Raw genomic sequence first — 72,089 nt, 5'->3', positions numbered from 1 at the left:
CCCGTTCCCCATCCCCACATTTCCCAAGTTAAGGTCTCCCATGGAGAGTCAGCAGAGCCTGGCACAACTAGCTGAGACTGGTCCAAGCCCCTCCCCCCTGCACCAAGGCAGCACAAGGTGTCACACCCTAGGCACTGGGCTCCAAAAAGCCTGCCCATGCACCATGGACATATCCCAATTCCCCTGCCATGGGGCCCCCAAGCAGTTCAAGCTAAACAACTGTCTCCCTTATCCAGAGGGCCTAGTCCAGTCCTATGTAGGTTCCACAGCTATTATTCCACAGTTCATGGGTTTCCACTAGTGTGCCTGGTCATCTCTACACTTTTCCCATCATGATCTCAATGTCCCCTGCTCACAGAATCCCTCCTCTCTCTCACTGATTGGATTCCTGGAGCTTGGCCTGGCACCTGGCCATGTATCTCTGCATCAGCTTCCATCAGTAACTGGATGAAGGCTCTGTGATGACAGTTAGGTTATTTTCTAGTCCAGTCACTGGAGTAGACCAGTCCAGCACCCTCTCAATCATTGCCAGTAGTCCAAGGTGGGGTCATCCTTGTGGATTCCTGGGAACTTCCCCAGCACCCTGCCTCTTCCTATTCCCATGATGTCTTCATTTATCATGGTATCTCTTTGCGAGGGGACTTTTTGGGTCCAGTCTATTTAGTGTTCTGTAAGATTCTTGTATCTTCATAGGCATTTCCTTCTATAGGTTGGGAAAGTTTTCTTCTATGATTTTGTTGAATATATTCTCTATGCCTTTGGTTGGTATTCTTGTCCTTCTTCTATCCCTATTATTCTTAGGTTTGGTCTTTTCATGGTGTCCCAGATTTCCTGGACATTTTGTGTTATGACTTTTTTGGCTTTAGTGTTTTCTTTGACGGATGAAACTATTCCCTCTGTTGTATTCTCCATGCCAGGGGAAGGGGAAGCTGAAAGAGTTAAATTAGGTGTCATGGGTATCTGCATGTGATTAAGCAGCTACAGGAACAGGTAAACAAGTGAGGGGGAGGTGAGGGGGGAAATGCAGACTAAGGTCAGAGATAGCAGGCATCATCTTGCTTTTTGTTACTTGCTGGGACCCCAAGTAAGGAGTCAGTTTTTAAAATAACAGTAGTGTGTGTGCGCGCGTGCACGCACATGCATGTGTTTGTGTGTGTGTGTGTGTGTGTGTGTGTGTGTGTGTGTGTGTGTGTATTATCCACATGGGCATTGTGGAGGAATGTGAGGGCACAGGTGTTCCTCCCATCCTGGTACCTCATGGCTTTTGTGAATTAAAAAAAATGTAGCAAACAAATTGTTAAAGGAAAATGAAATGGTTTATAGTTTGGCAAAACTGGAGGGTGTGGTGGGAGAAAGACTCATAACGAGTCTCTCTTTTACATAGTGGTGTTACAATTTTACAGGGAAGACGAAAGAAAATCCATGAAATGTGCATGAATACGTTTCCATTCTTTGCAGTCCACTGTTTAAATAGGCTGAAAACTGAAGGGACGGACAAGGTGCCTCTCTTTAAGATAGGTCCTTTCTTACCATGACTGTGTTTATTAGGATTAGAGGCTGTGACACTTTCAGATCAAACAGCTTAGGTTTGGCCACCCATCCTCAATAGGCTAATTATATAAATAAACAAACTACGGAAAAACAGATGAAAAGAATTATTGTGTGCTGCCACACTGGGAAGGCAAAAGGGGTCTAGCGACCATCTTCTCTCCCAATACCAAGGCCATTTTCTAGGTCTTGAGAAAAGGTTCAGGTTTAAGTAGAGGGCTGCAGTCATATATAACTAAACAGCCCTGGTCAAGGTTTTGTCCCATTCATCATGATCTGTCATTGTTTCCTGCAAGGTGGCCTAGCAAATTGTGATGTGAAATCTCTTTCCAGGAGATAAACTCCCTCTGTGACTGACACCGTGGGTCAGTGCTTTGTCCTTCTCTCAGCATGAGACTCCTGAGGAGATTTCAATTTCTCAGGGTCCATTATTTCAATAGCCGCCTAGACAAAGAGTGGTACAAGGGTCTCTTGGGGACATCTTCATTCCTGCCAGGATGATTGACTACCAAGGCTGTGGTCACAACTCCTCTCTATAGTACCACCTTTTGGTGAACATTACTAGTTTCATTTTGATAACTTTATAATGTATAAAATACACACACACACACACACACACACACACACACACACACACACACACATATATATTTAAAACAGCCAATCTATAACATTATGAGTTATATTATGTAGTAGAAATGATAGCAAAAATGACAGAACAACCCATCTCAACATTATAAAATATATGTATAATTCATACAGAAAAGAGTCCAGGAGCCATATAAAAGTGTCTTCACACACAGGTCAGCTCTTTAAATTATTTTGGTCTTTTAAATTTACATTTTAAGTACACCTAGCATAAAGCAGTATTTACTTAGATCATATTTAGCAATTGAATCACCTTTTAAGTGTAATATACTATCGATCTCTTCTTAAGATCTAATAGCACAGTCCTTTATCTATTACATAAAGAATAATATAAAATCCTACCCACATCCAGAAGGTCATTCTATGTATGGGATGGGGCCTCTCCTCATCTCATCACAAAAGGGAGATTTTCATAAAGATCATTAAGCGATCCTTCTAGGTGTACAAACTATTCAGGGACTTCATCCAGCACGCATAGGAAAACCAGAAACTTATGGTGTCCTTTGAGGTCTTACATCAACCTGACCCCTTAAAATTTCTGTCTTCATATCTACACTGTTGCCCCCACTTAGCTTTTGCTCGAACACAGCAGGCACACTTTCGAGGTGCTCTCTCTCCACAGGCTGTTCCTTCTACCTGGGATACTGTACCTTCAAATAGATGCCTAGCTAAAGCCAGGACACAACATGTAGGTTGTGGTAATGACAAGAAAGGATTCTGTGGTGTTATTCCCCCCACTCCACATGCACATTAATGGAGTTTCAGCACAACTATATGGAGCTACTGAATGTCTCAAAAATGTGGCACACTCCAGGAACCTTGATGAAGAAGAGTGATCACTCACTGGGTGGTTAGTCCTTAGACTGGGCATCATGATGGAATTATTATTTTTACAGAATGAGGACTGTCTTTTTGTTTTGTTGTTTTGTTCTTGGTTTTTTTTTTTTTCACATTCCCCAAGTCAAATCTTTGGACTTCTTAAGGAAACACAAAAGAAACCCAGTATCCCCTCCCCACCCCCACCATGCTGAGCACCCTTAGGGCATCAGCTCCCAAGTGTTTTACTGAGTGAGTCTTTCCTACTGGGTAGCACACAATGGGTAGGAAAAGCCATGTTTCCCTATTTAGTATATTTTATTAGCCATAGGAGTGTGGCTTCATAACCTCAACAGGAAACCTTTCAGCTCCTAGAGCTTAAAGGGTACTAGCCCTGGATGCTAGTCACAAGTTGGCTATCAGGCTCCATTTCACAAAGAAATTAACCTGCCTCTTGAGGACCTGCAGACCTAAACTGACCTGGGGTGTCAGCACCATGCTCAGGATTATGAGTCAGATTTTTGTCTTCTTCAAGAGGAAGAGGAAGATGGACTCCCAGGAAAAAGAGTAGGCTCGCCTTCAAGGTACTCCTTTTTATTTCCTTATCCACCACTCAGAAAGCATTGGAGCTTAGGGAGACAGGAATGGCTGGGAGATTGGCCCTCATAGAGGGCATGGAAGGTGATGAGAACAGCCTCCTCTTTGGTCAGTAGCAGTTGTTCCTTAGGGACTCTTCATACACAGACAAAATAATATCATTTAACCTGTGCAAGGCATGCACATTTCCAAGGAGTGGATGTGTATGCATCAGTTAATGTGCGCAGTGGAAAGAAGCAGATACTGTGAGCATCCTTGTTTTAGCAGCTATAAGATGCTCAGGAAGGTTTAGAAATTTGCTACACAAATGTTGGTTGATCTGTGTAGGAAGCTGCGCTTATAACTTAAGCAATCTGGATCCCAGCTTCATGCTCTTGACCATGGCCTTCCACTGTGTGCGGTTTCGAGGGGACTGTGCTTTATAGAAAAGAAGGGCACAAGCAGGATTTGAACTTGTTTACTCTGCCTCCAGAATCCCACACAGATCACAATTATGCCCAACTGTCTATCTTGTGGTTCAAAAATCAGAGCCATTCTCTTTCTAGGAGATAATTGTCTACTATGTGTTTCTCTAGTAAAGGCTGTTTGCTGCAAGTGTTATTAGCTTTTCAGATTACTAAATAGAACCTGTTGTTTGCCTGTCTTATAGGTGAGGGCAATTTCAAATCCGTGCAGGGTGTAGTGACAAGTTATTCTGATAATTATGGCTGGATTGAATCACTTATATCCTTTAATGCTGACAGGGTCATGACTTGTCATGTGCCTCTGAGAGTTTGGCAAAGAGTTACTGCCTATGTGGAATTTCGAAACACTGGTGGATTGAAAGCCACTAAAGCAAGATTTGCCTGAATGTGGGGATACTTCCTTTTCTTAACAGAGTTTCATGATTGTTTCTATTTTTAATTCAAACATTTAAATGTAAGCTCTACAGTGTATCTACAGGGTTTTGAAGTTTTTCACCCTTGAAATTTGAGGTCCTCCCACTTTTCTTTTGTATTTTCAGACAGTGAACTAACAAGAGATCCTCCCGCCTCTCCAAGTGCTGGGATAAAGCCACATACCACCACATCTAGCCCTAGCCTCTTTTCTAATAGTTGTAGTGATCTCTGTATCAAAAAAAAAATGCAAGAAAGACAGGGTCTCACATTGTAGCTCAGGCACACCAGAAATTCGCTTTCTAGCTTTGAGATCATGATATTCTGACCTTTGCCTCCGGAGTGCTGGGGTTATAGGCACATGCCCAGGGTAAAAGGTGTAAGGAAGAGTCCCATCATGCAGCTGGAGATAGCACCTCACAGTCGCACAGACTGAATAAGAGATTCTCCAAGTCCAGAGAGATCTAGGAGTTTTCCCAGGTGTTTTCTGTGGTGGTTCTGTGGTAGGCTGTGACACAGGGCAGATCTTTTTGATTTTCATGGGGGATGGAGACTGCTGCTGCTGAGGCCTTCCTGCTAAGCTAGATGGCAGTGTAAGAAAGTTGGGTGGCCAGTGAAATCTTTCTTTCTTTCTTTCTTTCTTTCTTTCTTTCTTTCTTTCTTTCTTTCTTTCTTTCTTTCTTTCTTTCTTTCTTTCTTAAAGATTTATTTATTATGTATACACATGCCAGAAAAGAGTGCCAGGTCTCATTACAGATGGTTGTGAACCACCATGTGGTTGCTGGGAATTGAACTCAGGACCTCTGGAAGAGCAGCCAGTGCTCTTAACCTCTGAGCCATCTCTCCAGCCCCCAGTGAAATCTTTCAATGAATTTGTTGGTGCTTGAACATCAATGCTTTGTAAACCATCATGTCACGCATAAATAGGGGCTTGCAGTGTGATGCATGCTCATTTTCCCGCAGGATATATGTTTAATTTTTTTTTTAAAGACAAACTTTTTTTTTCCCCCCGAGACAGGGTTTCTCTATGTGGTTTTGGTGCCTGTCCTGGATCTTGCTCTGTAGCCCAGGCTGGTCTCAAACTCACAGAGATCTGCCTGGCTCTGCCTCCTGAGTGCTGGGACTAAAGGTGTGCTCCACTACCGCCCGGCAAGACAACTCTTGCTCTGTTGCCCAAGCTACCCTTGAACTGAGTTCAAGTGATCCTCCAGCCTCAACCTCCTAGTAACTGGGATCTCAGGATTTCATTAAACATGAAGAAAAACACCTGGTTTAAAGCACTTCTTGAACAACGTTTTAAGCGAATGATTCTTAACCCCTTTGGGGGTACGTATCAGATATTTGCATTACGATTCATAACAGTAGCAAAGTTACAGTTCTGAAGTAGCAGTGAGAATAATTTTATGGTTGGGGGTCAGCACAACAAGGGGAACTGTATGTAGTAAAGGGTCGCAGCATTAGAAAGGGTGAGAACTGCTGTTTTAAGGACCTGTGTTTACTTTTCTGGTCCTGTTTTAAGTGCTTGTTTCCTTGTGCTATAGGTGGATGTTGTCCTTGTTAAATCCGCGACCACCAGTCAATCATACCATGAATCCAGATCGCTAGTTGGTCATGTTACCTGTGTAAAGAAAAATACGGTGTATGTTGAAAACAAAATTTCTTTATCAGCTGTGTGATTGAAGGTATGGTTTATATGTCAAAGTACATAATGCTTAATATTTTGGTAATATTTTAGCACTGGAATTGTTTCTATCTTTGGTGCCATTCAGTGGCTCTTTACTATTTGAGATGGACTTTGGACATGGAAGGGAAGGTGCAATACAGAGATGAGAGACTAATATTTGTAAAATTCATGCTATCATTCATTACGTACCCACCAGTCAAATGTAGTCAATAACGTCTGCTCAGTCTCTCAAAGCCAATCATTCTGTCATTCATGGATATAATTTCCTATAATAAAAAGATACTGTAGTTGATATATTTGAATAGAGACCATTCTAAAATAGACTTATAATGAGGATAGGTAAAGATGCTGTAGTGGGCTATGATGTGCTTGATATCGCAAGCCCAATGACCTGTGTTACATCTCTGGGACCCACATAAATGTGTAAGGAGAGAAACACTCTACAGACATCTGACTTTCACACCTGGATGGTAGCGTGTCAGCCCTGTTAAACACACAATGAAAAACACCTTTAAATAGTGAAAATGCTACAAAATAAGATGAGGGAATAGGCTTAGAGATTTCTGTGTCTACTGTGTCTACTGTTGAATTCCATTTGTAATTAGCAGGTTTTCTGAGATTTTGTTTATACCCAGAACTATAGTTTGTATGTTTTCACTCTAATGCAGTTGACATGTAGCTGGAATAAAAGAAGCGGCAGAATTAGCCTAACCCCAACCAGGCAACTTGTAAGTTTTCCTATTGTGGGTGTAAATGCTGTTGGGAAATGTTGACTCTCTTTGTGAATGATGCACTGTATTCGACAAAGGTAGAGTCAGGAACTGATGTGACAGTCCTGGCAAAGGTGATAGAGGCCCTTGAGGAATCTTTTTTTTTTCATAGCTGAGGACCAAACCCAGGGCCTTGTGCTTGCTAGGCAAGTGCTCTACCACTAAGCTAAATCCCCAACCCATGATTGGAGTCAGGGCATGTGGCACATACCTTTCTTTCTTTCTTTCTTTCTTTCTTTCTTTCTTTCTTTCTTTCTTTCTTTCTTTCTTTCTTTCTTTCTTTCTTTCTTTCTTTCTTTCTTTCTTTCTTTCCAGCTGAGGATCAAACCCAGGGCCTTGTGCTTGCTAGACAAGCGCTCTACCACTGAGCTAAATCCCCAACCCTCGAGGACTCTTGATGCTGGACATATTTTGAAGTTATTAATAGTTATTGGATAGATTTGGAGCTTTGTGTAAAGGAGGAATCACAGGTAACTCCAAAGCTTTTAAATGTGTCTCCTGATAGCTTTACTGAGGTATTCTTGACAATTGTAAGTACTTAGCATTTTCCATGTGGCATTTGGAGCTATACATACATCATGAAATAATTAACAGACTCCAGCTGTCTGCATAGCCTCAGCCTAATGTAGTTAGTTATTTTGTGTGTGGTGGGAACACACGAGATCCATGTCTTCAGTCAATTTAAACCATTAGTGTTAACAACAGACGCCATGCTTCTAATTTGCTCCAGTACTTACCTTATGACTGGAAGTTTCTAGACTTGGCAATTATCTTGGGGATGTCTGGTCCTGGTCAGAGGGGGTTTCTGGAGCCCTGTGCAGAGCTTGCCAATGGGAACACAGTAGTTCCTGTTACATGGCAGAGACTGATGGTCCCACCCACTCTCTTTGTTCCCAGTCCTTTCCTAGCTCCTCAGCTGGTCTTTTCCCAGAATCCTACAGGGTGAAACAGAAGCAGTCATTTAGGCAGGGTTTCCCAATAGATAGGAATACCAATATTCACTCTTCTGTCCTTTCCTTTAGAGGGGAACCTAGGACTAAGAGAATTCCCTCTGCACACTGAGGAATGTTTGCTTGGAGGGTGGGATTAGGCAAAATGATGCTATAATTTCTACTTTGGGCACAAGTTGTTTTCTCCTGCTGCTGTGCTGCTGCAGCTTTTTACGTGAACTCCCACACGATTTCACTTCACAGCTGTTCCTGCTCCTGGCTATCTGTACAATGGTTGCCTGTGGGAGGCCAGAAAGCGGAGACCTACTGTGGAGTCCCGCATTGGTCCTCTTTGCTGCCTGTGACTGCAGGTTTTCACTTGAGCCAGAGTAAGGATGGAGCCACCAGTCTGGGATGTGGAAGGAAGACTCATGGCGAGAAGAGAAACAGCGAGTGGGGCTTTACACAGCTGAGTTTGCACAGGCCCTCGGGCAGCAGAGTGTGGCTTTGGTTAGACCTGGAGGCACGTTCGTTTTGAAACTGTCATTCTAATAGGTAATACATAAAGCCACAGCAAAGAAATTAATTCAGATGAGAGAAAAAATGAGTGAGGAAGCTCTCTCAAGTCCACATTTCTGGTTATGGAGTAATCAAGTGTTTGACTTATTGAGTAGTGCGTGTTACCTTCAGTGGGTGGGCTAGTCAACACTCTCACCTGCAGGGTTAGGGATTTCCAGTTACCGTAGATACCTTGTTTATCCTGGGACATTCTAAAATTTATTTTTGTTTCATGTGCATTGCTGTTTTGCCTGCATGTATGTCTATGTGTGGGTGTTGGATCCCCTGGAACTGGAGTTACAGACAATTGTGAGCCACCATGTGGGTGCTGAGAATTGAACCCATGTCCTCTGGAAGAGCAGCCAGTGCTCTTAACCACTGAGCCATCTTTCCAGGTACTCTTTTTAAAAATTTTTTATGGAAAACAGTTTTTTCTCACATAATATATCGTTATTACAACCCTCCCCAACTCCCAGTTCCGCCCCACCTCCCCTCCTATCTGGATCCACCCCCTTGTCTCATTAGAAAACAAACAGGCTTCTACAGGATTAGAATAGACTCAGACAAAACAATAACTAACACATCAGAAGAGGACAAAACAGAAAGGAAAGAGCCCAAGAACAGATGCAGAGACCCACTTGTTCGCCCACTTAAGAATCCCATTAAACCACTAAACTGGAAGCCATAATGTATACACAAAGGACATATAGGGTAAAAGACAGAAGTATGTGTGTGTGTGTGTGTGTGTGTGTGTGTGTGTGTGTATAAGTCAAGCTTAAAAAGACAGGGAAAGCCCTGATGCAACATTATGAGACTCCAAAGATGCCATTGGGCTTGTTTTCTGTTGCCCAGCTACAGCTAGGCGTGCATCCAACCTTGAAGAGTAGTTAGTGTCCCTAGTGAGACTTCCTTGGAGAAAACTAAATTCCATTTGCAAGTGATTATCAACCGGAGAATGTTTCTGGATTAAGGATGGGGGCACGTGTCCATTTCCCCTCTCAGTGCTGGGCCCTGTCTAGTGTGGAGCCATGCAGGCCCTGTGCGTGCTGCCTCAATCTCTGAATTAATGTGTGTGTTGATGTTGAGGATTTTGTTTTCTTGGTGTCCTACATCCCCTTAGGCAGAGTGTGCCAAGGTCTCCCACTTTCTGTAATGCCTGGCTGTGGCTCTCTGTATTTGTTCCCATCTGCTGCAGGAGGAAGCTTCTCTGATTATCCTGGGACTTTTTACTCAACATAAAATCTTATTGAAAACTACATATTCACAACCATAAAATAGTGTGTGTGTGTTCTGCATATAATATGTATTTTATATGTTGTATTTATAGTCCTAGTCATCTTGCTATTATATTTATGTTTTATATAACTAGAAAATACAACACATATTTAACATTTCTTCAGCTGACTCAGACACTTTTAGAAACATTGATTTTTACCTTGACACTGTTTCCTAGCATAATTAACATACCTAGTAGGAATCAATATTATCAATATTCATGTGGTGGTTACCACATGGCAGGCATCTTTCTATGAGGTGTATCCATAATTGCCACTACAGGTGTGAGTCTAAGGACTGTGACTCTTCTCAGGTAAGGGAGCCCAGGCTTTGAAATGGCAAGTCCCTTCCCTCTTCCCTCTCTTACCTGGAAGGGGGCTTTGAGGGGCATTGAGTGTGAACAAGTGTGAAATTAACCCCGTGGGCAGTTGACACTTCCCATTTGACTATGAAGGAGGGGAGACTTAAAGCTTTTGACCCTAGAGGATTGTAAATTCCCTTCTGGCAGAAGACCGATAAAGGGCATCGGTTAAGAGGTGTGCAAGAGATAATTTACATCGAATACAAACCACCAGGGAGGATTGCAAGTCACAGTAACTGCTGCAAAAGCAGAAAGAATTCCATTCACATTTTCCCTCTGCTCCCTTAGGTTGTATGCCTTACAGAGGTGACTGGCTAGAAGTCCAGTATAGCAAGCTTCGATGGACCTCAAAATTCCATGTACTGTCAACAAAGCCCATCAAAGTCAAGAACTTGCAAGAGGTGATCTTTCCATGTTGCACTTGACCTTAGTTTCCAAGAGTCTATGGGGTGAGTCTTGTGGCCAGAAAATCTCTCGGGTGTGCCGGCAAACAGTATTCTTTACCAAGAATTTCTTACAGAAATGGCAACACTTCCCAAAGGAAATAGTTTGGAAACAATACAGAAGATAGGCATAAAATTAAGCTCCTACTTACACAGTATTTTTTTGAACATTAATCAGGCATATTCTTTGCTGATGAGAAGAAAAAACCATCATCCTACTGAAACTAGTTGTGAAGAGAGGAGGGAGTAGCTCCCTCCTGTGGGGTCAGAGCTTCCCAGGAATAGCTAGCCATTGTTTAGATAATGGAGACTGACCATGAGTTTCAATAATGAAGCAGACGAAATAATGTGTATAGGGGACCAAGGGATAGATCAGTCAGTGTAATGCATCCTGTGCAAGCATGGGGACCTGAGTGTAATTCCAAACACCTACATAAAAAAAAAAAAACCCTGACATGGCAGCATACACTTGGAATCCCAAGGCTGTGGAGACAGATAGGAAGATCCATGGGGCTTGCTAGCCAGCCAGTCTTGGCTAATTGGCAAGCACCAGGTTCAGTGAAAGACCGTCTCAAAAGGTCACTAATTTGTGAGGGACACCATCTAAGATTGCTCTCAGGCTTCTAGATGCATGCACACACATACTCATGACCCTATACACCTGTATGTGGGTACCCATGAAATACACAAACACCTGAACACACACACACACACACACACACACACACACACACACACACACACACACATCTTGGAACGTGACAGGTGAGTGAGGAAAATAATTGTCATCTTACCCATCTTAATCCTTTCTCAGTCAAATCTTTCTGACCTCTTAACTTGGATTATAAAGAGTTCATGGCTACTTTGATTAATATTCAGAGCCACAGAGCACATTCTTCTCATTGGTGTGAGGGTGGGATTCAGGGGGGTGGGGTGGCTTATACAGCACCCAGGTACTGTCAGTGTTCCAGACAGGATGGGTACCAGGGATGGGATGGAGTAGCAATCTGCTGGTTAGAGCCTACTAGTACAGACTACATTTCTCCATAAACTGTTCTATCATATGTGTTTGCAGGTCTATATTGCTTTCCTGGAGGGAGGATATGGAATGATAGAATACTCCATCTTTTTCACCTTGGATTCACTGAAGCTTCCTCCTGGATATGAGCCTAAAGTGGGTGATGTTGTGAATGTGGCCATAGTGGAAAGTGCTCAAGCTTTTCTCTGTTTGAAGAGCAATTTCTATGAGCCCAGTGGAAAGATCCTAAGAAAATCTTTTTTTTTTTTTTTTTGGTTTTTCAAGGGTTTCTCTATGTAACAGTCCTGGCTGTCCTGCAATTCACTCTGTAGACCAGGCTGGCTTTTAACTCAGAAACCCACTTGCCTCTGCCTCCCCAGTGCTGGTATTAAAGGTGTGCATCACCAATTTTTTGTTTAAGTTAAAAGAATGCATTTATTATTAAAATTTCCATTTATTTTACATATAAACCACTTAGTTTCCCCTCCCTCCTCTCTTCCTGTTCCCTCTCCCTACCTTCCTTCTATCCCCCCATCGACTCCTCTGTTCAGAAAGGGACAGGCCTCCCATAGGAGTCAACATAGCATGACATATCAAGTTGAGGCAGGACCAAGCTCCTCCTGCTGAATGAAGGCTGGGCAAGGCATCCCTGCATAGGTTCCAAAAAGCCAGCTTGTGCACCTGGTGCCACTGCTAGGGGTCCCACAAACAGACCAAGCTACACAACTGTCAACCACATGCAGAGGGCCTAGGTCAGTCTCATGCAGGCTCCCAAGCTGTCAGTCTAGAGTCTGAGGTCCCACAAGCTCAGGTCAGCTGTTTCTGTGGGTTTTACCATCATGATTGTGACCTCCTTTGTTCCTATAATCCCCCCTCTCCCTCTTCGACTGGACTCCTGGAGCTTGGCCCAGTGCTCAGCTATGGATCTCTGCATCTGCTTCCATAGTTACTGGATGAAGGTTCTATGATGACAATTAGGGTAGTCATGGATCTGATTACAGTAGATGGCCAGTTCAGGCACCCTCGCCACTATTGCTAGGAGTCTTAGCTGGGGTCATCTTTGTGGATTCCTGGGAGTTTCCCTGGTGCCAGGTTTCTCCCTAAACCCAAAATGGCCCCCTCTATCAAGATATATTTTTTGTTACTCTGCCCCTCTGTCCCACCCCAACTTTTCCAACTGGATCCCTCACATTTCCATCCCCTCTTCTCTTCTTCTCCCCACCCACACCCCCAGTTTACCCAAGAGATCTCATCTGTTTCCCCTTTCCAGGGCGATCCATGTGTCCCTCTTAGGGTCCTCCTTATTACCTAGCATCTCTGGAGCTGTGGATTGTAGCCTAGTTATCCTTTGTTTTACATCTAGTATCCACTTATGAGTGAGTACATACCATGTTTGTCTTTCTAGGTCTGGGTTATCTCAGGATGATTTTTTTCTAGTCCATCCATTTACCTGCAAATTTCATGATGTCATTGATTTTTACTGCTGAGTAATACTCCATCGTATAAATGCACCACATTATTAAGCATTAAGAAAACATTCCTGTTTTTTTTTTTTTAGGTAGCCTCCCTGGAGTTGTGTAGCAGTCTAGTCATCTTTGTTTTATATCTAGTATCCTACTATGAGTGAGTACATACCATGTTTGTCTTTCTGAGTCTGGGTTACCTCACTCAGGATGATTTTTTTTTTTTTAGATCCATCCATTTGCCTGCAAACCTCATGATGTCATTGTTTTTCTCTGCTGAGTAGTACTCCATTGTGTACATGTACCATTTTTTCTTTATCCATTCTTCAGTTGAAGGGCATCTAGGTTGTTCCAGGTTCTGGCTATTACAAACAATGCTGAACAGGACCCTAAGAAAGAAACAGGGATCGTCCAATGACAGAGAAATGGATGAGATCTACATGAACAACCTGAACGACAGTGGGAGTAATGAAGGGCAAGGTTTGAGGGAAAGAGAGCTTAGGGGAGCAGGAGATCCCAGCTAGATCAAGAACAGAAAGGGAGAACAAGGAAGACCACATGAGAACAGGAAGAAGCAAAGTGCTAGAGAGGTCCCCAGAAATCCACAATGATATATCCACTGTTGACTACTGGCAATGGTCGAGAGAAAGACTGATCTGACCTAGTCTGATGATCAAATGGCCAAACACCCTAATTGTTGTGCTAGAAATATCGTCCAATAACTGGCAGAGATCCTCGGCCAGCTCCAGGAGTCCAATAGTCGAGAAAGAGGAGGGACTGTAAGAGTGTGAATTGTTGAGACCAAGATTGGAAAAGCACAGGGACAAATAGCCAAACTAATGGAAACACATGCATTATGAACCAAAAGCTGTGGAGCCCCCAACTGGATCAGGTCCTCTGGATAAGTGAAACAATTGAATAGGTGGGGGTGGGGGGGGAGGGGGGAAGGACAGGGGAACCCATGGCTGATATGTAAAATTAAAACACAAATAAATATAATTTTTAAAAAAAGAAAGAAAACATTCCTACTCTTTGCTCCATGTTTCCCCTCAGCTTTCTCTCCTATTTAAAAAAGATTTATTTATTTATTATGTACACAGTATTCTGTCTGCATGTGTCCCTACAGGCCAGAAGAGGGCACCAGATCTCATTGCAAGTGAGTTGTGAGCCACCATGTGGTTGCTGGGAATTGAACTCAGGACCTCTGGAAGAGCAGTTGGTGCTCTTAACCACTGAGCTATCTCTCCAGGCCCAGCTTTCTCTTTTGATTCATTTCACATTTATTTTTTTTATTTGAGACAGCATCTTCTGAGTCAAGGCTAGCCTCAAGCTCCCCATGTGGCCAAGGGTGACTTTCAACTTCTGGTCCTCTTTCTCTTCACCTGTCCAGTGCTGAGATTATAAACACGCGCCACCATGCCACATTTATGAAGTGGTGAAGAGGGAAACCAGGGCTTTACACATGCCGGGTAAATGCTATACCAGCGGACTGTATCCCCAGCTCACTTTGTGTTTTGTATGTGCAGGCAAATGTTTTAATGGAAAAGTTTAAACACTATTTTGACAGTCTCAGGTAAATTCTATTGAGATACTATATAAGGACAGGCAGGGTAGCACACATGTATTATCCCAACACTTGCAAAACAATAGACTTGAGATTTTGAGACCAGTATGAACCATATAGAACTTGTCCCCCTAAAATAAAAAAAAAATCATATTAAGCCATTCTTTTTGGACCATGAGTCTATCATTGAATAAAATGTGCCTTTTTTCTATTACTTTCCCTTTTGAGAACAGTCTGTTTCCCTGAGTGACTTTGATACAAGCCTACACCTCCATGCATGCAAGCTATTAGCCCACATTAGAAAAGGGCCTTAAAAGAAACGTGCTAATACTGGCTCCTGATTGTAGCAAAGAGGAAACATTGGCATTTGGTTAAGTTCCTCCTTTTTCATGGTCACCAGTGGGTTCTGTCATGCCAGCAACCTGATTTACTCTTAGGGAACCTGCAAAGACAAATGTCTACCTCAAGACTGCCTCAAAGTTAGTAGGTGAAAAGGTACAATTGGAAGTAACAGGGTACTTTCAAGTTTTCAATCTCCTCATGCTATATCCAAGATTTATTTGTTCATGGAATCTTTCGTTTCCTATTTTATGGCTTAATTGCCAAATACCTTGTTTATCTGTGACTTGTCTTATGTAAGAATATGTCCTTGGTAAGGACTTGTGATGGTGACTGCTGGATTTGAGGGGTTATTCTTTAACCGTCAGCAAACACTTAGAGCAATTGTCAATACTAGATCCACATTACATATTCTTAAGATAAATCATCAAGCAGCGATAATCCTTTTGTTTTCTGAGACAGTTTCTCTGTGTAGTCCTGGATGCCTTGGAACTCACTCTGTAGATGAAGCTGGCCTCAGAGATGCTTTTCTCTGCCTCCCAAGTGGTGGGATTAAAGGTGTGCACCACCACTGCCCAGCTTCAGCAATAATTCTTAACTTACTGTCACTATAAGTAAAATTGTTCGACATCCCAATAAGATTTCTCAGTTTTTTTGTAAATGGAAATATGCCTTGTGTGGTTTACATCACCTATATGACCCATTTGGAAAGCAAATACAGCCTATTTGCAAATATGGAATCCCCAGGCAACCCTAGAGTTCCATGCCACCAGGGGGCAGTGCTCACTCATTCCAGGGGTCTAGTTCTTGAGACTGCTCCCCTACCAGAGCACGAGGTGACTGACCTGGGGGAAGTGCTATTTAAAGTGTTTCCTTCAGCACTTGACAATGGTTGGCTATGAACGGAAAGTCCAAGAATCCAGTAGTTGCTCAGTCCACAAGGCTGAGAGTCTCAGGTGATCTTCAGTGTATGCTGGGATCTAAAGAAGTAGGCTCCAACGCCAGTGAAAGAATGGATGTGCTGCAAAGTAAAGGCAAGCAGGAGAAGAGCAACAGCTTCCTTCTTGCCTTGTCCTTATATAGGCTTCCAGAAGAAGGTGAGGCCCAGGTTAAAGGTGTGTCTCCCTACCTCAAAGATCTGGACTAGAAGTGGGTTCACCCACTTCAGACCAAGCAAAACTATCTCCCAGGTGTGCTCTCCAGTTCTAGATTGTGGTGCATTCCAGATGTGGTCAAGTTGACAACCAAGAATAGCCCTCACAATTGCTCTCCAAAATCTTGCCCCCAAAAGCTGGTTCCTAATGTCATTGATTTAAAGGTAGTAAGACTATTTGGTTTTTGAGGTTATCATCTAGTGGGAGGTGATTGGATCAGGACAAGCCTCCTGAAGGGATTGATGCTGGTCTCAGGAAGGGATTAGTTCCCATGAAAAAATAAGTTGTTAAATTGTGGCCAGGCAGTGGTGCTGCACGCCTTTAATCCTAGTACTCGGAAGGCAGAGCCAGGCAGATCTCTGAGTTCAAGGCCAGCCTGGTCTACACAGCTAGTTCTAGAAACGCCAGAGCTACATGGAGAAACCCTGTGTCAAAAGACAAAAAATAAAAAAACAAAAAATAAATTGTGCATGCCCCTGCTGTGGCCACGGTCTGTGTTGATGTCCGAGGCTCCTCTTACTATCAAAGGCTGTGCAAAATGCCTGAGGTCTGTGGCCATATTGGTGTTTGAGGGCCACACTACCACTGGGGCCTGATCTGAGAGGTCTGCACTGACACCTTGGGCAATGGTGACATCCAGACCCGGCTGCTGCTGAGGACTGTGTCTGGGTCCTTAATCCTAAGGAAACTAGGGTCTGTGTCCGACCTGTATTGCCACCAAAGGTCACCTAGAAGTCCAGGGTTGGAGCTGCAACCTGAGGCCTTGGTGGTGTCCAGGGCCATGCTGCCACCAGAACCATCCCAAGTTGAGTGGTCAGTGCTTCCACCCAGAGCCAGGATGTCATTTGGGCCCAAGATGCTGCCCAGGACCGTGTCTGAGTCAGTGGTCCAGTAGCAGCTGTGGTCTGTGTTATCTGTGGACCATGGCACCTCAGGGGGCCATAGGAACCATGTAAGATGAAAGCAGGCCATGCTGAGTGGCCTTACCCTTCGATGGCCCAGGGAAAGCTGGACTTACTTTTGCTGGACCCTGCAGCAAGAGAGCTGGCCCCAACCCTGACAGAAGAGCTGGCCCCTGTACTCAGAAGAGATGGTCCCACCCCTAACCACAGTCAAGGGTGAATTGACCCTGATGGCATGGGTGTAGGGGAGCTTGCTCTGCCGCCTCACCTGAGGCAGATGGCCCTGGTGGCCTAGACTGACCAGCTCAGCTACTACCCAGGCCCACACTAATATCTACCCCATCTAGGACCTGCTGGAGCTTGTGAAGGCACTGGTCCTGTGGAACAATACTCACAGGATCTCCAAGACTCAAGGCAGCTGTGGGATATCCCAGGAGTTTGATGGTGAGGATCCAGGGGTGATGGTGTACCAGTAACTAGAGGCCTTGAACCAGACCAGGGACTCATTGCAATGAACATTTGCTAGTAAAGCTGATAGGACAAAAGGGTACATACTGTGTGACACACCGAGGCCCCCAAAGTCACTGGGACGAATAAAGAGGTGTTGGAGAGGCGGGAAAGATAGAGAAGCAAAGAGGTTTTCTATTTTGTTTTTATGTTTGTTTTGTTTTGTTCCTGTTTTTGTTTGTTTGTTTGCTTGCTTACTTTATTTTGTTTTGGTTTAATTTTTTAGATTTTCTTTTGTCGGGAGGTGCTGCACAGGTAAGGGGAGGATATTCGGGGACTGGGAGGTGAGGGGAATCGAGGTGCATGATGTGAAACTCCCAATGAATCAAGAAAAAAGTTAAATTTTCAAAAAAAAATTTGTGAGATTGCTTTCCCTTCCAAGATCTCCTGCATACAGATTATTTTGTATGTTTTATACATGCTCCTAACATGTAATGCTATCCATTTTGAGTCCTCATTAGCATCTACTGCTAGCACCAGGCTTTTTTTTCTGCATTTATGTATTTATCCATATCCATACACATGTAACAATAATAAAGAAGGAGAGCATGAACTTGAGAGGGACTTGGGAGAAGGCATGGGAAGGGTTGGAGGAAGGAGAAGGGGGAGAAATGATGTAATTATATTTTTATTACATTTTCAAAAGAAAGTAAAAGTTGGAGGAAATTCAGGAGCAGGCAGTAGAAGACATGGTGTGCTAAAAGATTTTAATGTACACCTCCTGAGATGAATGAAAGGGAGCAGCTGGACATCCTATCAGCTTAAGACGGAACAAGAGCAAATTCCGAGCTGGAATTGTGACATTTGCCTGCCAGTCAGCACATTCTGTGCAGCTTGTACTAGCCTTCAAGATGTCCTCTCCATTCTTTCTGACTGCCAAGGTCTTGGCTTTTGAGCGAGACTTACAGTTTGGAAGTATCTCCCAAACAATCTTCCAAATAAGAATGGTAGCCAATTTGGTAAGTAACTATTTCACCATGCTTCCACCAAGCTTGGTAGTGAAGCCTCAGATGTAAGCCATGGGTGATTTCTTGAAGTTTTGATTCTAGAGGGTTTCGAGTCTATTGTGGTAAGGAGCATTGGCTGAGTGCTCACAAAAGGAGGAATTTGGGCATCATGAAGAAATATTGGATCAAAGCAAGACAGAAACTCAGAAGGGAAAACATCAAATCCTGTATCTCCATGTCTGATGTCAGAGGGCTTAGATGGTGCCTGTAACGTCTTTTGTGGTGGCTCCACGTGTATGCAGCTTTGCATGCAGCTGTTCTTGGCAAATATTCCATAGCTCTGGTACCTCTAACATCTTGTGGTTAACATCCATCAAAATCAAGCTTCACTTTCCCAGCTTCTAGCAATGGCCTCTCAAGGCCTTCATGCCAGGACTGCTTTGCCACATATTACCTAGTCCCAATGGCTCTCCTTAAGAGATGAGGAAGATTTCACAAGCCCATTGGTCTCAGATCATTCATGGTTCTAAAGCTGGAACCATACAGAGAATACTTCTAAGTTTGGCTGCCCACTAAAAAGGAGTCTGATCCCCTTGAATCAGAGTTCTACCAGCTTTTATTGGTTATTTATTGTTGCTCTTGCTTGTTTTGTTTTGAGGCAAGATCTCTCTACATAGCCCTAGCTGCCCTGGAATTCACTGTGTATACCTAGTCTGGCCTTGAACTCACAGAGATATAGCTGCTTCTGCCTCCTAAGTGTTGGGATTAAGGGCATGTGCCACTCTGCCTGGCTCAAAATGTGTAGCTCAGGCTGTCCTGGAACTCTTGATTCTCCTGCCTTCCACCAGTGTGCTCCACCAAAACCAGCTTGTTGCTTTAAAAAAACAAACAAACAAACAAACAAAATTCTTAGGCATTGTCCTTTTACAAATTGAGGCTTAGCTGACTGGGATCTTTTCCCAAAGGTACCCTTCTCTTTGTTCCAATGAAGATTTGGTTTTTCTTTCTTTTTTTTTTTTTAAGATTTATTTATTTATTATGTACACAGAAGAGGGCACCAGATCTCATTATAGATGGTTGTGAGCCACCATGTGGGTGCTGGGAATTGAACTCAGGACTCAGGACCTCTAGAAGAACAGCCAGTGCTCTTAACCTCTGAGCCATCTCTCTAGCCCGATTTGGCTTTTCTTAATCTCCTTATCTCTTTCAGCACAAGCCGTGCTCCAACATTACATTTCCTGGTGCTCTTTTTCTCTTGAAACTGTACATTTTGTGTTTCTAATTGCTCCACTTGCTCTTTTTCATTGTAGACCTGCGTAAGAGTGACTACAAATAACCACACAACAGAATCAATGGCAGGCTGCCTTTAAATCTCCTCCACTGAGGGGGCTCTGCAGATATCCAGGTAGGGAAGCAACGAGGGAGAGATGAAAACTCATCAAATTTAAACACAGTACAATTTGGAAAAAAGTGTCCTGGTGTAATACAATCTCTGGTGCATGAGGAAGCATAATTACATTAAAACTCAACTCAGGGTACATGCCATTTCCTCCAAGAAGATGGATTCTAGAGATAGGTTACCTATACTAGCTTAAGGGCCTAGGGAAGGTTCTGATCTGGTCTTGGTCATACAGATAGCACAGAGGCCATTTGGGCTATTATCCACCTCTGGTTCTGGTTGTGGGAGCTTTGTGGGAGCTTGAAGGAGTTTGTGGGAGCCTCTGGCTATGCGGATAATTTAAGGATCATTTAGACTATTAAGTATCTCTGGTCCTGGTTGTGGGAGCTTGATAGGACTTGGGCCATCAGATAAGGCAGATCACTAGGCTATTAATCACATCCAGTTCCAAGCTTTCTGGATGGAAGAACAGGTTTTTACATTTTTTTCCATTGCTTAACATTCCTGGTTTCCCCAGATATCTGTAGGCACAAGGACCTTTGTGCTATGCTCCCAAAACCCTACCGAAGAAATTAGTCTGTTACTTCTCAATTTACTCTCAGGCAAGTTATTTTTTTTATTTTTCTTTCTTTCTTTCTTTGTTTCTTTCTTTGTTTCTTTCTTTGTTTCTTTCTTTGTTTCTTTCTTTGTTTCTTTCTTTGTTTGTTTCTTTGTTTGTTTCTTTGTTTGTTTCTTTCTTTCTTTCTTTCTTTCTTTCTTTCTTTCTTCCTTCCTTCCTTCCTTCCTTCCTTTCTTTTCTTTCTTTCTTCTTTCTTCTTCTTCTTCTTCTTCTTCTTCTTCTTCTTCTTCTTCTTCTTCTTCTTCTTCTTCTTCTTCTTCTTCTTCTTCTCTCTCTCTTTTTTTTTTGGCACCAGGCTTTTGGACCACCAAAACCATGAGTAAAACTACCTGGGCTCACAAAGTCAGTCAGCCTAATGTCTGGCCTCCAGCATGTTGCTTTTCTTTTCTTCATGGAGAGAGGGACTCTGCAAGGTCACTGTGGAGCCCTCCTGACTATTGTGCTGTCTAGTCTATGTGATGGGTTTGGAGCAGTGTCTGATGAAAATAAGTTCTGAAAACTGTTAAGCGTTAGTCTTCTCCTTCTTTGTGTACTAATAACGTGCTGATATTTTAAACCCTTTTAACAACTTGGTATTAGTATATTTTAATTGTGAAGATAAATTGTAAAGTTTTCATGTGCACATAGAAGATGCATTGGTCATGTTCACTCTCTCAAATACTCTATCGTCTGCCTGACCACGTTTACCTGAACAACTTTCTTTCTGCTCTGTGAGTCCCAGTCATTGTACTTTTGTGACTTTTCCCCTAGACTCCACATATGTGAGAGAAAACACATGAAGCTGGTCTCTCTGAACCTGCTTTACTAAATTTTGCTTATAGCCCAGACTAGCATTGAACTATATCCTCCTGCCTCTGACTCCAGGGTGTGGGACCATATATGTGTGTCACTGTGCCCATCTGGCTTATTTCATTTAACATGATCTCTAGTTCTATCTGTTTTCCTGAAAATGACACAATTTTATTCTTTATGGCTAAATAACACTTTTGTTGTTATGTACTACACATTTTCTTTATTCATTCATCCATTGATGGGTACCCAGGCCAGTTCTATAGCTTGGCTGTTGTGAATAGCACAGTGGTGAGCAGGGGTGGGTGTTCAGGTGTATCTTTTGTGTGCTGTTCTCAATTGTTTGGAGAATGTACCTAGGAATAGTATAGCTGGAACATAAGACAGTTCTACTTTCAGTCTTTGGAGGAAAGTCCACACTGGTTTCCACAGTTGCTGTTCTAATTTATATTTGGAGCTTCTATTGAGACATATGTGGGTGGTTGTTTTAGTTTGGGTTTTCAATACAGAGTTTCTCTGTGTAGCTCTGGTTGACCTGGAACTGTAGACCATGTAGACTTCTGTAGACCATGCTGGCCTCAAACTCACAGAGATCCGCCTGCCTCTGCCTTTTGACTGCTGGGATTGAAAGCGTGTGCCACCATCACCCTGCACCATACATGGTTATTTTAATGACTTGTTCTTTTCTTGGTAAGTTCGTACTTCTGAGTTTTCACTATTCTCTTTACTTCCTTCTTAGCATTTGCACTATGAACATGGATATCATCCCACACTTGTAACCCTTGCACTTGAGAGGCTGAGGCAGGAGGATACATGTGAGTTTCAGATCAAAACACACAAAAATAAGCTATAGTATGACACAGGGAAAGTCTTTTTCATTTTGTTTATTGAATTTTAAAAGCATCTTGTCTTTTTTGTTTTTGGCTTTTTTTTTTTTTAACTTTTTTGTTTGTTTTTTTGAGACAGGGTTTCTCTGTGTAGCTTTGGAGCCTTTCCTGGAACTCAATTTGTAGCCTAGACTGTTAAAAGCATCTTGTATTCAGATATCTGTGCCCATGAATTTCCCAACAGAATTTCTGTTATTTAACTGTATAAGTTTTCTATGACTTTGATCTATACCCCCAGTACCTTCTACCCGAACACTTAATTTTGGTCTTTTTTTCCCCCTAAGAATAACAACTAATGTTTATTGAACATTTACTATTGAACAACATTCTTACAAGCACCTTTCCGTATTTTTAAATATAGCATATTTATTAATTGAGAATTTCATATAATGTATGTTTGTCACATTCATCTTCCACTCCTCCCCCTAGTGCCTCTCAGGTCCACACCCACTTCCTTACCCGCTCTCAGTTTTGCATCTTTCAAAAAAAAAAAAATGAAAGAATGAAAGAAAGAAAGAAAGAAAGAAAGAAAGAAAAGGAAAGGAAAGGAAAGGAAAGGAAAAGGAAGAAAGAAAGAAAGAAAGAAAGAAAAGGACCAGGAAAGAAAGAAAGGAAGGAAGGAAGAAAGGAAGGAAGGAAGAAAGAAGAAAGAAAGAAAGAAAGAAAGAAAGAAAGAAAGAAAGAAAGAAAGAAAACCCACCTTGTCTGATCTGTGCTTACTAGATATTCCCAGGTTTGGCAATCAGCCACTGGAACACTGGTGACCTACCAGGGGCTGTACCCTTGAACTAGCTCCTTTTCCTCTCCTATAAGCCATTAGTCGTGAATAACTCCTCAGTTATGGGTGGGGGCTCATGAGCCACTCCCTTCCAAGGTTTTGTCTTAAAAAAAATGATTCTTGGGCTGGAGAGATGGCTCAGAGGTTAAGATCACTGACTGCTCTTCCAGAGGTCCTGAGTTCAATTCCCAGCAACCCCACGGTGTCTCACAACCATCTGTAATGAGATCTGACACCCTCTTCTGTATACATAATAAATAAATAAAACTTAAAAAATGATTTTTTATTTTTACTTATGGGGCTGTCATAAGTGAAGGTGAAGGGTAATATACTCATGAGTGAAGAAACCCACAGAAGCCAAAAGAGGACCTTGGATTCTGTGGATCTAGAATTACAGGCAGTTGTGAGACACTCATTATGAGTGCTGGAAACAAGACTTGGGTCCTCTTCAAGAGCAGTATGCTCTCTTAACTACTGAGACTTCTCCCCTGCTCCTTAACTTCGGTCTTTTTAGTCATGGCCAGAACTCTTGAATAGTTTGTCAATGAGAAAGAAATCTTTATGTGTGTGTGTGTGTGTGTGTGTGTGTGTGTGTGTGTGTGTGTGTGTGTTTCGACACAGGGTTTCTTTGTGTAGTTTTGGTGTCTATCCTGGAACTCACTCTGTAGACCAGGCTGGCCTCTAACTCACAGAGATCTGCCTGCCTCTGTCTCCCGAGTGCTGGGACTAAAGGTGTGTACCTCAAAGCCCAGCTGAGAAAGAAAATCTTGAAGAGAAAATACTGTGTCCATTGTAGTGTTTGTGTAACACTGGGTATTCACTACCCCTGACACTCTTCATTTCTGTCTGTGTCTCCTTGGGCTGTGTACCACTTGGAGAGAGGAGAGAGCAATTGGCAGGAGGAGTGTTTGGGGATGAAAGCTCATTCAAATGGTTTTGGTTTTCCTGCTTGTTAGTACAAGGCAGCATGGAATCAAAGTTCCCCCAGCTGCAAGTTCACTCCAACCAGATTAGCTCCCTGACGCCATAGAGTTTGTCTGACAGCCATGCTGCACATCTGGATCTCAGGCATTCACCCAAGCCCACATTGAGGGTGAGGTAACAAATTGGTCTAGGTGTAGACACAGCAGGCTCTGCACTTCCACCATCTGCCACTAGAGACTTCCAAACCCAAGTAATGGTGGCGTATGCCTGTTCAGTCCCCTGCTAGCACCTCTAGCAATAAAGGAAAGTGAGCTCCATTCCTGTCTGCGCTTCTGACCCAAATCCCACAGCATATAATTTTCAGTGAACTTGCTGTACTGGAATACTGTTAGGTCCATATTGAACCACAGCTATATACAGTTGAGTACAGTCTGGCAGAGCTTGCTGGGAGTCCCATGGACGAGAAAAATGTAAGGAATTCATGTTTTCCAACATAGAGTTTGAGTACAATCTTTTCAGAATGCCCCTTCTCGTGGCATGACAGTTCAGTGTTGAGAAGCACAGAGCTCTTCTCAGGCACTGGCCTGCTCTGAAAGTCCAGGGTCAGCTCAGCTCACACTGCCTTTGTGTTCTACATCTGTATCTGGCTTGGTTTTGCATAGCACGTCACGCTCTCCCCTTTCTTAGCCCTCTCACTTGCCAGACTTCCACACCACTGCAGGCTCCATGGTCTCTCTTGATCTCTGATCCTATCACCAGAGTCTCCAGGCCCCTCCAAATTGGTCCATCCACCATGGATGTTCAGTGCAGTCTCTCAGTCATCTACCTCACTGAGTTTTTCTTTGCCTGTTTTGATTCTGAGCCATGAAGAAACTAGAAAGTTCTGCTTGCTTCTGATCCACTGTTTTGGTTCCATCTAAACCCGTTTTAACAAGTATTTACCTGCTATTTTTGTAACTCTTCCTCTTGGGTTTCTTGTTCTTACTGCTAACACACACCCTTGAGTAAGTCTTTCATTAAGATTTAATGGGAAAAAAAAGATTTAATGGAACTAAATTCCTAAGCCCTTATATTTATTTGTCAGGGGCTCATCCCAAAGCCATGCATGAACCCCATGCCAACAGAAAGTTTCTCTTGGGGATTGAGTCTTGATGGTGAGTCTGTTTCAAACCGTGGTTTGGACATGAGAATTAACTTTTCTGAGTCGCAAGTGAGCAAGTCAAGATATCCTGGTTCCCGTTCACAGCAGACAGTACATTGGTGCCTCAGAAGTCCTAATGATTCACACAGTCCCAGCTCCCTCCCCTCCCCTCCCCCTGCACAGGCTGCTTGTTTGTTTCCTGGCCTCCCAGACCTGCTTTGAGGCCTAGCTCCCAAGGGCTGTTGCTTTCAGCTCCACTCATCACTCTTTGTGCCCGCCGCCGTCTTCTCTGTCTTCCCTTTGAGAGCAGCTAGTGTTCCTAAAGGATGACATGCATTCTCGCCATGTGTCAGAGGAGAGAGTGGAGGGTGGAGAGAGCTAGACTGCTCTATGGAGCACATTCAAGCTGACATCCTGGCTCGAAATTATTTCCCATTAATCAACAATGGAAAAAGCACACCCCACTTCCTCTTTTTCAAAACGTACTGCTTCGGTTTGAAAAGACAATTACAAGTGGCCACTAGACATAGGAACACATGCTGCCCTTACATGTAGTCAAAGGAATCTAAAATGAATGCTTTTGATAAGACATGTTAATGTATCAAACTGAAAAAGAGCAGATTTCACTTTGACCAGGAATGGGGAGGAGATACAAGTTTTAGGAAAGTAATGGGTTCGATTTGATAGGCTGGTCTTGGAGAGAGAACTGCATCCAGCTCAGGCAATGAAAGGCTGTAGCTTCTTAAAAAGCTGTTGTGACCCAGAATGATGGATGACCCTTTGCTCAAAAAAGACTCATCCCTGGCTGAGCTGAGGAAAGTAACCTGGTATCACAATGCTGGAAGTAAACAAAAGCCCCAAACCATTCCTACCCTCCCATCCACATCTAAAAGCGTGTATTTAGAAACAGATCATGAATATGCCACATATCAATCCTCAATGCCAGTTGTCATCTCATCGCCTATAGAACTGTATAACAACAAACAAATGAAGAACGATACCCCTCCCCAAATCCCAGAAAACAGAAACACTGTGAACAGCAACCAAGAAGATGACAAAACACCAAGCAATGTAAAATGTCTTTTTTTTTTTTCTTTCGAGACAGGGCTTCTCTGTGTAGCTTTGCTCCTTTCCTGGAACTCGCTTTGTAGACCAGGCTGACCTCAAACTCACAGAGATCCACCTGCCTCTGGCTCCCGAGTGCTGGGATTAAAGGCGTGCGCCACCACCGCCTGGCATAAAATGTCTTTATACAAGGGGCTGAGACACCTTTGAATGCAGAAAAAAAAATCAATAATATGGAATGATAAGCAGGAAGTGGGAGGAACGAGGAACATTATTTGACACAGCTCAATTTCACATTCTACTCCCCCGCACCCTCCCCCCCATTCACCCAAGACTCAGCAGCCTTTGCAGTAGGGTATTAGTGACAGGAAACTTTGCTTGCTCTTCATCCTTGTAGCTTTCTTCATAAGCTCTGTTTATCCTAGAACAGCCTGATTACTGCCAACTTGCTCTCCCCTGACTCAGTCACTTAGAAGTTTCTGGAGGTGGTATGGAGAGAAGGTGGCCCATCTCTGCATGGCCTCAGCTACTCCCCATAGGGAGCTCCTTTTGGAGCAGGCCTGTTCCCCAAAGCCCAGGTTTTCTGATCTGAGTCCTGGACCCCCCACAGAATGGACTTTTTACCTTTGCTATTCCACCATTTTCCAGCCTACCTTTCTATTCCTACACAAGCACAGGGGTCCAGGCAATGTGCTTCTGCATCATGGTCTCTTTTAGATCCTGCCTCTTTTCTTGGACACAGGACAAGGGAGTGGACTATGGGTGGTGGGACTATGCTGAGAAACAGAATGCAAAGCATGTGGCAGTGCAATCACCCTGCGAGATCTCCTTGGATGCCAGTACCTGCTTCCTTTTCCTACTAGCAATTAGGCTGCTCCATGTCAAATGGCAAACAGCTTTTACACCACTGAATGCCCCCAAGCATGGGAAGGTCACTTAAACCAATGCACACTGTGTGTGGTGCACTGTGCTGGACCACTGGACCAGGGGTCAGACAGAAGTCGCTCGCTCTGGCTCAGGGCTTTCCAGGCACCACCTATCACCATTGCAGGCCAAGTCTGCCTGCATCCTCTCTAGCAGTAGGTAGCCTTCTTTCATTACCATGCCCGGGGTCCTGGCTCTGGAGAGTGCAACCTAATGAGATGAAGAAGAAGCAGGACTCAGATCTGTGCTTGTACTGGCAGATGCCACATGGACTCACACCCAGTGCTGGCATTATGGTCCTCTGACCCCTGAGGACCCTTGGAGACATACACGCAATGAATGGAACCTGAGCCCCTGAACTTGGGCTTCACTCCTCAGCTGGAGCATGCCTATTTAGTGTATGGTGGATGATTCTCCCATATACTCCAGTGTCTTCTTGCACAGGGACACCAGCCTTGAGCTCATCCTCCACTCCCCTATATTCCTTTCTCACCCTTCCCTCGAGCCTTACCCTCCCCTCTATCTTCTGTCTTCCCTAAATTCTCTTTTTGGGGGTGGAGTTCAAGACAGGATTTCCCTGTGCAGACCTGGAACTCACTCTGTAGTTCAGGTTGGCCTCAAACTCAAGAGATCTCCTTGCCTCTTTGCCTTCTGAGTGCCGTGATTAAAGGTGTGCCACCATTGGGCAGCTCATCTAGTTGTTGTTGGTTTTTTGTTTGTTTTTTCAAGACAGGGTTTCTGTATGTAGTTTGGTGCCTGTCCTGGATCTCACTCTGTAGACCAGGCTGGCCTTGAACTCACAGAGATTGCCTGCCTCCGCCTCCCAAGTGCTGGGATTAAAGGCGTGTGCCACCACTGTCCGGCTCATCTAGGATTTTTGGTTGCCAACCACCTTCTCATCTCAACCCTATCAGTTCCTGATTTCTCTAGGGGAGCCCAGGGGAGTGATACTCTGAGTGGACAGACTTTGGATGCTAAGGCCAAGAGAAAACAGGCAAAACATTGCCTTATGGGTGGTTTATCTTTTTAGAATCTCTGACCTGCAGAGGACCACAGTTACACTTCCCTTAACCCTTGAAGTTCAAATTCAGTTAAGCATTTTTTGACACCAGTCTCTAGAAGCCAAGAGAAGACCTATGCTTCCTGACCAACTGCAGCATTCTGGGCCGGCTCAACAGTTGCCCACTTGGTGGAGGGGAGCAGAGGGTGGTGGTCCTGTCAAGGACAGTCTAGAAGGAAGCTCTGAAGCTGCACTTTCCCTGCTCAGCTCTGGATGACCCTCTGGGCTTGGAGCTTGCTGTCCCCCCGTACCCACTTCCCCACCCAGGTACGGTATGGCACCCAAGAAAAACAGGAGGCGTCCAGGCAGTATTTGGTGTACTGAACTCGAGGATTTTCTTTTAACTTTGGGGGACAACAACAAGAGACAACATCAGGGACTGCATCTCTGACCAGACAACACTGGCAGTGCAGAGTTCATGACACATGGAAATGCACGCTCATCCAGGTCAAGTCTCCAAACTGATTGAAGCTCCGCTGCCTGCAATGCGGACTGCAAGGAAATCAAGTGCATCACCACCCCATCACGCAGCAAGGGCACCATGGAGGAACAAAGGTAGCCCAGGGGGCGGGGAACGCAGAAGCTCAGACTACTCAGGGCCAGAATGGGACACCAACACAAAGCTGAGTCCTCCTTCTATCCCCGTGTTCTGACTGACACCACTGGGCCCAGAATCCAGTCCAATGCCAGTGCCTCTGACCTCACACCATAGTCCATGCCTGAGCATGAGCAGGGAGGGGCTTCTCTGGACTGGGAGGTCTAAGAAGGCAGGGCTTCAGACTCCATACCCATTTCTCCAAGTAGTCCTGATCACTCGTGTACAAAGGAAACAGGGGATTGATTCCCAGGATCTCTTGTTGCTACCCAACAGCTCTATCTCCATCACACATGTTTACACAAAGGCGTGCACACATGCATTCAAATATACATTTACAGCCTACTCAGTGAGACTTGGCAGAAGGAAGCCATCGGGTCCTGGGCTATGGCAACCAGCAGAGAACATGTGGCAGCCACCTTTCAGCTTGTGTCCTTCAGCTGAGAAAGATCTTCATTTGGGTCTCTGACTCCAAGTAGGCAGAAGGGTCACTATCCCTGGCATGCTGGAGGTTTCCATATCAGGAATGGAATGCGCGGACCTTGAGATACCAGCATCAGAAAAGCTGGGGGAATGTTGGATAGTAGTAAAAGTATCCCTTAGGCTGTCCTTGGGCATTTGGAGACTCTAGCCTATGCAGGGCCTCCTGGACAGACTTTCCTCACCCTATCTGGAGGAGATTTTTCCCATGTGATGCTAGGGATGGGGCTGCAAGCCTGGGAACAGAGAAACAGGGCCATACAAACCATGGGTTTCAGCCTGTAGTTCTTCAACCTCCCATGAACCACATTTGCAGTCCACTACCACACAACTGCTCAGGAGCCCTTGGTCAAGCACCAGAGAGGTAGGGAGGACTAGACATTTCAGGAAGTTCTTGAACCTTCTTCTCTGTTCATGAACTCAACTATTGGCCTGTCTTCTAGACCACTCTAAAAAAAGGCAGATGCCCAGGTTCCCTACCCCATGGTCTCTCTTTCTCCCTAGGTCCCCTGGCAGCTCTCTACTTCCTCCCAACCCCAATGTCCTGCCAGGTCACAAAGACTGGGTGGGGAAATGCAGGTCCAGGGAAGGCTGAGCTCCCCACTATTCTGTGTGTAACAAGGACAAAACCCATGCTTTTCATTGAGCCCCACTGAGTTCATGAGGTGGGAGAAGACATCTCCCTCACAGTGTTGCTAGGAGGTATCAGTGCCCAAGGTACACTGGCATCTTTTCTATGGAAGGGCCAGAAGACCCGAGCCATGCCATCCCTCTAGGCCTCTACCAGAAAGGCCTTTCCTCTTCTAGGTAGGCTCTTCACTCAGCTGCTCCTCGGGCTGCTACAGGAACAGCAGCAGGCATCTCTAGGTAGGGATCCATCTTGAAATGATCTCAGAAGTGGTGAGCCATCACCTAGAAGAGCAAGACCTGAAATAAAGAAGAGGGAGACTTCAGAGTTGGCCTCCTGCGCACTCTCCTTCTCTACCCTATTCTGACAGCAGCTGCCTGCTCCTGGAGTCCTTCTCACTCCCCAGATCCTGTGGTACACAGCTGCCAGGCTGCTCATGGCTGGTAGATGGGCTTCTGGGTCTGGAGAGTGCTGCAGGGAGCCTGGGCAGACAGGGAGGAATAGTTGCTGTTCTTTCCTGTCTGCAGATGCAGAGCCTGAGGAATGCCCCCAGACCGGGTTAGGGGAGAAAGAGGGAGGGCAGGAGGACAGGCAGAGGACAGACCCTGCACAGTCCCCAACAGTACAGGAGCAGTTTGGAGATGGGCTGTGCCGAGCTGCAGAGACTATCCTTGGGTCTCCATGCAAAGAAGGGGACAGACCTGAGGTTTGGTTCAGAAGAGAACTGTCCTTTTTATCACCTTTTATGCTTTTTACCACCCAACAGGTAAGGATCAATGGACAAATCTTTACTCCTCATGGGACCTTCCTGGTGGCTCACTGGCCCAGTCCTCCCCCATCAGGGTTCAGGTTACATCTCAGGAAGACTCTACAAAAAAAGGGACTTGAGGCCTGGAAGGTGGGTGGGAGGGGCTCCCTGTCTGTGTGTTGGTGATGAGCTGGCCCTCCAAGATGCCATGGCCACCCAATACCCTATCATGCAACCACCAGCAGGGAACACGGAGAGCCTCGCCTACCTTTTCAGTTTCCAAGCTTGGCTAAGTAGCATGTGTGCCATGGTGTATTCCTTATTCCCACAAACAAGTCATACCCACCAGCCTCCATCCAACCTGTCTGCACCTACCTTCCTGCACAGGGCCTGGTAAATCCTGCGGTAGCATCCCCTCTTTCGAGTTTTCCCCCTTTCTGGCCAATGGGAGGCAACAGGTTTGCCAGACTCTGGTGATTCTCTGGATGCAGTGGAAAAGGACTGTGAAGGTTTTTTCGATATTGGGGGTATGGTACCTTGGATCCTCCGCGGAGGCCTAAAATGGAGGGGCCCGGCGGGCCGTCCCGCCTGCGCCCCCCGCAGCAGTCTCTGGGCACTGCGCGGCCCCACGGTCCTTCCCGCGGCCGCCTGGCGCGGGTGGCGCGGGTGGCGCGGGTGGCGCGGGTGGCGCGGGTGGCGCGGGTGGTGCTCTCCGCCGGAGGGGCCGCCGTGGTGCCGGGCGATGGCTCACTCGATCCGCACCTGCAGGCGGACATTGAGCATCACCGAGGCCACCATGTAGAAGTAAGGGAAGTTCACGCGCAGCCGCCAGGCCAGGTCGAAGAAGGTGAGCAGCGTGCGTGTGAGCCCCTTGCAGAAGGCGCTGTAGGAGCCGCGTGTCGCCGCCCAACGCGACAGTCGCATTGCCAGGCCTGATAGGGCCGCAGCCGCCGCTGCAGCAGACAGGGCTGTAGTCACCGCCATCGGCCTGGCTCACCCGCTCACCAGCTGCAAAGCCAGCTCAGTGCGCTGCGCCACGCCGCCCCACGCTGCCCGGCAGCCCCGCCCTCCGGTTCCCGGGTCCCTGCAGCCTCCGGTGCTCCACCCACCACCCCACCGCCTCAGTTGCTCTCCGCCCTCTCGCCAGACCTGCGACTGCTCAGCTCCGCCCCTTCGCTGCAGGCTCTGGGCAGAAGCCCCCTTCCTCTCCCCCCACCTCCGCCCCGAGTTCAGCAGGTATCTTTGTCTCATCCTGAGTCCTGCTGCTGCAGAGTGGCTGCAGTGCTTGAGCCAGGCTTGCTTAGCCTCACTGCCACAGTCCCAAAGATGGGAGCCCTCTCTCCACGAAGTCTCGCACCTCTCAAGTGCCTGTCCCACCTGTTCAGCTGGTTATTCTTCCTAGAGTACACAAACACTGAGTGGCGTGAATGATGTGCTGCTAGGATTCGTTCTTGGGGAATACTCTAGAATGGAGGGTTTGAAGGCTAGCTCGTGTGGACCACTTTTGCTAATTCTATAGGAAACTATATCCAGAAGTTCTCTCCTATGCACGCCAACATCCTTCTTCCACTGTCTCCCAGGAAGCCAGGCCAAAGGACTCATTGTACTTTTCATTATTTGCATACTGTACTTAACTGTCCCACGCAATGCCATCAAATCAGTGGTGCATGTATTTTGTTCCTTTTCTGTTATAGTTGATGGTCACCCTTTCATGTTAACATCTAATCTTTATATCAACAGGTTAAATTAAATCCAACCCAAAGACAGATCGTCTCTGGCGATGGAGGGCAGTGTTCAGTCACTATGCAATGGTGAGGGAAAACAGTCAAGATTACGCATTGCAGCTTAGCTACTGTGTTCAGTGGATTAGGTGCAGTAAGTGCATTTTCGTCTTAGGATATTTTCAACTTCAAATTGATTTATCCAGATGTAACTTCAGTGTAAATCAAAGATCACCTGTATATATTAATGTAGAGTAGAGTGATCCCTTCATCTTCAATTTTTATTTTACAGCACATCTTTAGTTATTCTAGGGGCTGTGCATATCCATATAATTTAGGAATCAAATTGTCAGTACAAAAGGCACTGCTTGAAATTGTGTTAAATAGACCAATTTTGAGGGAGAACTGATACCATTTCTATGCTGATTGTTTTAAGTCATGAACAGAGTCTGTCTTCGTTCATCAAAATGTTTTTTATTTCTTTTATTGAAATTTGTATGGTTTGGCATTGAGATCCTTTATACATTTTTATAGGTAATCTAAAGTACAATTTTCTTTGAAGGCATTAAAAATGATTTTGGACTTCTGATCTCAGCTTCCATATGCTTATTCATTATTTGTATATAGAAATGTATCTTTGTGTGTATGTATATGTGTATGCATGTGTATGTATTCCTGTGTGGATACACATTCCTCCAAGTAGACCAGAAGGTCCGATGAGCCCCAGGGATCTGCCTGACTCTGCCTTCCCAAGGTCTGGGATTCAAAACATGTGCCACTGTCTTTGATTCCAAGCACTCAGGAGGCAGAGGCAGACAGATCCCTGCAAGTTTAGGCCAGCCTGGTCTACAAAACAAGTCCCAGGCCAGTCAGGCCTACACGGTGAGACTATGTACAAAAAGAATAAATAAATAAACCCCAACAAACAAACCAAAAATAAGCAAACAAACACCCACCCACTGTGCCTCCATACCTGGCTTTTTACATGTGTTCTGGGGATATAAACGCCATGCTCTACTTTACTCTTGAAATAAACATTTCTGTAAATAAACATCTGTGTCCAGTGAAGAAGTTAAACTCTTTGCTTGTTTCTAGGGATCTTTTTTGTTAATACCGTGAATCTTGGTAATTAGAATATCATATTGTGTACAAATTGGTGCAGTTCTTTATTTGTTCTTTCCAGTCTTTATATCCATTCCTTGTTTGATTGCAGTGGATAGGATTCACAGTGCTAGGCTGAATGATAAATTAGCTACCCTCATGGCTGTGCACTGGCAAATGCATTTTCTAAATCACTGATGCTGATTATCTTTAAAAAGTATTATTATAATGCTGGACATAGTGGCGCACACCTTTAATCCCAGCACTTGAAAGGCAAAGGCAGGCAGATCTCTGGGTTTGAGGCCAGCCTGCCTGGTCTACAAAGAGAGTGCCAAGATAGCCAAAGCTGCTGCACAGAGAAACCCTGTAAAAGTATTATTATAAACTCTCATATGCCTAACTATTTGATTCAGTCTCAATCTGTAGCCATACTTGTCTGGAACTCACTATGTAGCCTAGGCTGGCCTTACTTTTGTGTTAGTAATTATTTTTGTAATGAACAATGGCTCTTACGTCAAACAAAAAATGTGTGCATGTACATGAATGATTGCAGGGGCACATACCTGTAATGTGTGTGTGTGTGTGTGAATGCCTATGCTTGTACATGCAGAGGCCAGAAGTTGTCTGTTTTAGCACTAGAGTTACTTATGGGTGTTTGCTAGGTACCTGGCTTATTATGTAGTCTTGGAATCTGAACTCCATTTGTCATTATTGATGTCGTGATTATATATCAAGTGCTCTTAACTGCTAAGCCAGCTCTCCAGTCCCTAGAGAAAGAATTCTTTCAGGTAGTATTTGATTATGAACTTCAACTTAACCCCAACTGTTCACTCATTACAGTTTCAGACTTTTCAGTCTACAACATTAGATTGGGATACTAGTGCCTAGGCATGAAAATATAAAATGCCAGAAGATACATGAATTTGTGTCACGGTTATAGTTTACAAATTCAAACAAGCCATAATTTTTAGAGTAGGTAAGCAGAAAAATTAGGCATGATAGTGCATGCTTACCATCCTGGAATTTGGGAGTTTGAGGCAGGATGAAGCCCAGCATGGCCTGCATGGTGAATTCAAATCCAGCCTGGAGCACATACCAAGAACTTTCCTAAATATCTGAGATTTAGCTTGCTAATAGAGATAGTTATTAAGTTCTTCAAGGCTAGTTTCTTTTGAGTATTAGAAATCAACTCTTGAGGTATGCTGCTAGTTAACTGAAATAGAAATGTTCTAGGTATATTGTTCTTCCTGCTAGATCGCCACCTTTATTACAAAACTTCCTTCATATAAGCCTACTGAGATAAAGTTTTATACTGGGTGACTGCAAGTTGGGTCAAATACAACCGTCCTTATAAGTGGGGTCTTCCAGGAAGCCACTGACCAGACCAGATAATAATGACCTGAGAGACCTAAGCTTTATATATAGTTGACACTTCTGGTGATAGCCAGGCTACTGTTCTCACCTGAAATGTGGCTGTCAGTTCCTCTGACTGTGCTGGAAGTAGAGTGTGGGAGCTAGAAGTAAGAGAGTATAAATGTCACAAATACTGCCTGTTTTCTCATATTCTCCCATTTATTTCCTGACACACATAAGCATTTGACTTATTTTTATGGCCCCCAAATTTCTGATTGCAATGAGTTGCCAGCCATTTTACTGATATTTTGGAGAAGAGAATTATTTGTGGTTTTCACTCTGCCATTTTTAGCTTGTCAGGTTTTGATGAAAAAAAATGAACAATTAAAATAATACTGTAGTAATTTTAGATATCAATCTCTCCTGTACTCATTGCCCTTGTTGCTTAATTATTTCTAGAGTTAGTTGGCTAGACTTATTTTTATCAATGTTGTTTCCCTTGTAACATGGAGAATTTTGAGCAACAATGAGAAATTACTTTGTTAGAACGATTTAGTAATTATTATATGATATTGAAAACTATATGTATATTACATGTATATTACTACATACGATTGGGTATTGGATATATATGATATTGGAAAAGTAATATACAAGTGACATTATTCAGACCATACACACACACACACACACACACACACACACACACACACACACATATAAGTCCCTGGCATTAGTATAGCAATTCCAGCTTTCTTTTGGGTACTGTTTTGCACATTTTAATGAAATTTCTTATTTTATTTTGAATAGCATATGATAATTATATATTGTAAGGAATGAATACATGGGATAATTCAATCTTTCCCCACACTTTTTAAATTTAGCTTTTTGAGAATTTTGTACATGATTATTCACTACTGTATTTACATTATTTCCATTCCTTTTCCTCCCACAATTCCCTCTCAAGTTCATGACCTTTTATGTAATTAATATCGGGGTGTGTGTGTGTGTGTGTGTGTGTGTGTGTGTGTGTATGTGTGTATTTAAAACCTATTGTTTTACACACTTTTACTTTCTAAGTTATTTTGTATTTAAATCTCAGGTGTGTCTTTTGTTGACATTATTTAGCTGGATTCCACTAAGGGGAGCTAGCGAGATTGCTCAGCAGTTAAAAGACTGTCTGCTCTTCCAGAGGACACAGATTTGATTCCCAGCACCCATTTGGCAGCTCACAACTCTCTGTAACTCCAGTCCTAAGAGATCTGATGCTCTGTGGCCACTGCACACATGTGATGCAGGCAAAATACACACACACACACACACACACACACACACACACACACACACACAACGTTCTTTAAAAAGAAAAAAATAAAATCAGTCAGTGTTTACATGTTCATTAACTATTTAGCCCATTCAAATTTAGTGCCAGAGTCTGGGGAAAGGCTCAATGGTTAAAAGCCCTTCAAGAGGACCCAGGTTTGAGTTCCTGTATCCACAGGGTGACTCACAGGTGATCTGGTGCCCTCCTTGGGCAACAGGCATGCACTTGGTACTCAGAATATACACAGGCAAAGTAGTCATTCACATAAAATAAAAAAATTAAATTAATGTGACTACTAATAAGATAGGATGTACAATGTTCATCTTGTTATTTTCTGTATTTTATGTCTTCTGTGTTTTATATCCTAAATATTTTATTGCCTTTTATTTTAAATAGATGTTTTTCTGGCACACAATTTCACTTTATTTTTTGTATGTGTGTGCATTCACATGTGACTACAGAACAAACTTGAATGTTACTCCTCAGGAGACATCCACCTTATTTATTTACACGTTTGTGTGTGTGTGTGTGTGTGTGTGTGTGTGTGTGTGTTGTATGAGTGTGTATATGGGTGAGTGTGCTTGCTTGTATATGTGTATGTGGAGACCATAGAATGACATGGGCTATCTTCCTCTAATTTTTCTTAGAAAAGGTCTCAAACTAAATCTAGAGCTCACTGTTTCTTGGCTAGATTGGCTAGGGCCTAGGGGCCCTTCCAGGATCCACTTGTCTCCACCCACCCCTACCCTACCCACCAGTGCCTGGGTTACCACATCCAGCATTTTACATGGGTGCTGGGGGATCTGAACTCATGTCCTCATGCTTGTATAGCACATTACTCACTCAGCCATCTCCTCAGGCCACACCTTCTGTTCTTGAGACTGGGTCACTCACTTGTAGAAGCTCACTGAATAGGCTAGGCTGACGTGCCAGTGTTGATATCATCAGCATGCATCCAAGTCAGGCTTTTTACAGTGGGTTTTAGGGATTCAACTCATTGTCTCATGCCTGGAATTTTCTTGTGTTTTTTAATTATTTTTTTAGAAAGGGTCTCACTATGCAGCGTGCGTGCACGTGCACACACACACACACACACACACACACACACACACACACACACACACCCCTACCTACTGAGTCCGTTTAGTGTTGCTTATGTGTACATGTGTTTAGGGTTGACTACTTTGGGGTTGATCACCTATTAAGAGAGCTCATCCCTGGAGAAAAGTGTTTATTTCTCTCAGCAGCCATTGATTGCCTGTAGCTCTCATTTAGGAGTGAGACCTCATGACATTCCGGCCATCCATGTTGGTGTGTCAACTGGTGTCATTATGCAGGTCTTTGTTTAGGCAACCATACTGTTGAGATTCCATATTGGGTCAGCCTCCCATGTCTGGAAGATGCTAGCAGCAGGTGCCCTGAGCCTCTCTAGCTTTTAAAAATCTTTCCACCCTTCTTCTGAGATGTTCCCTGAGACTTAGGCTTAGTGGTTGCATTGGAGATGTACTAAGTGGATTTAGGCTCCCCATGATTGTCTCTTATTCTCTGAATTTTGACCAGATGTAGGTTTTTTAAACCTGTAGTTTCAGACCAGAATATCAATGTGTACCCTGGTGATTACAATTAATGTCTCAATTTAAAACAATATATTTAATTTATATCCTAATTTCAGGAGTATAATAAGATTTTCATTATTTTATAGCCCCCCCTGAGAACCTGTATGTGCCCTCTTCATAATGGTGCTCTTCAAATAGTAAGACTTGTAACTTGGGATCCAAGAGTGTTTCTAGTGAATGAGCAGGTAAAGCTATACTGTCTTTTATGGCCCCATCTCAGAACTCAGCATCACATCAGCCCATTCCTTTTGTACCAATATCGAACATACCCAAAATCAAAGGAAAGGTACATAAAGCATACGTGTTGATGGAAACACAGCTAATAGTTTTCAGAAATGCTTTATAACTGTCACAACGGGTTAAGAAATCAAGCCTTGGAGCCGTTGCCAAGGTTGTTTGGCCAAAATAGAACTTCTTAGTACTAATCACACCATTTCTTGGTTTGAAAAGTGGAGGAATTGGGATAAGAAGTACAGACTTCCTTTTCTTTTCCCCTGGCACATGCACAGGTGCATGTGTGTGTGTGTGTGTGTGTGTGTGTGTGTGTGTGTGTGTGTGTGTGTTGTGTGTAGCACCATGTAAATAGCATCTTAAGATGAGAGACTCCAACTTTCCTGGGATGGGTTGTCTCTGGAGACAGTGCAAGTGTTTCCTTTCACTCCAAATCTAGATAGGAGGCTTGATTTCTTCTACTTTTACAGTTACATGGGGAAGGAATCTAATGGGGGAAATACATAGCTAAAGAAATATTTAGAATTTGTTGTTGTTGTTGTTGAGATAGGGTTTCTCTGTGTAGCCTTGGCTGTCCTGGAACTCACTCTGTAGACCAGGCGGGCCTCGAACTCAGAGATCCACCTGCCTCTGCCTCCCTCGTGCTGAGATTAAAGGTGTGTGCCACCAATGCCTGACTATAGAATGTATTTTAAAAATAAGGGTAAATAGCTTTCTCCTAGGGCCAATAGGAATGTTTTGACTATAAAAAAGAGCTTCAGATCTTGAAGCAATCTCCAGCAATTCATACATTCATATTATTGTACTAGGACATAAAGAAGTCGAACGGCTCAGTGTTGAGGAGCTGCCTCTCTTTCCAAGGACCCAGGTTTGGTCCCAGCACCCATACAGCAGTTCACAGTTGCCTGTAACACCAGTTCCAGGAGATCCAATGCTCTCTCCTGATATCTATGATTTCATGAACAAACATGGTATACATATACACTTAGGCACACACATAAAATAAGCACTCTTTAAAGAAATGTATTAAATATACATATTTAAAATATAAAAAACAAACAAAAAAGAGAGTTGAGTTCTCTTCCCACCCCATTACATGTGCTACAGATGACTATGGAAGCAGGGGCAGGCCTGGGCAGGAGGGCTCTGGTTATTTGTTAGCATATTTAGTCCAGGCCAGGAGGCAAGCATTGACAGAGGGTAAAGGGATGCAGCTTGAGCAGTTTCTGGGAAGAACTCAACACTGGTTTCCTTCAATGCTATGGGGACTGCTGGTGTAAGGGGGCAGTGTGCAATGCCTTTCTCCCACCAACTTATGGTGAGTCAGCAGGGGACTGATTTCCCTATTTGTAGTCCTTGGGTGAACAAACCTGGCAAGCAATGAAACAAGCCTTGCTGATTAGGAGGATAGGGTTGTGGAAAACCTTAAAGGGCCTCCTGTGGGTTCTGTTTGCTCCCAGGAGAGGCAAGGATGGGATCTTGGGGGTGAATGTTCTGAGCCTGCCTTGGAGAGGCCATGCTACGCCTAGTTTGTTTGATTTCTGTTTATTCAGACTGTTATTCAAATTGTAACATATGATTTCACAGGACATTAAAAAACTAAGCAAGGGAAGGTGGTGTACAGGGAGACAGAATTGCTCCTGTTCCTTCACAAGAATGATGAAAAAGATATTAAGGCAGTGGGAAGGCCAGGACTCTAAGTATTGGGTCCACATATAAAACCCTTATCTTCTATAGTTTTAGGATGCTTAACAAATTTTATAAATTCAAGTCTTTTAAAAAATGAGGTTTAAAAGCAGCAATGGAATGAAACCAGTTTTCAATTGCTGTACAGCAAAACCCAAAATGAAAATGGTAATACTGTACAGCTCCTGGGCTAAAAAGGGAAATTATAATGAAAACTATAACAATTTTATAATCATAAAAAAATTATATATAAAAATTATAGAATGTGACCAAAGCCATACTTACAAGAAAATTGACAATCTCAAATGTTTTATTATTACATAAAAAAGAAAGTACAATATGTTTGATATTTATTAATGCTGATACTGTATAGGACCTGAACAAAATATATTTTTAGTCTTCATAGTAATTATGAGGTGAGTCTCCTGTTTCTTACCCTTTATGATAAGAGGTAGGTCCTGTGTGTGCCCCAATTAGGCACATGCATGCAGTGTACTAACAATATACCCTGTTTCCAAGAACTATTCCACATGTCTCCTTATTTAATGCCATGAATGTTTATTAACGGTTATTATTCTACACAGGGCACAGAAGTAACAAAGGGGTGAATACAGGATGTTTTCTACCCTGTATAAATCTACTCAGGATATAGATGAGGGAAAAGATAAAATTCATATTATGATTGACACTAATCTGGCTAGCTAACCATAGCACCAGGGTGCAGTCAGAAAAGAGATTCCAACTTGGAATGGGCATAGAGAAGTGTATTGGGGTGCTTGTTGCCCCTGCTTAGGGAAGTAGCTCTAAGTTATTCAAATGATTATTTAATTTAAGAGAATCAAAAAGAGCATATTTACATTTCCACTTTATTAAAATAGTGTATAAATACAGAGCAGTTGGGCACATCCATTCTAAGGCACTGTTCTGGTTTGAATGCAATTCCACAAGAGAGAAAGAGAAGCCATTACATTCTGTATTTTTAATCTCTACATTCAGACTCCTCCTATGTTACTGGGGTCTAATTTTAATCCCAGAATTATTAGCAGCATCACACAGGGACCTGGATGCCAAGAATTAAAGACACATCCTGGCTCTGGCACTTTATATGATTTGGCACTTAATTACAAGCTCTCTTGTATTGTTCTCCATTTGTTTCCCAACTCTTGTTTAACTAGAGATATTTTAAACTTTTTATGAGCCTTACACATGAATTATGTTTTGTTACTAGCTTCCATTAAGACTAGAACAGGACAAGTTAGGCACATAATACATACCCGCCAAATACTTCTATATCACTTCAAAGAACTTGAATGCAATGAAGAGATATATTTTCCTTAGTTCTACTTTAAAGATGACTGTGTATCTTCATGAAGGGAATATAACTGAATGTCCCATTTCTTATGTCTAATAACAAGAACTAAGCTCAAGGAGTATTTTCACATCTCAATAGTTATCACTGACTTTCTCCCTTACTATGAGATTTGAGTTGTTACTATGATTACATGAGAACATTTATATAAGTAGCAACTCTGTATGTATATGTATGTGTGTGTGTGTGTGTGTGTGTGTGTGTGATTATAAGTAAAATTCAAAAAGGTTAAGAATCACTAGGTAATTCATAACTTATGTGAATTAGTGACCTTCACCTCTTAAAATGATGTGTGTGTAAGTATAATTAAAATTCAGAGGCTGCAAATCACGAAGTAATCCACAAATTATGTGAATTAGTGATCTCAATGTCCTTCAAATGATGTGTGTATAATACAAAAGATGTATATTTTCAAATCATTTTTTCATAAAATCCTTGAAACTGGAAATAACTAGGTTTAGAGCTACAAGAGCACACTGACAGCTACAGACACACTGGTTTAAGGCAGTGGGTCCCAAGGGACACTTGCAGACTATTCCTGCAAGCTCTTACTATGTGGACATGAAAAAGGTTCTGGGGTGAAGTAAGTCTGGAAAGCACTGAGCTACAAGAGGTGCCTTAGCCTCCTTTACTAAACTAGGGCCTTTCCAAGAATCTCATGCTGATGAGCATAACGAGTCCAGGAAGGACAAACAGCTAGAAGCAATTCCCAAATTTTCTGCAGAACATCTTGCAGAACAAAGTATTCTACGACACGTACTTAGGGAAACACTGAATTAGTGAATGGATACACTTTCAAAAGCACTGAAATAAACATGAGAGAACAGCAATGAATGAAAATCCACGGACACTTGTTCTTCAGTCCATCTAAATAAAGTTAGATTTTACGTGTACAACTTCAACTGCAAGTTATTTCTGCTAGAGCTAGCAAACAGTTATAAGCATAGTACTCCACTGTAATCACCATCACACACAGACGGCCAACGAAGCAGAGCAGCGAACATCACAAAAGTCCAAACATAACATCACAACTCTAAGCATAAAACTGTAAATGGAAACAAGCCTGTTCCTTAGGCCAATGACATCCTCTTTCTCCTAATCCTCCTGAAACGTTTTTTATTGTTTGTCAAAATTCACTGCCTCATTTCTTGCTACATGAAGCATGTCTATCTAAATGGCTGCTTTCGTATAGTCGCCTTTACTAATTATAGGGGAGAACAAGTGTGGGAGTGCTAGAGCAGACACTGTTATTCATCCATTATGTTGGTCCTACCTATAAACGACTGCCACCGTTTATATGCGTTGTGCTTATGCTTATTATATGGTTGCCTTGGAACCAATACTTTCCATTGCAATTAAACAACAGAAAAAGACAGAAGGTATTAAATTCAGAAAAACTGTTAAGGATAGGTAGACACTCTAGAACTCCTATACCTTGAAAGATGGTTTTTAAAAATAGCACCCTTCAGAGCTGTACTTCTAAGACAGACAGCTACTGCAGGCTCCCATGTTAACCTGTCAATAGGACCTGCTCCCTTAACAGTTCTTAAAGAAGTCCTCTGAAGTGTGTGACCTGGTGCATGATAAGGCCTGCTCTCTGCCTGAAGCTTTTAGAACAATGAGTACACTTGTATGGCTTTTCCCCTGTGTGGATTCTTAAATGAATGACAAGGCTTGGTCTCTGTCTAAAGCTTTTCCCACAGTAACTACATTTAAAAGGTCTCTCTTCTGTGTGTGTTCTCTGGTGCAAAGTGAGTGCTGTCAGGCGACTGAAACTTTTCCCACAATTATGACATCTATGAGGTTTTTCACCTGTATGAGTTTTCAGATGTCTTTTAAGACTTGATCCATGACAAAAGCTTTTTCCACACTCAAGACATTTATATGTTTCTTCTTCAGAATGGGTTCTCTGGTGCCCAATAAGGTGTGAGCGCCGAGTGAATCTCTTTTTACACACACTACATTCATAGGGCCTCTCTCCTGTGTGAAGTCGTTGATGTCTATAAAGGTCAGAGCTACGCAGGAACCTTTTTCCGCATTCAGGGCATTTGTGAGGTTCCTCTCCTGAATGAATTCTCTGGTGCCCAGTAAGTTGTGACTTCCGAGCAAAACATTTTCCACACTGAGGACATCGGTGAGGTTTCTCTCCAGGACTCTTTTTCTTTGGAGGCTTCGGGCTGAGAGGTTCTTCCAAGTTGGAGCTCTCAGGTGTTTCTCCTAGAATGGGGTTCTGAGAATCTACAAGTTTTGTTAAATCTGTCTGTAACTCCTCTGGGGGTGGCTCCCACTGATTTTCTAATTGAACATAGTCTTTTTGTAGAATGGGACCATGGAGAGCATTCCCTTCTAAAGTTACAACAAATGGGTACATGTTTTCCACTTTTTTCTGTTTTGAAGTATCTTCTTCATTTTCTATTCCCATCTCAAAACCTGAGAAGAAATAGAAACTGAAGGTTTCATTGTGTTCAGAAAAAGGAAAAAGTGAAGAAAAGTCAATAGTGAATGTAGAAATGCCTAGACACACCTCCAAGTTCTTTACCCTGATTACTGTTGATTCCCTTCTACCTGAGACTGTAAAGGAACCATTACTTACCAATCTTGGAATCAAGTAATTGTTTCATTTCTTTGGGATCCTCTAATTCTTTTACCCATGGCTCTTCTCTATGATCCAAGGGGAAGTTCATGTCAAGCTTTGGCAACTGATAACCTGGTCATAGAAGCAAAAAGGGAGAAGCATGACAGTGTGGTTCATCAAAGGTTTTTCTGGAATATAGGCTGAGTGCATGGATCCAATTACTGTTCCTTTATCTGGAGTCACTTACAAGAGTCTTTTTTAAAGATGAGGAGAACAAAACAACAATTGAGTGGTTTTGTTTCTTTAGTGCTTTCAGGTGAATGCATCGTGCTCTAAAAGCAATGCATTATGTTAGTTTTCTATTGATTTTGATACTACATTTATTTCTGCCAGAGCTAAAATACGGAGTAAATCTTTATAAAATGCTGGTATAGTGAAACTGGCAATTACTGCTTTTGAGTGCTTGAAGAAGAGCCGTCTAAACAGACTTGTCAGAGAAAAGTGGTGTAAACTTAGGTGTTAGGAAATTGTTTATTGGAATCAGTTCACTTGATACCTTCACAGAAATATTTCCATTTTATTGAACTTAATTGGCAGCAGCAACAAGTAGTTTTAATGTGTCAGCAGGAGTCTAGAAATGGCATTTAACCAAACGAACTGCTAGGTGGTGTTTCTGTCTAACATCTTAAGTACTAGTTGCTCCCCCGCCATAGTCAGCCTTCACTGGCACCCTATTTCTCTTGCCTCTTTCTTCCTCCTCATTGCTGATCACATACACTGCTCTACAGTAACATTTGCTATGGAAATGATCTAACAAATGGGCTGACGGTTAACTGTTAGAATTATTAAAATGGCACACACAAGTAAACACTAATCCGAAGGAAATTTTGTATTTTAGATTATGACATGAGAAATGGATAGAAATCCCTTGTTTGTTTAATCAAGAAAAGACCATATGTTTTAATTTTAAGACTAAGAAATGAATGATAGAACTCAAATGGATTTCTGTGCTGGGTGTGATGGTGCATGCTATAATTCTAGGCTGAGATAGAAGAACTGCAAATTCCAGGCCAACCTTGGCTACAACGGGTGACTCTGCCTCAAAAAGAAGGAAAATGTACTTCAAAGTTCACTATTCGGTTTTTGTTTGGATTTCAAAGTTAAGATGAGAAGAGGGACTACGTGGGGGAGACACAAATGCCGAGGGTCACAGCCAGGGGAAAGTAAAGGCACGAGCTACAACTTGGTATCTAAACTACTGATTCAGAGGACACGCCAAGATGGCAGACTAGCCCCACCTAACAACTTCCCAGTTCTCCTGGGACAGGACTGAAACAGCAGAGAGGAGCTAACTAGCCGTGGAGGTAGCTGGTGTTAGCTGTGAAAAGAGAGAAATGAGAAAACGCAGACCCCCTTCTACCAGAGTAGAACAGAGGACAAGAACGAAAGAGCAGGCTGCAACAAAGGAAGGAGAAACTCAGAGAGTGCAATCTTCACCCGCATGCAAAAGTACAGCCTGGACATGCAACATGGAATTTGCATAGCATACCGGCACTGGCGGAAGTTTTCCCTACTTCCCACCATATAATGTTGCAGTATTAAGAAAGCCATCTTAAGGTCTTATCTGAACTGCTTCAGGATTCAAAGATACCTACATTTTTTTTTTTATCTCCAGAAACCCACAGTAAACCCCACAAACTTATTTAGAAAGTGTTGGACTAGACAGCCAATCATCTGGCTACTGGAAAAGACTTAACCAAACCCACTGAAAACTCTATGTCATGTCCTTTCTCACGACTCTTAAAATATAGTCCTCGGAATCTTAACCAGAGTAACAAGGCTCGAGAAATAAAAGTGAACCAAACAGAAAAGGATGAAGCCAAATTATCCCTATTTGTAGATACATTCTTATATTTAAGACCTTAAAGATACAAGAATCTAAGACCTGATACAATTTCAGCAAACTGGCAAGATACAAAACAACAGAGAAGATCTAGTAGCTTTTAAAAAATAAAACAGTACTGACCTTGAGAAGGAAATCAGAAAAACAATGTTATCTAACATACCATCAAAAATGAGTAGGAACAGGGGCTGGAGAAATGGTGTCTTAAGCAGTACTTACTGCACTTAACATCAGAAGGCATCCTCCGCTTGTAACACCAGGTCTGGGGGATCTGATGCTTTCTTCTGGCCTCTGCAGGCACTTGTATTCTTGTACCCCAATGCACACACAACTAAAAATAAATTTCTTTCTTTTTTTCTCCCGAGACAGGGTTTCTCCGTGTAGTTTTGTAGAGCAGGCTGGCCTCGAACTCTGGCTCTGCCTCTCGAGTGCTGGGATTAAATGCGTGCGCAGAGATGGCTTAGCCATTAAAGGCTAGGCTCACAACCAAAATAAAACCTAATCAATGAAGCAAAATTCCTCTATAATTAAAACTACAAAACATGTATGAAAGAAATTGAGGAATATACTAGAAGATTGAGAAACTTCCCATGTTCATAAATTAGCAGAATTAAAATTGTAAAATTGGCACTGTTTCCCAAAGTGGTCTGCTGGTTAAGTGTAATCTTCAAAATTCAAATTACATTCTTCACTGAACTAGAAAGCAAACCTAAAGTTCATGTAGAAGAAGCACAGAATATACAAATAGTGAAAGCGATCCTGAATGAGAAAAAGAGTTCTGGGGGTCTCACAATACCTGACCCCAAAAGACCTGGAGTGACTAAGCTGCCTAAAATACATCTTGGAGGAAAAAAACAGTCTCTTCAACCAATGGTGCCTGGAAAACAGAATCTCCACATGTAAATGCTACTTTTTCATTTTATTTTGTTTTTCAAGACAGGGTTTCTCTGTGTAACAGCTCTAGCTGTCCTGAAACTCACTCTGTAGACCAGGCTGGCCTTGAACTCACAGAGATCCACCTGGCTCTGCCTCCGGAGTGCTGGGATTAAAGGCATGTGCCGCCACCACCCAGCTTCCACACATAAATAATTAAGACTTTATTCCTACCTCTAATGCTATTAAAAATGAATTTAAAGTGGATCAAAGAAGCCAGGCAGTGGTGTCATACGCATTTAATCATATGGTTCCAGGACAGCTAGGACTACACAAAGAAACACTGCCTCAAAAAAAAAAGAAAGAAAAGATCAAAGACCTTAATGTCAGATCTGATACTTTTTAAACTACTAGAAGAAGACACGGTAAACATGTCCTGGTACAGTGATCAGTAAACCTTTCTGAAAAGAACTCCATTATCTTGGAAAATAATAGTAAGAATTGGCCAGTGGTATCCTATTGATTCCCAGCACCCACATGGCAGCTCACAACTATATGTAACTCTAGTTCTAGGGGACCTGATACCCTCACATAGACATACAGGCAGGCAAAACAGTAATGCACATACAATAAAAATAAATAAATTATTAAAAAATCTTCAGATGATAAGTTGGCTGTTATTTGTTGGCACATTTCTCTACCTTAACCAGCAGAACTGGGCCTCAGGCCAGGAGATGCTCATGCCAGAAGGAGGTCACAAAGCTTGGCATTACAACCTGTTCCATAAGGCAGAAGCCTGGATCTACTTTGGTGGCTGTTATCAACCTTAGGCAAGAAACGTGAGTTCTAAGAACCCCTTTAGACTCCAGTCTCATGTGAGGTAAGAAAGTGAGTGTGTGAAATGTGGGGGATGACATCTGTGCCATATCATCACCTCCTTGGCTGAGTTGTAACAGTCTGTTGAAAAAACCTTGTGAACAGTAATGGAAACAATTAACAGAGTCGTGAAATAGCTTAGAGAATGTGTAAAAATAAATCTTTGCTATTCATCTGAGAGGGTTACTATCCAGTGTATATATAAAGAACTAAAAAAAGAAAAAGAAAGAAAGGAAGGAAGGAAGGAAGGAAAAAAGAAAGAGAGAAAGAAAGAGCCAAAGAATAAGTAATGCAATCAGTAAGTGGACAAGTGAACTGAACAGACACTTTTAAATTATGACCAAGTGTGATGGCTCATGACTGTAACTGCAGCACCTGCAAGTCTGAGGCAGGAAGACTGCCATTTGTTAGAAGCCAATATGTGCTACATAGTGAGTTCCAGGTCAGCCTGGACTACATTCTACATTCCAGTGTGTGCATATTTTCTGGTCAAATGCTTATCTTATATTTTTTAAGGAAATGACATTTTAGATAATATACTGTAATAACTTTAAATCAAATGTGTAGCTGTTATATAACGGTTTCCTCTATAATTGGACATTCCATTCTGCAGGGAAGCCTTTAAGACAGAAGGCACACAATTCAAGATAGCTCCAGGAAGTCCCTGAAACTGACCAGATTCACTAGGCCCCTTCTTCCTAGGAATAAATAAGCCAAGCTACAAAGAAGACTTTGAGAGGAGATCAGCTGCCTGGAAGAAGTAGAAAAAAAGCAGAGCTGCCTGGAAGAGGTTTAGACCAACTGAGGCGCCAGGAAAGGACACTCTCCAACCTGTTGAGCTGCCTGCAGACTGTGCAGTGTGCTCCAGGTTCCAGCTTTCTGAGCTATCACCCATGTTTGGGTGGACTTTGGTGAGACAGCTTTGAGTCTTTTCTGCTCCTGTAAGTAAGCCCTCACTTATATTCCTGTAAGTAACCCCTATAATAATCATTGGATCACCAAGTTGCATTTTATGGTATCTGTAGTATGTCATGGGCTCCCTGTTTGAGGTGAGTAGATATGTGTGTAGCACCTCCCCAGGAAAAGTCTTGTTATACAACAAAGTCATTTACTGAGAGCTTTTCATTGTTATTTAATTATTTGTTAAATTAATGACTGGGTAATTTTGTTGATTTCTTTCCCCTTGTAAGCTAAGTATTATAAAGCATATTAATCTGACAGAACTTCTTCATGGTCCCTCTGAAATGACAGGTATTTCTGTAGGACAGCAGAGAAAATACTAAAAAAAAAAACAACCAAAAAAAAAAAAACCACATCAATTACAAGTAAACTATTTAGGTAGAGATTCAATCTGATTAGATGAAAGTTAGTAGAGGGGCCAGTCTAAGGACTCAGCAGGCAAAGGCTCCTGCTGCCAAGCTTGCTGCCTTAAATTCAACTCCTGGAATACATGTGGTAGGCCAGGAATTTATACACACACACATATAAGTAAATGAATGTAATAAAAGTTTTAAAGTTAGTAGCAGTTTACTAAGACATAAAACCCCAAATTAGTTAGAGATTTAATTATACCAATTTAGTTTGAGATGAAACTTTGAGTTCTCATTAGAATCAAGGGAGGCTGAAATGCAGTGCGGTGACACAGTGTTAAAGAAAAATGAAAACTGTTAACTAAGAGTCCTACATTCGAGCTGGAGGGATGGCTCAGAGGTTAAGAGCACTGGCTGCTCTTCCAGAGGACCCGGGTTCAATTCCCAGCACCTACAACTGTCTGTAATCCTAGTTCCAGGGGATCTGACACCCTCACACAGACAGAAATGTAGACAAACCATCAATGCACATAAAATATAAATGAATAGAAAGAAAGAATCCTACATTCAACAAATCTGTCTTTCAGAAATGAATATGCAAAAACGATATCCCTGATTAAACAGCATTCACTGCTAGCCGACTTGCCTGAAAAGTGTCATGTAGTGTTGAAAATAGTAGGGTGCTCCCTGGCTCTGAAGGTGAGGGAGACTCGGAGTAGTAACAAACAGCACACATGAAAGTAGCACACAATTGTAAATCAGAAGGTCTGCTCCTTTTGCCTCCAAACATTTAAGACAACAAGTCCTATGCCATGTAGACAGGCAATATATTTGTCAATAACAGCATAGATGAGGCAGGCAAGAGAAAAAGCTATACATGCTTAAGAAATGACTAGAACTGCCTGCTCAAATCCACCTGGAGAAATGAAGAAAACCACAAATGATAAATAATGTTAAAAAACAAAAGCTGTAATGTATTTGTTTTCCTTTATCCCTTTTGTTTCTTTCAAAATCCTTAAAACTATGTGTAGTAATAATTATAGCAATGTATTATGGGGCTTATACTAGGTTTGATATAATATGATTGCAATACAGAAGTAAAGAATACAGACCTATATAGGACTAATGTGTCTATATTTTAATGACATTGTTAATATAATTCTAAACTGATGATAAGTTAGAGCATAAACGGTAAACTGTAATCATATACTTAAGAATTAACTTAGAAATAGTGAAAATTCATTACAGCAAGTAAAATGCTCCACTATAAACATTCACTTACCAGAGCAGAAAGCAGTGTGTGAGAGAAGAGCAGAAGAGTTATGAGACATATAGAAGACTACATAAAATGGCTAATCAGGCTAATATGAGTAGACTAAACAGTTCAATGCAAAGTCAAGTTCAGACTGGAATTTTGCATTCCTATTTGTTTGGTTTTAATTTGTTTTTTGAAACAGGGTCTCACTATGTAGACGAGGCTGGCCTTTAACTCACAGAGATCTGCCTGCCTCTGCCTCCAAGATGGAAGAGGGAATATTGTATAAATATTATTCATAAGACAGCTAGACAACTCAGATATTAAAACCAAAAGTTACTATTTACAAAGGGTATCATTTTATAGTGAGTAAAAGAACGATTTATTAATAAGATATATCTAAACATATTGCTATTCAAATTAATAAAAACCACGCAAAGTAGGAACAGAAAGATTATCTCCTCAACTTGATCTATGCCATCTATGAAAGAGCCACAGATACTATTCAAGTCATGATGAAAGAGCAAATACGATTCTCCTGAGACATGGAACAAGACAAGGGGGTACTTGCACTACTTCTAGTCAATACTGCTCTAAAGGAAAACGACACAAGAAAAAGAGAACTAGTACCGTTCATAGGTGACATAACTTTATAGATATATGAAACCCTAAAGAGTCTATCGTAATAAACAAGGTAAGTATGTTTGTAGGCTATATGGTCAATACACAAAAATCAACAGTAATTCTATATACTTTCAAAGGACAATAAAAAATGTACTGAATAAGATAATTCCATTCATGATAACATTAGTAATACTAAAATAATTTAAGAACAAATTTAATAAGCTCCGTGTAAAAATACTTTGAAAACTATAAAACACTGTTGAAAACACCTGAGAAAGTACAAGTAAATAGAAACACATCTCAGGTTCAGGCATCACGTATCATTAATATAGCAGTACTCTCCAACCTGTCTACAGACTTAACACAATCTCTCTTAGTGAGCCAACTGACTCTAAAACAGAAAAAACAACAATAATCAACACAATGTAAATGTGGTCCTTTCTTAAGAATAGATATCCAACAATATCAGTCCACAGGACTGATATGAAAGTTCTAAGGACATTCAATGCAAAATGAACAGGCGTTTTACTTTCAGGCTTTCCATGAAAGCACATGGTGACATCTAGGTAACTACACACAAGTAAATGGTGTCCACCCTCACTATTAAATCATTGCTAAAAAACGGATCCAGTGTTTAGATGCAAGAAAGAATGGGTAAATGGCCATCTTAAAATAAGCCCTGGAGTTATTTTACAGTCTTCCCTTCATCAAGTGAGAGTTTCTCTTTCCCCTTTCAGTGTGGGTTGGATCTGTGACTTTGTTCTAATGAGAATATTGCAGAAGTAATAGTGTGTGACTGGGTTACCAACAACATCGTGGCACACGTATTGCTTTCTTTTCCATCAGCTGCTATGAGAGGAGCCTGCTGCCTGTCCTGAGGGCCTGCATATGGAGAAGTCCCCTTCCCTTAGCAAGGGATCGAGGGTTCTGCTAGCTTGCAGAGACTGAGCCAGAAATACTGTAAACCTTCTAGAAATTCCTGGCTCATAGAAATTGTGTGTATGTGTGTATATGTGTGTTTAAAGCACCCCTCTTTTCATTTTCTCCTTTAAGCTGCTAAACTTCAGAGATGATTTCTAATTGTGGAATATGGTGCAAAAGAAATGATAAAGTGGAGTGTGATAAAAAGGATAAAAAACTGGAGGTTAAGAAAGGTACTTCAATAATGTTCTCATCCAATGTTCAGTGAATCATTTTACTAAGCTCCACGTAGCAAAGAGCGTGTCACAAAGGCTGCTGTAGGAGGTGTAATTACTATACTGGGCATTACATATTACTTACATGAACATTTAATATAACAGGAAATTCTGAAGAAGTTTAAGTTACAATAACCTTCTCAGCTAGTGAGATGGCTTATCAGGTAAAACTGCCCACAAGTATGAAGATCTAAGTTTGACACTAGGAACTCACATGGTAGGAGAAAACTGACTCCCACAAATTCTCTTCTGATATTCATACATGAATGTACATGGACACATACACACATACAAAATAAATAAATATAAACTTATTTTAATTAAAAAACCCTCTCAGGCTAGAGAGATGGCTCAGCGGTTAAGAGCATGTACAGCTCTTGCAGAGGACCTGGGTTCATTTCCCAGGACCCACATGAGGTGCTTACAACCATCTGTAACTCCAGCTTCAGGGAAACCAATACCCTCCTTCAGTCTCCATGGGAACCTGAACTCACATGCACATATCCACACACAAACGCACATACACATTTTTTTAAAAAATTAATCCGGGTGGTGGTGGAGCATGCCTTTAATCACAACACTTGGGAGTCAGAGGCAGGTAAATCTCTGTGAGTTCCAGGCCAGCCTGGTCTACAGGGTGAGTTCCAGGACAGCCAGAGCTGCTATACAGAGAAACCCTGTCTCAAAAAACAAAACAAATAAAACAAAAGAAAAAAGAAAATAATCTTCTGATGCTTTACAGATGACATGTATTTACATTTTACTTTAAATGTTCATCTCTCATATCCTTCAGCACACCAAAAGGGTGCATTCTTTGACATCTTCCATATACTCAAAGTCAAATCTCACTGAGTCGAAAAATTGAGAGCTTAGGCTTTGAAAATGGGTTCTAGTTCTGCGGCACTAATTTGGACTTCACATTTTCTAAGTTCGAATTTATATGATACAATTTAAGCTTTCAGGCCTAGTATCCCCTTCACCTTTTTCTTTCTGACTGAAGAAAGTCTACAATCTCCCAAAGTTCTAGAGTGTCAGGCATAAAGTTAAGTGAGGGAACTGTTTTTTCAAAGTATATTAGATTTGTTTTTTATTGTTGAGCATACACATATTAGGGCAAAGGGCTGTACACACAACTACAAATAATTTTTTTAGGAAAAGAGCAGTAAAAAAACAAAAAAGACAAAACAAAACAAAAACACCCCCAAACCACGGAAGACCTGCAACTGCTTTAGTTACACAGTCTCAACCTGAGGGCTGGCTCCACATTGGCAAAGGATTTCTGACCTCAAAGAGGGATTTCCTGATGGCTGGCTGCTCCCCACATCTCTAAAGGCACTGAGGCCCGAGGTCAGGCCTCTGTGCACCTCTGGAGTGGTGGTGGCATCGTTGTTCAGAAGGCCTCTGTTTTGGGCAGGCCCAGTCCTTGTCTGGCTGCCAAAGACATTTCTAATGAACCTGGATCAGCAAAGCATGATACCATACAAAATACTGAGATGCTTTCATTTTTTTAAAAAATAAAACTTTAAGTAACTTTTAAATAAATAATGTGACAATAAGTCTTGCATCATTTTATATCATTTTAAATAGGATAATTTCTTCCAATTTTTACTTTTTACTTGATTCATTATTATACCTATTTTTAAAAATACACTGAATGTCCGAAAGTATGAAAATGAATATGAATAGTATTATTAATACTACTAATCTATGATTATGTACCTGCAATATTGAGACAAGAAAGAAATCACATGCAAAAACAGAATGAATATACAGATTTATAATTGAGTAGGATGGCTAAGTTCTAAAATTAATTGTGAACATACAAGAAAGAAAATGGAAACTTCTGGGGTTTCTTTCTTTCTTTATTTTTTTTTTTGAGACAGGGTTTCTCTGTGTAGCCCTGGCTGACCTGGAACTCACTCTGTAGATCAGGCTGGCCTCAAACTCAGAGATCTGCCTGCTTCTGCCTCCTGAGTGCTGGGATTAAAGGTGTACGCCACCACCACCCAGATAAATTTAAACTTCTTAACAGAATGTGAAATGAAGGCAATATAAACACTATAATATAAATGACAATATCATATAGTACTGCTTCAACCAATATTTATAACTATGGACTTTAGGCTTTTTTTCTTTCTTACCATCATTTAAAAATATTCTGGCCTGGTGTGGTCATACCTTAAGCTTATCTTGACCTATGAAAACCAGTCTTCCTCTGAGTTCTCTATGCCAGTGAGTGATACTGCCATGGGCCAGAGATCTAGGTGGCATCTTTCGCCTTTCTGGTTCATTACCCAATAACCAGTCAGTCAATCACAAGTCCTATGTTTCGCATAACACTAAATATTTGTAGAACTGCCTTTTACTCTCCACGATTACCACCTTGGCTCGGCTGCTTCTGTCGGCCCCTCCTAGTGCAAATGCCCCCCCCCCCCCCAGCCTCTGCAGGCGGAGCTGCTTCTGCTCCTACTCCTCTCTCTCTTCATCTGCACTGCTTCAGCAAGCCCATTCTGGTTCCTTTCCAGAGGTGCTTACCCTAAGCCCCTCCTCCCGGACTCACTCCTCTTAGCTGGCAGTAAGGTGACTCTCCTGTGTGCTTCATTATCATCCTATGCCCTTGAGGATTACTTCCATATCACATATGGAATGTGTCAACTGCCCACCAGACTTGGAGCTCTAGGATGGCTAAGGCTGCTTTTCTGCTGTGTGTACCAATGAATCCCTAGTGTCGAGCCTGGCTCTTCACAGGTGCTCCTGTTGTTGGCTGAATTAATAGGAAACTATAAAAAAGAATTCTAGGCCTTAGCTTTTGCTTGTTATTCATGCATCAGGTACTTCTATTTTGTAACCTGGGTTGTTCTCACTGATTGCCATTTTGCTGTTTTCTTTTGTTGTCTTAGTATCATAGTTTAGTCCAAGTGATAACATGTTCAAGATGTACCCATAGGAGTAAGGATTCCAGCCACACTTGAGCCAAATCTTTCATGAGAGTGAGGGAAGAAATGGGGCAGAGAACATGGACAATGGTGTGAAAGAACTCCAAAGGGAAGGGAAACACAAGGCCATGCAGGCTACACGGCCCGGCTGCCTCTGTCTACTGGACCTAGCTCCTTCTAGGACTCACCCTGTTATGCCAAAGCCAGTGGGCTTCAAACATTAGTGTGTATAGCACTTATGTGGATTAAGCTGATACAGGAGGTCTCCTCACCACATTCTAGAAACACTATTCTAGTTTGAGATTTTATGTAATTGACTTTTTTTTTTTTTTTTTTTCCGAGACAGGGTTTCCCTGTGTAGCCGACTGTCCTGGAACTCACTCTGTAGACCAGGCTGGCCTTGAACTCACAGATATCTGCCTGTCTATGCCTCCTGAGTGCTGGGGTTAAAGGCGTGCACCACCACAGCCCAGATAAATTGACATTTCTTTTCACCTCTCATGAATGACTGCATCCTTTTTAAGGATCTGAAGAGAGAATGTTGCAAAGTACTCCTGTCCAATGGGGCTTTCTAGACCATAAAAGCAACTGGCCCTTTGGATCTCACCTTGCAGGCTCAAAATTTGGTGGACAACTGTCCTCACCAGAGGATATGAACTCCCACAAGAGGTTTTCCCAAGTAACGTTCTTGGTGAAAAGCTCCTTGGGCAAGGCCATCACTATAGCCAGCTCCCAAGGATATTCTATCCAATGTGCCTCACTCTGTGTTGTTCCTAGAAAGGTGTTGCTTCCAGAAAGAGATTCCCTCCTCCTGTTCTCAGCCCTTCACTTCTTTATGTCAGTGGTCCAGTGCATTGGGGGATTCATATTTCTAACTCAAACTGAAACCTCGAAGTTCTTTAGCTCTTAAACAGAAACCCAGAACTAAAATAAAACCCTTGCCTTACCAGGGTCCAGAAAGGATTGACATTCACCATCAGCACCGTAGTTTAGGTCCTGTGGCCCTGCTTGTGTAATCCAGGCCTCTGGCACTGGGGGCTCCTGGACAGGTTCCATTACTTGGAGTGCAGGTGCCTCCAGGTGCAAGTTGGGCGGCATGGGCACTGTTCCAACTGGTGCCAGTTCTTCCAAGAGCATGTCATCCATATCAATCTGAGAGAGAGGCCGACAACATCACTCCAAAGTCTAGACTCCACTGGAAGTAAAGCCAGTTTACCACTTTCTAAGTCAGCCATTCCTCACCAATCATATCATGAGCCACACACGTAGCTTTAAAGTCTCCAGGAGTTCCAGGAGGCAATGCATTAAAAAAACAAACAAACAAACAAACAAAAAACCCAACCAACCAACTAAACAAACAAACAAAAACAGAAGAGTTGACTGGACCAGGGTGTGCTTATTACAACAAATATAAAGTATCAGGATTTCAATAGTAATCAACACAAATAATTACTAGTGAGTTATTCCACCTGCTTCTTCCTTCATACACAGTCTCTGTGGGGAGTGTGCATTTCCCACTCATAGCTGATCCAGCTGCACTGGAAGTGCATTGGAGTGATCAAGTGCCAGGAGTCGTTTTCAACTCCTAACATGTGCAAGGGATGCCCAGGTCTCCCAAAGAAGAAGTCTTCTATTTTCACCCAAACCAGGAAGCTGTGGAAAGTAAGGGAAACTACTCCCCCATGCTGCCCAAGGGAAGCAGGGACCTTGGTGACTTCCTACACAAGCCACTACTTGCAGTGAAGCCAACTGCTCTTGAACCCCAGTCCCAAGCCCCAGAGATTTTGAGTGCCAGGTAGAAGTTCTTGCTATTTTCTTCTGGGAAGAGTGCCCTGTGTTCAGGTTGCCCTGTGCCCACCTATACCTTCTCTGAACGGAAGTCACAAGAGGTGGTTCTGAACACAAGGCAATATGCGGGCAGGAGCTGCTACTGGAATTTAATGGGCCAGAGATGGGCACATCACTCATAATGCAAAGTTCTTCCTATCCTCTCCCAAACTTGGGACTCCTTCTTCAAACCTTCATGTAGGTGAAAAGAACCTAGCAAGAACCACATCCTGCTGATAAGGTAGAAACCAAATAACTTTTGTGTATTATTTTTAGCACTTTTGCACAAGCCAGAGAAAACCACAGAATTTATTCCCCTTTACCAAGAAATTTTTTGGCCACTTTGTAAAATCACATCACCAAGGACAACACTACTCATAGCACTGGAACCTTGGTCAGAATTCCTGCATGTCCCATCACAGTAATTGAAAGCAGAGGTGCTGGCATATGACCACTTCATGATGTCTTCCCATGCAGTGAAGAACACACACACTGGAGAAATACCTATTAGTTTACACTAAACTAGGTTGTCTTTCTTTGCATTCTCTCTATACTCTACTTGACTCAGTGTCAGCCAGATCATTCTGGAAAGAAACAAACAGTAAATAGTTTAGAATGTGTGGAGTACATTTACCCTCTCCTCTCCTCCTTCTGTTTTGAAAAGAAATTCATTAACAAAGTAAAAACCGCTAGACACTTAGAAGTCATGATCAATCATACCATGGCAGGAGCTGGCTAGCAAGCCATAGAGTAAAGTATTGATAACTGTAATTAGTGTTTCTAGATAAGCTAGGCTGTCTGCAAATTTCATTTAATAATAGTAAATGGGGCATTCCCATATGTGTGTCCTAAAGAGGGCATGGGGTCCGATACAGTGGAGAACCTCAGACACATATGCTGATTCCAGCAGAAGAGAACACTGGAAAAGTCTCTAGCGAAGTCTTAGGGCTGTGGAATCAGAGTCAAAATGATGGGTACAGACCCGATAGCCTGGGTAGCTCTTTTTGTTTCCTTACGAACAGAGACTCCACATTTTGTTTCTCACCTGTGGTTCTGGTATCTCAAGCTCTCTCTGTAAGTCTTCAATGAGTGACACAACTCTTTCTCTATTGTCTGGGCAGTGTTCCCGCACCCAGGTCTCTATTTCTGTGGGCAGAATAGTTAGGAATTGCTCTAGCACAAGCAGTTCCAGGATTTGTTCCTTAGAACGCATCTTTGGCTTCAGCCACTGACAGCAAAGCTCCCAGAGTTTGTTGAATGCTTCATGAGGCCCAGCAGCTTCTGTGTACTGGAACTGCCTGAAACGTTGTCGGAAGACTTCACAGTCAGTGTCATACTCCTGCAGCACAGAGCCCTGATTCAAGGAGGCCTGGATTGCACAACCCAGGGCCACAGCCATCACCTCTTCTAGAATTTTACAGTTTATCTGGGGTCTATGTCTCAGATGGCAGGTTTTTCCTCTCTGTAATAATCTGGGGGAGCCACCTACAGCTGAAGACGGGAAAAGATGGAAAGGAGAAAAAGCGATGGTTACAAGATGGTACACTCACCTTCTCCACTTAGCTTTGCTTTCTCCCACAGAGACTTAAAAGAGCTCTTCATGTCTTTCAGGCGGGTTGCGACTCAGAGAAAAGCTGGGGGACCCACTTCCCAGAACATTTACAGGCACAAGCAACTGTACATACATTTCAAACATTTACAAAAATCTCAAGAGCACACCCACATATCCTCTAGAACATGCTGTCTGATAAGACAATAACAGCATATGGGATTTTAAGTTTAACTGAAAATTCAATTGACTTTCTCAGCTATGCCAGGGAACTTTAAGGTGCTCAGTAAATAGCATTACTCAAAGCACTTCTCTAATATCTTATAATGACAAAGGTAACTCTGCCTTCTTATAAGCTCCCACTGATCTGCTGGCTTTTAATCCTATCCCTAGTCTGCTACCAAGTCTTTTTTTTTCCCTATATGGAGATTTCAAAAGAAACACAGGAGGGATAATGCAATATTTCCAAAATAACTGAAAGTGTCAAGATATTTTTACTGCAACCTGTGAGGTCATGGGGTTGGTCATATACAGGGCTCAGGATCTGCATATGCAGATATACTGTGGATCTCCACTCTCTGCATTTGCTGAGGCAGTTCCGTATATACCTGTGTTATTTAAGATTTTTTTCTTTTGGTTTTTCTAGACAGGTTTTCTCTGTGTAGCTTTGAGCCTTTTTCCTGGAACTCACTTGGTAGCCCAGGCTGGCCTTGAACTCACAGAGATCCACCTGCCTCGGCTTCCCAGTGCTGGGATTAAAGGCGTGTGCTACCACCACCGCCACCACCACTACCACCCGACTTTAAGATTTTTAAAGAGATTCAAGAAAAAAATAGTCCTGATTCTCTTCCCATTCAGTCAACTGAACCAAACTGACTTTGTATCACCCGTTACCATGACAGTAACCTATACGTCTGTGCCAGGATTTAGGTATAATTTGCTGTGTAATTCTCACACCCAAATGCCCCTGTCTGCAACATGTACATAGTGATAGCATCAACGTCATAAAACTATCCTTCAAGGACCAAATGGCACAGAACGTGAATAGCAGCGTGCCTGGCACAAGGTAAGGATTCATGTGAAATTTATTGCTAGTCAAGACTTCTTCCTAGGAAGCTTCTAGTTTCCTGAGCCCAAGCATGTAACCGTTGCTGGAGGACATCCAAGGATCTGCAGTCTTTTGGCTGTGGACCCACTGTTAATCTTCTCCAGCCTCACAGCTGGCTAGCCTTCCCTTGGCTGACCCAAAACCTTCCACCACGTCTACCAGGGAAGTGACCCTCTAGGTTTCCTTTCCTGGGCCCTACCTAGTGAAGACTTCATTAAGAAACAGTGTTTTTTTTCTCTCTCTCAAACCTCCCCTCAGTGAATCCACGCTCACAGGCCTACCCATAAAGCAACATAAGAAAAGAGGGCACTTAGGGAAACAGCAAGCGTGTCATGTCCCCCCAAAACCTAAAAGCTGGTTTAAAATCCGATGCCAGTGTTAGGGACATGGTCCCCCAAAGCTTCTAGATGACGATGTCCGACCACCCAGATGGGCACTCCCAGTCCTGGAGGACTCCCAGCAAGGCCTGGCCGGGTCGTAGGGAGCGGCGGCGGGGTCCCTGAACGAATAGGGGCCCGCCGCTCCTCGTTGCTCCTGGGGCCTGGCACCCAGGGCACATATGAAATTTGCCAGTTTGTGTGGCCCCAGCCTGCTAAAGGAGCCCCGCTACCCGCGCCCGCGCCCCAGGGACAGCCACGCCCTCTGGCCGCTCCGGGACTCACCGCCTCTGCGCCCACGGCTCTCCCAAGCTCACCGGCAACTGCCCAGGGCGCAGGCGCGGAGCAGCGTTGAGTACTACATCTCCCAGCAGGCTCCACGCTACCCGCTCTTATAGCCCACAAAGATGCTGACGTGGGAATGGCTGGGACTCTCCCAGTCTTCCACCTAGCATCAAGCTGCTTTGGAAGAGCTCCTATTTCCGGCCTTATAGCTTCTTGGTCCTAGGGGAGTGGGTGGGACGAGCCCTGAGTCCTGAGTTAAGTAAGGACTAGTTCCCAACAGCTTTAAAGTAATCAGTGCAGGTGGGGGAACAACTTTGTTTAAAACAGCCTTGACTCACTCAGACGGTCTCAAGCCTCGAGGGGGAGGTTCTTGAGAAAGCATTTTTAAAATTCAGATTTCTGGACCCCACCCGACATCCTGAATCCCTGGAGAGCTAAAGAGCTTGGAGTTTAAGGATTCGCATTTTAATAAGATTTTCTGGGATGCTGATTCTGATCTGTCTTGTCTGTGTGTCACAGTGGCCTTGCATATGCTTCTTAGTTTTTTCTTTTGAAGACTTGGAGCCTCCATCTAGCGAAACCCTCCCATTCCTCTCCACCTTCAACAGCCACCAGTGGTCTCTGGAGTTTTAGGATTAGCCCACTGGCACTACTTCAAGTCTTCCAATGGGTCTCCTGCTGTTCCCGCCCCTGGAAACAAGCTCTTTCAGGCTTGGCCCAATGGCCACTAGATACAATGGTGTTAACTGGCAAACCGTCCTTTTATTGGGACAGAGCTGAGGCTATTTATTGATCTCCGAGTGCCAGATTTTCAGTGCTAGGGCGTTTTGTTTTGTTTTTTTCTTTTTCTGCCTGGGAATCTGTATCTAGACCTGAGTGGGCCCAAAGTAGCGAGGCAAAAGCTTCCTGTTCTTGTGCCTCCTTGAGGATCTGTTGGGAAGCGTGACAGACATGGGAGGAGTGGGGATGTTGGCAAGCACTGAAGACAGCCCCAGCCAAGCCACAGTTGTTCTCATCAGCTGAGGGCTGGAGCCCCCGAGGCCAGAGTCCTGCAAAGCCACCATTACTGTCTTGATAGCAAGTGTAGCTGATCTCGACCAGGGTGGTATGGGAGCCCGATGATTCTTTTGGTCTGAGAGCCAGATGGAAAGGGTGATAGCAAATCTGCAATTGTGCGTGGAGGCACAACCTGTCCCTGCTGGACCCAATATACATCCCTAGAGGCCGCCTACCTATGCTTTTGATAATAGTTTCCAAGAGGCTTTTGGGTTTTATTTTTTCCAAAAAACCCCTAGGCATTTCCTGGAGCACTGACGTGGGTTAATTCAGCCTAAGATGTGCATCGAGGAGCAGGGCTTGGGGATGTTGATGCCAAAGCAGTTAGTTCCTGGCCATCCTGTTCTAGGAAACCCACAGCAAAGTGCAGGTGCTGCACTCAAAGAGCTGTGAAGAAGCTACAACATTTTTTTAAATGTGTGGTTTGTTTAGAGAGCGCTTGGAAGGCTTGGAGAATAGGTTAAGAGGAAAGATTTCTCTGCTTCGTAGTTGACCCCAAAGTCTGAGACAGTTCTCTTTGTTTTCTGGTTTCTGCACTCATGTTTTTTGTTTGTTTTGGTTTTTGTTTCTTCTGGGGATTGGTGCTGGGAATTGAACCTAGGCCCTCATGCATTCTAAGTAAGCACTCTACCACTGAGCTACATTTCCAGCCCTTTTCTTTCTTAAAAAAAATTCTTTATACAATGTATTTATATCACATTATCCATTTACTTTTTTTCATTTTAAACATATTCTTTGGAAATTTAACTTCATGCACCCCCATCCCGCTCACCTCCCATTCCCTCCATATCTGCCCCTCATCTCTGCAGTATGCCTTCCCAAATTAATTAAAAACACAACAAAATAAACAACAAAACCCCACCTTGCTCCTCCATCTTTCCAACACCCCTTCATGCATCCTAGTGATACCAGGAGCTATGGTGTGTCACACAGTATACCCCTTTTGTCCAATCAACCCCACCCTCAAATGATCATTGCAAAGAGTCATTGGTCTGGTTCAAGGCCTCTGGTACACCATCATCACTGGACCCTCCCTGAAACTCCTCTCAGATATCCTGCTGTTGCCCTGAGTCATGGAGAACCTGCAGTTATCATTCTGCAAGACCAGTTCCTGTTCGAACTCCAGCAGGCCATAGATGGGGCAGCTATTAGGGTGGGGCAACCCAAGGCCCAGGATGTGGATCTCGATGGTAGCTGAGCTGGTTGGTTTTTGCCATTGGAACCACCCTGTCAGGCAAGGGAAAGAGCCAGCTCTCCTAGGCCCATGCTATCGTGGCTGTGGCCAGCTCTCCCAAGCCAGTGGTAGGGGTGGGGGGTTAGGGGGAGGCAGCACCAGCTCTCCCTCTGCAATGTCCAGTGAGGGGCAGGGCCAGCTATCCTGGGGCCAGTGAGGACAGGGCTGGCTCAGCACTGCCCTTGGATTTCAACATGCATGGTTCCTATGACCCTCTGTGGTAATAAATACAAGCCATGAACATCAGCCCAGACCCTGGCTGCTGTTGGGCCAGGGACCCAGACATGGTCCACGGCAGCAGCCTGGGCCCAGCCCCATGTGGCTGCACAGGCCACTTGGATTGGCATGGCCCCCATGGCAGTGAGGTCCTTGAATACCAACATGGCCACAGGTTCCATCTACTATTTTTAATTAACATATACTAATTGTACAAAGTAAAGATTTTCTTATGACATTTTCATGTATGCATGCCATATATTGTGGTCATAGTCACCCCCCATCCCTAATAATCTCTCTTTTACATTCATATTCTTTTTCCCTAGATGCCACATATGAGAATAGCTTATTTTACTTGTTATGATCTCCAGTTCTATCAATTTTCCTGAAAATGTCTTAATTCCATTTTCTATCTTTTTGTTTCTTTTGTTTTTTAGAAGATCCTCTTGCCTTGACCTCCCACATTGAGAATTACAAGTGTGCACCATCATATTTAGTTGATAATTTCATTCTTTATGGTTGACTAAAATGTCACTGTATGTATATATCACTTTTTTTAATCCACTCATTCATTGTCAATTCAGATTTTCTGGCTTACTCTGTGATGTTTTCTAGCTTAGACTGGAAGGAACATTTCTCCCCAAACCCCAAGTCTAGTAAATAGTGTGGTATTGCTTTTGGCTTCCATAGGAAGGCAGAGTTACTTCAATAAAAATATTAGCTGTGTCCTTAGACCAAAGGTGCTTTCTAATTTTGCCTGTTGCCAACCATCTGCGTGATGTTAACACAAGGCATTATTTCTCTGAGCCTCACTTTCCCTATAGGTAAAGCTATAGCGAATAAATACTCAGAATCTTCTGGGGTTGTTTGGATCTGTGGCAACGTGCACATTTTGATCACTCTACTGGCACAGATAATGCTTAAACTATCAGTTACTAAAGTCAGGGTTGGTCGAGAAGAATTAATTATGAACTTGAAAAAAGTACTTGCAGTGAGGTTTTGAGGTCATTCTACCTGAAAGGACCAAGCAGATGCCCTAACAGGCTGCTCAGTCTTCTCTCAGAGATCAGGCCTCAATTTCAGTTTCCCGAGACTTGAGCAGCAGTGTCTGGGAGGCCGTGAACAAAAGACACAGTCCTTGCAGTAGCTCCTTTCTGCACGGACTTGTACTCTGGCTGCTCAAGGTTCAGTCAGTTGTTCACTGTCTGGGACCCTCACCAACTTAGAGCTACGTGCATGGGTCACTGTGAACGTGCAAGGCCAGCCAGCCTCCATGGCAGGTCAAGGACAAAGCCTGGGGCTTGTTCAGGCCTGCCCCCAAATGGATAACTGTAACCTCCAACTAGCCCTAGCCAATTAAAAGTTACTAACGTGATTGCCACTCACACAAACCAATTCTGAGTCTCTTCCTATGTAGTCTGTAGACTCCAAGCCCTCCTTGCTTTAAAAACCCTGTCCCATTGCTATTCGGGGTCTTTCTTGCTCTGCTGCTGCGTCAGACGGACAGAAAGGCCCCTAGTTAACTCATAACAATACAAAGACTCTTGGCTTTTGCATCAGATTTGGTCTCTTGTTGGTCTTTGGGGGACCCTGGTTACAACAGTCCTGGCCATTGAACCCAGAGTCTTGTACATGCCTGTCTACTGAGCTAATGTCTCCAGTTCTTTCTAACAGCCTGAGTTTCAGCATTAAATTCAGAATCACCGCGTTCGGGCCCAATATAGTACATTCAACTCGACCCAACCTTATTTTCTGCCCACATTATCTCAATTTTTTTGAACTGTGAAGTTTTAGATTTTTAAAAATACATTTTGTAACAACATTTAGAGAAAAAAGAGGCTATAAAATTGAATGGCAGCTGGCTGGGCAGCAGTGACGCATGCCTTCAGTCCCAGCACTCTGGAAGTAGAGTCAGGCATATCTCTGTGAGTTCGAGGCCAGCCTGGTCTGCAGAGCGAGATCCAAGACAGGCACCAAAACTACACACACACACACACACACACACACACACACACACACACACACACACAATACCCTGTCTCAAAAAACCAAAAAGAAAAAAAAAGAAAAATTGAATGGAAGCAAGGATGGGTACATAGGACGATTTGGAGGGAGAAAAAGGGACAAAAGAGGAGAAACTATGTAATTATAATCACACTGTTGTTTTAGATTTTTTATGAGTTTAAGAGTTTTGCCTGCATGTGTGTCTGTTCACCACATGCACACCTATTGCCCGAGGAGGCCAGAAGAGGGCAGCAAACCCCGTAGAACTGGAATTATGGATGGTTATGAGCTACCATGTGAGTTCGGAGAACCAGATCTTCTGGAAGAGCAGCCCATGCGTTTAACTGCTAAGCCATCTCTCCAGGCCCTATCCCACACTTTTAACATCTGTTCACACACTGTCTACATTTGTGTTTTTATGAATTGGAAAATAAACTGATCTTTAACTGTAGTGTATTTCCTCCTTATACCTCACCTTTTGAAGTCTGCTAGAATTTAAGACTAGTTTTCAGTCTAGAAATAAAAAAGGATGTTTATGAGGGAAATCCTGAGTCAAATCATCATTGTCTTGCAAAGTAACTAATGGAAGTCATTAAAATTTCTTCAGGGGTCATCTCAAACAGGGTTCATCTCAAACAGGTAAAAAGATACTTTTATGATTTTGTTTTGTTTTTGGAGACAGGGTCCCTACAGAGCCCTGACTGTCCTAGAACTCACTCTTTAGACCAGGCTGGCCTTAAACTCACAAGTTTGATCTACCTGTCTCTGCCTCCTGAGTGCTGAGATTAAAGGCATGTGCCACCAGGACCAACTTGAAAGACACTTTTTTAATTGTCAGAGAAGACTCAGCAGAATTTTGAGGTTCAGTATCCGGGCTTTATGAGGATCTTCCATTACGTCCACATGCTGGTGTTACAAAGTAGCTTTTCTTTTCAATCAATACCTTTAACTAAAGATACCCTCAAGAGTAGTTTCATTCAGTTTTCAGCCTGTGGCTACAGGAGATAAGGATTTTCTTTGGGCCAGGTGCAGAAGCTTCCTGGTAATTTTTGTGACGTTTGATCTGGAAATCTGAATACCAGAAATTCTCTTTCTCTTTTTTTTCTGTTCCCATTCTCTCTAGCCCTGTTTAGACCAACTAGCTAGCCTTATCATACTTCTTAGTTGCGATAAAATGTTCCCACATGTCCAGTACCTTGTCACCTCAACTCTTATTAAGATTATCCAATACTGAAATTTTCCTATCTGTGTCTCCTAACATAACACAGACAACCAGGGTCCTCTTTCACCCAGGAAACAGAGCCAGTCCATTCAAGTGTAATCAGATTTTTTTAAAAATGCAGAGACTCTGATCTTAAGATTCTGCTCCTGTGGAACCATTCTTGGTACTAAAATCTGTATCAGCTAGGGTCCTGAAAAAGAGTACAATATTTAGTGTTTCTCATTTTAGCCCTCATCATACTGCACATGTAGTATCATATTATAGGTGTGATTTATATTTCTAAAGCAGTGTCTTACTATGTAGCCCTGTGTGGCTTGGAACTTGTCTTGTGACCAGCCTTGTCTTGAATCCACAGAGAGCTACCTGCTTCTGCTTCCAGTGTGCTGGGTCACAGCTGTGAGCACTGATGACTTGGACCATTCCATATGCTTGTTTGCTGCCTGTACAACTTTTCCCACAAAGTACCTATTGATACGTTTTGCTGTTATTTAATGTAGTTTTTAAATTGAAATTTGAAGTATCCTTTATATAGCTTTGCGACTAGCCTTTGTTAGGCATGAGGTTTGCAAATAATTTAGCACAGTGTGGAGCTTAGTTTTTATATTACTAGCAGAATCTTTCATAGAGCATACATTTTAGTTTGGTTCTTTTTCTCTCACCCACAAGGTTCCTCTGCCTTAATTTGTCTTGTCCACACCACACTTGCAGGCTTGCTACCCTTCTACCCCTGCAGCATGCTGTAAGTACCCCTGTTTCCCATTTCATCCCATCCTCCAATTCTTGTAGCTTCTCTTGCAGTTACTTGAGTGCTCAGTGAATGTACCTTTGTCTACCTTTCACAGGGAGTGGATGTCAAGATCCTGGTCACAGAAAAGTAGAGGACATATTGATTTTGTTCAGGGACAAAGATTGTGCTGTTTATTGCCAGGATCTTGTACCATACACACTTACTATCCTGAGCTTCTACATGGAGCATCTTTCATTCATTGGTCCCTCTTCACTGCAATCAGTTCAGTGTGGCTGCATGTCAAATAGAAGAGTAGTCTCGGAGAGTCAAGCTCCAGCTCCCAGAGCTTGGAGAAGGTAGATGAAACTTAGTACACTCCCTAAGGCAGGAAGAACAGAAATCAGTGAACATTCCCCCATTCTCTCAGTCCTAAGGAATGTACCTAATCCAAGGCACTTGTTTTTCTGAATTCTTTCATACTTTCTGGTTTTTCTTAGTATTGTTATTTCTCTGGAAAGATGAAAACAGTGAACAATTTAAAGATGCTGATCAGCAATGGCTTATGTGCCATTACTTAACTTAAAATATCAGAAAGAAGGGACGGCCCTCTCAGTGATTGCTAAATGTGGAAAGAATTTTGGCGTACATTTTTGTGGTGCTGGACTTGTGTTTAACACTGATTTGTAGAAATGTAGCAAGGATTTTTTTCAATCTTTTTAGCATAACATATCAAAAAGAAATGTTGATGCCATTTTTTCTTGGAACCAAAAATGTGTTGGACAAGTGTAGGATATAATTCTTGATTTCTGTTTCTGAGAAAGGAGTACGGTTCCTGAGCTGTGCAAGGAGATACAAGATGATGTAAATGCACTAGCAGGCAGGCTGTGCACAACTCCAACTCCTGAGTGTGTTGCATGTGAGTGATTCTGCTCTAATTACAGAGTACACAGACTATGTGGCTGTATGAGGTAACACCAGAAGAGAAGCTTAGAAAGAAGAGAGAGTATTGGGACAGAAAACATGAGAGATTGAGAATCTTAGAGAATTTTTAGTGGCCACACATTTTTAGTGATAACTATACCTGCTATCAGCACCTGGCCAATAGAACTAGACAATTGGAAGTAAGAAATGGTACCCTATTGTTAGGGAAAGATCAGTTTGGGGGTGATGGGTTTCCTGAGCTTCCTTCTTTGTAACATGGATGAATTTGAGCTGAAGATCTCAGAAAGGGATTTCCTGGCTGTACCAAGAGGACTGGCCAATGAGACAAAGCCTGAGAGTCAGAAGAAGGCCTGAGGCTCACAATCCTTTAAGCCAAAACAGCAACCACAGATACCAATATCAGATGTTGGTGTGTACCATGGCCAAGGATAATCTGCTTTGTCTATGTGAAATTCAGTAGGAAAAGGCAAACATCCAAAGATGTTGTGCCAAGGCCGCAGGCTTGTTATCAATGCTATGCTTATCAGTAGCTAGATAATTTAAGTAGCGGAGGGTGAGGGAAAAGAATCAGAAGAGGAGGTTAACAGAAGGAGACAGAAAGAAGGAAAGCAAATGAAAAGAGGATTTACCAAAAGAAAAAGGATGAGGAAGCAAAGGGAGAAAAAGAAAGTGGGGAAAGGAAGGAGTGAGATAGGGCACGTGAAAGAATGGAACAACCATGTTAAGAGCACTGGCATGGGGGCTGGAGAGGTGGCTCAGCAGGTAAGGGTGCTTGCTGCCAAGCCCTATGACCCAAGTTCTAGCTCTAGGACCCATGTGGAGAACGAGAGAAATGACTCCCATGCCTTGTCCTCCGACCTCCACATGTATGCGCTATTCCATACACATATGTGTATATTCGTGTGTGTGCATGCATACTAAATAAATAAATACACTGTTAAAAATTAAAAAATAATACTGGCTTTGAATCTAAAGAGTCTAAACCATTGAACCAAAGGACAAAATAAATACCAACCTCCCCCAAAGAGATTAAGGTTCAAACCAGAAGAGACTTGATGGAGTCACCTTGAAGCAGCAAGATTTGGCCATTTCCTCCATCGGTAGATATGGGAGCTTGTGTGCACACTGAGGTCAGTTGTAGAGGTACAAAGAAGTCAAGTTCCCTATCAGCTGAGTTGTCATTTAAGACTCCAAATCTCAGAAACTGCCAGCATCTGCAAAATTTCCAAGCAGTGAAAAAAGTAAAGAAGGTTTAGGAATTGATGGAACCAGACTAGAGTGTTTAAGGTAGGAAAGCAATTAGCTACACTTGGGGACAGCAAGCAGAGGTTCCTGGATGGATGTGATGGCATTGTTCTCTTTGCCGACACTGTCAAGGGCTAAGCTGAACCGGAGAGAGCAGACATGAGCTGCTAGGTGTCACAGTAACTGCTAAGACAAGTCAAAATGAAGTAGCAGCTGGTTCTTTCAGCACTGTAGTAGCAACAGACTAAGCTGAAGCCAATGCCAGCTCCCTCCTGTTCCACATTCTTCCTGGGAGCAGCTCTGGAGCAAGAATTGTTGGACGGCAGAGATATGTCTCACTGACAAGGAAGCCCTCTACAAAAGGCTCACAAAGTTTTGTGGACCCAAGAATAAAAAAAAGTGGGGGAGGAAGCCTAAGACTATAATTTAAAGTAAAAAATAAAAAGACATCGTCAAGACCTTTCTCTCATAGAAGGAGGACTAAGTGGGAATGCCTGGTGGGAACCTTGGCTGAAGGTTCCCAATAAAAAGGTTTGGAATGGACAAGGGCCCTGAACCTAGATACAGGTAAGAAAGTGTCTGGCTGGAGAAGCTCCTGAGTTCTTGGCTGAAACTCTGGTTGGAGACTGCAATGCACTGGTTGTGTCCCAAGCTTCAGAAGGGGAGCAGCTTCCCCACCCTCATGTGAGATTTTGACAGAAGCCTAACTCCTCAATTCCTGCTTAGCATTTTTATTCCATTTTTTTCCCCCCAACAAATTTCTGCATGTACTATGCCACTGTCAGTCCTTTTGAACTGTTAGACCAAAAACTCTTAGCGGGTGATTTACAAACCATAGCTATTGCTCACAGTTCTGGAGGTTGGGGAGTTCAAGATTAAGGTGTTGGCAGCCTTGACCCTTGGTCAGGACTCACTCTTTGCTTCACAGACTGCTTCCTTGCTATGCCTTTATGTAGTGGGAAAGTGGGGAGTGCGTTTGAATGATAGTAATCTTATCCATGAGGATTGCATCCTCAGTACCTGATCACTCCTGCAAACTTCCATTTCTCATTTTTGTCTGTCTGTCTGTCTGTCTGTCTGTCTGTTTTTGAGACAGGGTTTTCTGTGTAACTGCTCTGGCTGTCTTGGAACTTTCTCTGTAGACCAGGCTGGCCTTGAACTCACAAAGATCTGCCTGTCTCTGCTTCCTGATTAAAGGCATGCACCACCACCGCCACCAGGCTCCATTTCTTGATCCTAGATTCTAACATACCTATTTTGGGAGAATATAGACTATAGCAACTATGACAGTCAAATGCTTTATTTTCAGAATAAATAAAACACCAATGTGTTTAAGAATGCAAACATAGATGAGAAAACAAAACAAAGCACATTAGTGATTAGGACAAGATTCAAAGCTATACAGAGAAACCCTATCTCGAAAAACCAAAAAATTAAAAAATAAAATAAAATAAAAATAAATAAATAAAGATTCAGGATGCTGGTAACGGTTGAAGGGAAGGAAAATGTGATTAAGAGGAATCAGGAGTGGAGTATCAAGGTGGCTGTCAAGTTTTATTTCTTTGGGGGGTTTTACTTCCACGTTTTATTTGTGATAGCTCATTGAACTGTGCAACTATGCAAGCACTATTTTACAAACATATACATACACATACATATATCACAGTTATATATGTGTGTATAAATGTTCCTGAGGATTTAAAAGTTGAATTGTAGATCAAGCAGGCCACAGACTTATCCCTTGACCTTTTCTCTTCTTCCCCAGAAAACAACCGAGCTAGCCTCTCAAGTAAACAGCTTTGTCATTTCCTCAGAACTGCCCAAGAATGCCAATTCTGGGATGCAACTCTGAAGTAAGAAGGGTGCCTGGAGGCAGTGGCTGAGTCAGACAATGGCCTCAGGAAATTATTAGGCAAAGCCTGGTTGCTGGTTGAGCTGGAGTAAACAGGAGAAAAGTGCACCCTCCCCAGTGTCACACCGAGCGGGGAAAGGGAGCCTCAGTGTTGTGTATCTTGTGCTTGAGGAGTTTTAAACCTGTACAGACACAATGAGATCCTGTAAGAGTCTAGGCTTCGCTGGGCGGTGGTGGTGCACACTTTTAACCCTAGCACCTGGGAGGTAGAGGCAGACAGATTTCTGGGAGTTCGAGGCCAGCCTGGTCTACAGAGCGAGTTTGAGTTCCAGGATGGCCAGGGTTACACAGAGAAATCCTGTCTTGAAAAACAAAGGACCAAAAAATAAAAGAAAAGAATCTAGTCTTGCCTACCTCTCCAACTTCTTGCCCTCTAACTCCCCCATCCATTATTACTACTCCACCTATTTGTTCTCTTAGTCCTCCAACACCATACAATTCTAAATAGCTTCTTTTCTAAGCTGGGAACTAAAAACAAGGATGGGGCAGGCATTGGGGTGAAAGAACTTGTTGACTCAGTAGGGTGAAAAAAAAAAGCCAGAGGAAAAGGTTTGGAAGATACTGATGCTGTCAAGAAGGTCAAAACTAACACAGAGGACAGGGAAGGTCAAAAGCCATTTTCCCTGAGCCTCCAACCTTCTCTGGGCTGTGCCTTTGCTCATAGCTATTGTCTTGGAATACATATGAAACTAAGAGAAGGTAATTGGGGCCATAGATGCCCTATTGTTAAGAAGCCATAGTGCATATGCACATGCATAAGCACACAAAATCCAGGGTAAGATGTGCATGTGTAAGACACACAGCTCCATTATTTCATGGCTGTGGCACTGACCAGCATCAGCCAGAACACGGGGTTTTCCACACACATCAGCCTCTTCCTTCCCTTTCATCCAAGCTGACCCTCACTTGGAGTAGAAAAAAGGAAGACTAGACCATTTATTGACAGGAAGGGGCAAGACGAAAGGTCCCCCCTTTGTTTCATTTCTTTCTTTTTTTTTTCCTGTTTTTACTGTTCCAGGAAAGAGCCTTTGAGAGTGATGGTCACACCCTTTCTGTTTTTCCTTGGTTCTCCAGGCACTGGGCAGAAGATACTGGTCAATCCCCACAGAAAGGGAAACTCAGTAGAGGAGGCCTGAGAGCCTCTGGCAAAACTAAATAAAAACCAGAAGAAAAGAGGCATTCTGAAGTGGGTGCCTATGGATGTGGTTGGTCTTTTTTTTTATTCAAGAAAATTTTTTATTCATTTTACATACCAATCACAGATCCCCCTCTCATCCCTCCTCCCGCTACCCCCCCCCAGCCTTCCCCCTCCACACCCTCAGTCCCCTCCTCCAACAGGGTAAGGCCTCCCATGGGGAGTCAGCAAAGTCTTACAGCTGAAGTAGAAGTCGAAATGAAGTAAGGATGAAATGGGACTTCTCTCTTTCTCACTCCAACTCTATCCAACTCTCCTCTCCAACTTGACCTTGGCAAATGACACCTTAGCTTGCTTGGAGTCGACAATAGGAATCCCACTATTAAATTCCCTAAAATTTATATTTTTCCATTCCTTCCTACTCCAAAATATGGTTTGGATGGTTTGATGGTCACAGTTCTCAATATAACATACTCGTGGTTCCACTGCTTTGGAGTGTGACATTGACACATTGTCCCCTGTTCAGTGCTAGCTATTTGAGCGGTAAAACCTATGTATGTGAAGGGCTGTCTGGACTGTCAAGGAAGAACTTGAGTTCTCTGCTTCACAAGTACAAAATACAAAGAAGACTTTTCTGGAAATAATGAGATTCAGTGGAACGCTTTCTAGCACTCCTGTGTCCACTTTGAATGTTTCATGGCAAACAGATGGAACCCCTCGATTATATCAGTTCCGAACACTGATGTCTTTTAGGGATGAGAGAGTCATCTCACCAGATAATGAGCTACTCTTTGGGATTTTGCCAGAATTAATTATGCAGGAAGGTGGGTTTCCCTTTTACATTTCATGATATCATATATGAAGAT

At 42.9% G+C, this 72,089-nt stretch overlaps 2 protein-coding genes across 3 annotated transcripts; both read right to left on the bottom strand.

Moving 5' to 3' along the window:
• Positions 1-28,193: 28,193 nt before the first annotated feature.
• LOC118573978 (small integral membrane protein 10-like protein 2A) lies at positions 28,194-31,508 on the bottom strand. Of its 2 annotated transcripts, none has more exons than XM_036174579.1 (2): positions 30,972-31,508; positions 28,194-29,986 (listed from the first exon to the last, which is right to left on the bottom strand). In XM_036174579.1, exon 1 carries the CDS (start codon positions 31,417-31,419, stop codon positions 31,183-31,185), a length of 237 nt encoding a protein of 78 aa, XP_036030472.1. In that variant the 5' UTR covers positions 31,420-31,508; the 3' UTR covers positions 28,194-29,986; positions 30,972-31,182. The 2 variants fall into 2 exon arrangements, with proteins under 2 accessions (XP_036030472.1, XP_036030471.1); XM_036174578.1 differs by having other exon boundaries at positions 28,195-29,986; positions 30,811-31,508.
• Positions 31,509-40,315: 8,807 nt separating this feature from the next.
• Positions 40,316-59,575, bottom strand: Znf449 (zinc finger protein 449). The gene is made up of 5 exons (XM_036175088.1): positions 59,531-59,575; positions 57,257-57,702; positions 55,332-55,536; positions 43,430-43,543; positions 40,316-43,266 (listed from the first exon to the last, which is right to left on the bottom strand). The coding sequence occupies exons 2-5, from the start codon at positions 57,608-57,610 to the stop codon at positions 42,383-42,385; spliced, it is 1,557 nt and encodes a 518-aa protein (XP_036030981.1). The 5' UTR covers positions 57,611-57,702; positions 59,531-59,575; the 3' UTR covers positions 40,316-42,382.
• Positions 59,576-72,089: the final 12,514 nt, after the last annotated feature.

The sequence above is a fragment of the Onychomys torridus genome, chromosome X, assembly GCF_903995425.1.
Source record: "Onychomys torridus chromosome X, mOncTor1.1, whole genome shotgun sequence".
NCBI lineage: Eukaryota > Metazoa > Chordata > Mammalia > Rodentia > Cricetidae > Onychomys > Onychomys torridus.
Note: the sequence above shows the minus strand (reverse complement) of the source record. Positions and strands in the feature narration are given on the sequence as shown.

What these genes read in the sequence shown, in the direction of transcription:
- LOC118573978 (XM_036174579.1), bottom strand. Translation starts at nt 31,419, where the DNA reads ATGGCGGTGACTACAGCCCTGTCTGCTGCAGCGGCGGCTGCGGCCCTA.
- Znf449 (XM_036175088.1), bottom strand. Translation starts at nt 57,610, where the DNA reads ATGGCTGTGGCCCTGGGTTGTGCAATCCAGGCCTCCTTGAATCAGGGC. An exon ending in TTGAGATACCAGAACCACAG is followed by an intron (nt 55,537 to 57,256) that starts GTGAGAAACAAA and finishes CCTCTCTCTCAG; the next exon opens with ATTGATATGGATGACATGCT. An exon ending in TCAATCCTTTCTGGACCCTG is followed by an intron (nt 43,544 to 55,331) that starts GTAAGGCAAGGG and finishes TTCTATGACCAG; the next exon opens with GTTATCAGTTGCCAAAGCTT.